The sequence below is a fragment of the Tachypleus tridentatus genome, chromosome 10, assembly GCF_004210375.1.
Source record: "Tachypleus tridentatus isolate NWPU-2018 chromosome 10, ASM421037v1, whole genome shotgun sequence".
In the NCBI taxonomy this organism is placed as follows: domain Eukaryota; kingdom Metazoa; phylum Arthropoda; class Merostomata; order Xiphosura; family Limulidae; genus Tachypleus; species Tachypleus tridentatus.
Window position 1 is genome coordinate 84,967,533 of NC_134834.1, and position 60,948 is coordinate 85,028,480.

General features: G+C 34.5%; 1 protein-coding gene and 1 long non-coding RNA gene across 6 annotated transcripts; one reads left to right on the forward strand and one right to left on the reverse strand.

Moving 5' to 3' along the window:
* Positions 1-16,209: 16,209 nt before the first annotated feature.
* On the reverse strand, positions 16,210-56,320 carry LOC143229771 (uncharacterized). Of its 4 annotated transcripts, none has more exons than XR_013016069.1 (4): positions 56,183-56,320; positions 45,673-45,771; positions 18,392-18,574; positions 16,210-16,512 (listed from the first exon to the last, which is right to left on the reverse strand). It is a non-coding gene; the product is annotated as an uncharacterized LOC143229771 (long non-coding RNA). The 4 variants fall into 4 exon arrangements; XR_013016071.1 differs by lacking the exon at positions 56,183-56,320 and adding an exon at positions 49,524-49,702; XR_013016072.1 differs by lacking the exon at positions 56,183-56,320 and adding an exon at positions 46,774-46,802.
* Positions 55,798-59,588, forward strand: LOC143229770 (uncharacterized). Of its 2 annotated transcripts, XR_013016068.1 has the most exons (3): positions 55,798-56,079; positions 57,307-58,828; positions 59,387-59,583. XR_013016068.1 is itself a non-coding variant. In XM_076462522.1 (2 exons), the coding sequence occupies exon 2, from the start codon at positions 57,448-57,450 to the stop codon at positions 58,207-58,209; it is 762 nt and encodes a 253-aa protein (XP_076318637.1). In that variant the 5' UTR covers positions 55,798-56,079; positions 57,307-57,447; the 3' UTR covers positions 58,210-59,588. The 2 variants fall into 2 exon arrangements, 1 of the variants encoding a protein (XP_076318637.1); XM_076462522.1 differs by having other exon boundaries at positions 57,307-59,588.
* Positions 59,589-60,948: the final 1,360 nt, after the last annotated feature.

The following is a 60,948-nucleotide window of genomic DNA, read 5'->3' on the forward strand; positions in this document are numbered from 1 at the left end:
TCCTTAAAACACCTAAAGTTAAAATAACCCCTACTCCTTAAAACATCTAAAGTTAAGATTACCCCTACTCCTTAAAACATCTTAAGTTAAAATAATCCCTACTCCTTAAAATATCTAAAGTTAAAATAACCCCTACTCCTTAAAACATCTAAAGTTAAGATAACCCCTACTCCTTAAAACATCTTAAGTTAGAATAATCCCTACTCCTTAAAACACCAAAAATTAAAATAACCCCTACTCCTTAAAACATCTAAAGTTAAGATAACCCCTACTCGTTAAAACATCTAAAGCTTAGTCCACCATACATTAATCGAATAATTTACAAAGAAAATTCAAGCGCCGACTACATAAGTAAAATGGCTGTAACGTATCAGTATGGAGTAAATATTTCAAAACAAATTTAAATATTTTAACAGACACTAGTAGTTGTGGGTTTTGGCAACGTTTCTCGTTTTGTGTTCAGATGATACATCTAGTTTCTATATGATGGTAAATAATAATTCTTTGTTTTCTATGGAAGTAGCGTCAAACGAATGTACATACACGTTATTCCAATGTTAATTTTGGTTATAAGGTTGTTGTTTCTACCGATAAGATACACATTCACCGCAGAGAATCGAACCTCTAATCTGAGCGTTGCAGATCCATAAACTTATCGCTGAACCATCGATAGTTGTTATAAAAAGGTGCAACAATAGGCTAAAAATAAGAAAACTAATTATTTTTCCAGTGTTATCGAATAAAGAGAATGGTCAACGATGAACTGACTTGTGTGAGTAATTTTGAACTCTAAAGGTCAAGGTGTTATATATACTCACAGTATACTACAGTAGGCGACTACACAACGAATCCAACAATAAACTTGTTTAAACGCTTCCGTATTCTGTTTACAAGCTGCAATGACAGATTTTACATTGGCTAACGGCCAATAAAAACAAAGCTAGTGATAGGTACCACATTTATGAGTTATTACAGCCTACTTAATGCCAGTTTTATTTTCATTGACTGATTTCCATTATTGTTTCTGACGTCACCACACATTTTCATATGTTTCCTACTGACAAGCATTTTAAGTTAGAGGGCATTAACTAAAATGTATCTACATCTTCATACCTAATTCCATTTATAGTCTTAGGCTTAAGGTTTATTTTATGTTATTTTCACGTATTATTTTAGTGTTTCGATATTCGTAGTAGACGCAGCAGGCATAGCTCATTGTGCAGCTTTGTGCTTAACAACAAATAAACAACAAAACTGTACATGCTACTTTGATGAATTGTTGTAGATAATCTGACTTTAATAAAGCACATTTTTAAAATTATTAATTTTTTTATTTGCTCATTTTCTTTAAGTCCAAAGCTACATAACTGGCTATTTGTGCACTGTCCATAGCAGAGATCGAACCGAGAGAGTTAGTGATGGAAGATATCAAACTTAGCGCTGAGCTACCCGGTACATACCGGGTATAACGGTATATAAAATTGTGTAATTTCAACTGTTTTTTATTGTGTATATGCCTCCCGCTAGTACAGCGGTATGTCTACGGATTTACAACGCTAAAATCAGGGGTTCAATTCCCCTTGGTGGGCTTAGCAGATAGCCCGATGTGGCTTTGCTATAAGAAAACACTGACACACACACACATTATTGTGTGTGTGTGTGTGTGTGTGTGTGTGTTAATGCGCACATATTACGATTTGACAACTGTTTCTGAAATTATATTAACAGTTTTGTGTGTTTATATGTGTGTTTTCTTATAGCAAAGCCACATCCAGCTATATTGTTTGTTTTTGAATTTCGCACAAAGCTACTCGAGGGCTATCTGTGCTAACCGTCCCTAATTTAGCAGTGTAAGACTAGAGGGAAGGCAGCTAGTCATCACCACCCACCGCCAACTCTTGGGCTACTCTTTTACCAACGAATAGTGAGATTGACTGCTGACTCCGGTGCTAAGTCTGTCTGCTCTGGTGCTGTCACAGCTGTACCTGACTCGCATATGAACTATGGTCCTGTAATTAAGTCCCGTCAGTTGGTAGTTGATTTGAGGTGAGCACAACCAGCTTTTCCAGATCAAACCGACTGTTGTTATTTCACTCTCTAGTTTCTGTGAAGATCGATGAAAGAAAGTTATTTTGTGTACACTACGCATTGGTCATCGTTTTTAACCCATCGTTAAATGTGTGACCTTTGTAACACTCTGTGACCTTTGTAACACTCAGATCACATCTGCCCACATTGCGTCGGTTACGAACGTGAGCTGCAGCATTTTTTACGGGCTCACCACTGACGTTGGACGGCATCATTGACGACAGTGACATTGTCCAACTTCATTGTGTTTTTTAGCTTTATGTGAGCCATTAGCCTTTTCAGTTCAATTTAGTGTTTTTACCTAATTTTTGGCCTTTATTTAGCTTTTAACATGTTTTATTTTTCACACATTATTGTGTTTTACTTGACCGTGGAATTGACTGTAACATTATAACGCTCCCACGGCTAAAAGGGCGCGCATGTTTGGCGCGACGGGATGCGAACCCGCGACCCTCAGATTACGAGTCGCACACCTTAACACGCTTGGCCATGCCGGGCCTCCATCCATCTATATGCTGTACTTACCGAGGAAAATCGAACCCCTAATTTTAGCGATGTAAGTCTGTAGACTTACCACTGCCCGGGGGGTAACTGTATATGTGTTATTAATCTTAAAGCTATACAATAGGCTATATGAGCTGTGCTTACTACGGTAGCAAAATTCTGTTTTTAGCGTTAGAAGTCTTTAGGTTTCCTGCTGAGCCTGTGGCAAGAGCACAGGAATGACATTAAAACCTTCAAACTTACCAATGTGTTACTGGCAACGAAATCAGAATATAAAATTCTGCATTTTCAACAAGCTTTTGTTGCATACATATATATATACATATATATACAATACTAACGCACAGTTGCAATTATATAAATGATTTGACTTTTTTTCTGAAATACTATGAATTGTTTTGCTTGTTTATACGTATTTAACCACAAAGCTATACAATGATCTATCTTGGCAGTGTTCACAACGAGTATCGAAACCCAGTGTTTGGTGTTAAAACCATTCAGATTTACTGTTGAACCACTGAGGAGAACATGTGAATGATATATTACACAAAGTTTTAATAAATTCGATGGTATTTTTATTTATATTAATATAATAAATTTGATCAAAGATATTATAGACTTTTAATTTGCTTTGATTAAAAGAGATTCTATCCTAAACAGAGTAAACACTTTGGAAACAAATAAGCTTAAATAAAAAAATATTTTATTCCACTTTATATGAAGTTGTTTATCTTCAGAGCTATATTCAGTTCCTACGTATTGAGTTTTCGAATAAGTTTGGCCTTTTACTGGCATGTTTGTTAGAATATTGAGTTTAAAGTTGAAAAACATTACTTACTCTAATAACATACTGTAACGAATAGTACAAATCTGGATTACCCACAGAAATTTAAATATTTTAAAGTGAATAAAACTTACAGTGAATATTCTGATGACGAGACACAAAATCATAACTGATAATAGTTAAAACGCGATAATTAAGATTAAGCTCCAACAACGAAAAAACCAACAACAATAATTATTGTTTGCTATTGTTTTTAAATACATATTTTCAACCAACAAATATAAAAAGTTTACTATCGAATGCTTCTCTGAATAACGTCTGATAGAACGTGAGAAAAGACGAAATATATCGTGGTAACAATGTGCTGTTGTTATAAATACTACTAGAAATATAAGCAGAAGCCACTGTGAAATGTTAAGGAACAAGTCAGTGGCATGTGGTAACGAGTCTTAGCTACAAAAAGAAAACGCCCTTAAAACAAGCACAATGTATTTTAATTGCAGTAGCACATTAGTTAAGAAAAGCTACACTGGGTGGGGTTCATTCTCTAGTTTACAAACTGTTGTTTGTGTGAATAGAAGCAACTTGTTGAAGCAGAAACACAATCCACGTTGTGAGCAGTTTTGAAATTGAGTAACGTAATAATAATGTGTTTTCCAAACCATCATTTTCAACTCTGATCTTTTGAGAATAACATTAGAAGATGATGATTATACAATGTAGAACTTAAAGTAAACTCCGGAGCTAATTTTATATTTTATTAAAAAAAAAACAATTGAAAAGTAATTAATCTTTTTAGGGTAAGGGGTGGGATTATGATAATTACAATATTAATTAATTTTCTTTTAATTGAACCCGCAAATTCTTCTAGAACAAAGAGCTGTTAACTGTACCACGTTTGTTGTTTGAAGTTGCCGAAAATGCGTCTTGTTTTGTCTTAGAACTTACCAATTTGACTGGATTACAATATACAGAGTCTTGGTTATAACAATGTTCTAACGATGTAAACGACGGACATTGTTTTATCATTGTAATCCAAAACATCCTGACATGCTCTAGTTTTGACGGAAATGCCTCGACGAAGCGTTATTGTATGATAAGTAAAATGGTGTTGTTAAAATGCCATTAAATATGTTTTTTGTTTTAATATGTAACGCACGCTGAGTCAGTTCATAATTAGACGTTTAAGATTAGTGGCAATTATATTGCAATTTTTAACACTCTTATTTCCTCAAACGGATTCCTGTTACGCTAGATTGGATGAAAAACACTAAAATGTAGCTATTGTTTCAGATGTGTTTCGTATTCGAGCTACTTCGTTTTATACATAAATTAAAAAAGACTTGGGCGTAACCTAGTAGTGGTTATCTCGGCGGGCTGCGAATCAAAAGAATGACGGTTCGAACGATATGCTTTCGAACGCTCTCACACTTGTTCTGTTAGGAACTCCCAAGTGGGCGGTGAGTGCTGTTAAGTGCTCATTCAACCTTTGGCTATGTTTAAATTTTTTAGCTCCTATTTAGTCGCCTAGTCATTTGTTGCATAACATTACATTTGGGTTGAAAATACCTAGTACAAAATACGTTTGCAATATTACTAGATTTATTGTATTATGTGTTTATTTGTGTCGTCACAAAAACATTTTGTGTGTTCGTATTAAATCCATTTTTCCATTACAACGTATCACATTAGCCAGCAATTTGTCTTTGTTAGTTTGAATGTAATAATGATATTTCAGTTTTATGACAAGATAAGGTTATATTTTTCCTCTGTCTTGTATGCTTGTCTGACTTTCTCTCAAGAAGAAGTGTTAAACTGGATTTTTTGTAAATATTTTTCACAGCTATAATCAACTAACCTAACTGATACACGAATACTATTCTCTACGAATCTTAATCTGTATCTGATTCTATAACAACATTATTTTTGTTGTTAAATGGAAAGCTACACAGCGGGTTGACTGTGCTCTGCCCACCGCGAGTATCTAAATCCGATATTTTAGCGTTATAAGCTCTCAGACTTTAAAGCTGAGCCATCAGGAGGGGGGGGGAACAACAAGAAACGGCTCATATAAGCAGAGATACAGAAAGGAAAGCAGGACATAAGCCTACTTTAATAAATAAAAGAGTATACCGTTGACTGTAAAATACAATAATAGTTTTTTATCTTTAAATACTAGATTTTTTCTTAGTTTCACGTCTCTGAAAGTAGTCTAATAATGAATATAACGCGTAATACTTACAGGGACGAGTTGTGTTAAACGTAAGCTCTGTGTAACGAAGTCGTTTTCATAAATAGAAGCCTCCATAAATTATATGACATTTCGTAGCAGATTAACAAATATTTTAGTTTTTTCTAATGTTTGATATAAGTGTTTGAGGAATATGACAGGTGGATTTTACTTTTCAAAGATGTTGACTAGGTGGCGTGGAGATAGATGTTTAACAACTGTACGGATGATGCGTAGGCGCAACCGGTTGAACAACTTTTATTAGTCCTAATGGTTTATGGACACGAAATAATATATATTAATTTGTTTAATGTTTACAGCTGTTCTTAAGTTTTGCAAAACGAACAGTTTTCTATATTTTTATATTAGATACACTGTGCCTGTTGATATTTTTATACAATAGAGTAGATGCAAAAATGTCTGAGCCAATAACGGAGTTCTCCGTTTGTAGAATTTGTGATAATTTTGTATTTCTCTCTCTAACTATATGTTCTATTCATTTTGTTGCTACAATCTGAACATCCGTGCATAAAAATGCTTTAAAATCCATATCTCTGTTCATTTATCCGTCTATATAAGTATGTGTGTCTACACTTGTCTCTATACAAGAAATCTCACTTGGGCACCTAGCCCAACTAAGAAACGAATTTGTTACACCTTAAATCTTTATAATGTAAATATATTATACATAGTAATTATACGTTTTTATTCCAATATCGTTAATAAATATGTTCCCCTCGAAGTTGAATGTATCAGAATCTCCAAAGAATTTTATAAAATATCACAAAAAAATGTGTGTGAAATATAAACAGAAACCATTCTGAATCATTTACTGTTTAAATTAACACCGTACTTTAAAGTATTAATAACACAGGCTCCCGAATTTAAACTTCACAAAATTTGATTTGGTTTTAATGACATATTTTCCATAATTCAGCTACGTATATTTTGAAAATAAAATAATTTCTTTTCTATCACATAAAGATTTTTTTACTTTATTGTTACATATCAAGAGGAAACAAAGGTCTAAAGAAATCTGTAACCGATAGTTGTCAACATTTTAAGCATAACAAAACGTGGTCTGATTTGAATTAAAATGATTCACTTGTGTAAAAATATATACGACGTTTTGCAAACAAAACTGTAAGTGATGGAGGAAACTAGACACCATTTTCAGATTCAGCGTACTGTAGAATATATAAAAATATATTATGACGTTTTGCAAACAAAACTGTAAGTGATAGAGGAAAATAGACATCATTTTCAGATTCAGCGTACTGTAGAATATATAAAAATATATATGACGTTTTGCAAACAAAACTGTAAGTGATGGAGGAAAATAGACATCATTTTCAGATTCAGCGTACTGTAGAATATATAAAAATATATTATGACGTTTTGCAAACAAAACTGTAAGTGATGGAGGAAACTAGACATCATTTTCAGATTCAGCGTACTGTAGAATATATAAAAATATATTATGACGTTTTGCAAACAAAACTGTAAGTGATGGAGGAAACTAGACATCATTTTCAGATTCAGCGTACTGTAGAATATATAAAAATATATTATGATGTTTTGCAAACAAAACTGTAAGTGATGGAGGAAAATAGACATCATTTTCAGATTCAGCGTACTGTAGAATATATAAAAATATATATGACGTTTTGCAAACAAAACTGTAAGTGATGGAGGAAAGTAGACATCATTTTCAGATTCAGCGTACTGTAGAATATATAAAAATATATATGACGTTTTGCAAACAAAACTGTAAGTGATGGAGGAAACTAGACATCATTTTCAGATTCAGCGTACTGTAGAATATATAAAAATATATATGACGTTTTGCAAACAAAACTGTAAGTGATGGAGGAAAATAGACATCATTTTCAGATTCAGCGTACTGTAGAATATATAAAAATATATATGACGTTTTGCAAACAAAACTGTAAGTGATGGAGGAAAATAGACATCATTTTCAGATTCAGCGTACTGTAGAATATATAAAAAATTCAAGACAGTAAAGCCATCGTAGGCCTGTACTCTTTCAAACTGAATTAACTTACATTCAAGTCACGACACTGCACTGTTTAACAGCAAACTTTTACACAATTGAGCTATTCACAGCATGAACACATTACTACATTGTTTAACCCTAAATGTCAAGAACACTTGTTAAGCACAGCTAAACTACAGATTGAGAGAGTAGTTAAATCATTTGTTTTTGGTAACTGAATTGTGTCATGTTTTATATATACGAATATTCAAAAGAAACGAGTGATTTACTGAGTGTTCGCTTTTTCCCTTTTTAAGCCTAACGAATTTTCACAGTTTACGAAGCGAAAAAAGATCAACCACAAACTATTACAATCACAATGAGAAATGAAATTCCTAATATATAAACACACACTTATATATAATATTATTGGTTTGTTTGTTTTAAATTCGCGCAAAGCTATCCTCGCTAGCTGTCCCTAACTTAGCAGTGTAAGACTAGAAGGAAGGCGGCTAGTCATCACCACCCAACTCTTGACTACTCTTTCACCATCGAATCGTGGGATTGACCATCTCATTTATAACGCCCCCACCGCTGAAAGGGCGAGCATGTTTGGTGTGACGAGGATTCGAACCCGCGACCCTCGGATTACGAGTCGAGTGCCTTAACCACCTGGCCGTGGCGGACCAATGTCATTGGTTTGTTTGTTTTGAATTTCGCGCAAATCTACTCGAGGGCAATCTGCGCTAGCCGTCCCTAATTTAGCAGTGTAAGACTAGAGGGAAGACAGCTAGTCATCACCACCCACCGCTAACTCTTGGGCTACTCTTTTACCAACGAATAGTGGGATTGACCGTCACATTATAACGCCCCAAGCCTGAAAGGGCGAGCATATTTGGTGCGACGGGAATTCGAACCCGCGACCCTCAGATTACAAGTCGAGTGTCTCACCCACCTGGCCGAGCCGGGCCAATATCATTGGAGTTAGTTGTGCGATATATTACCTGCCTCTGAAAATAAATAACTTTCTAATTGCATTAAGTTGCCACAATAGAATATTTTTCAAAAAACAAAAAGTGTTATTTTTAATACCAGGATTTTGTGATCAGCCAAATCTTCTGCAAAGAAACTCCATTATGACCTGTAAGCGTAACATTTGTACCAGTCAACTCCAAAGTGAACCATTTTCACTTGTGCTAAGTAATCGCAAGATAATACGTATGTTTTTAAATTATATTAAGTACTTTCAAGATTTGAGTACAACATTTGTACCAGTCAACTCCGAGATGAACCAATGTCACACTACTCGTGTTTAGGAATCGCAAGACTAAACATAATTTATATTAAGTACTATCAAGATGACCTGCTTGTATTGCATTTGTATCAATCAACCCCAAATTAATTAGTATTTAGAAAAATTGTGTTATAAACTTTCGTTGTATTAAGCAACTTCAAATTACTTTTTGTAGAACATTCATTTGTACAATAAAAACGTTTTCGTACAAAATATATGATACAATTTGCTACAAAATAAATGTTTGAATAATATTTGTGATTATTAATTTGTTTGTTTGTTTTTTAAATTTTGCGCAAAGCTACACAAGGGCTATCTGCGCTAGCCATCCCTAATTTAACAGTGTAAGAATAGAGGGAAGGCAGCTAGTCATTACCACTAACCGCCAGCTCTTGGACTACTCTTTTACTAACAAATAGTGAGATTGACCGTCATATTATAACGCTTCCACTGTTTAAAGGGCGAACATGTTTGGTGTGACAGGAATTCGAATCCGACCCTCAGATTACATGTCGAGCACCTTAACCACCTGGCCACGCCGGGGCTCAATGCTTATTTATCTCGTGATAGTTTACTTGTCGAACATCTGAATGGCCAGTAAAGTGGAAACCTAGAGGTCATTTATTTTACAGTTGATTTCTTGGTGTATTTTATTCAGAAATGCGTCGGCACAAGACAAACTGTACGTAAAAAATGAGAACATGTAACGAAATAATCATTAATCTTAGAAGAAAGTACAAATAATACTTCACTGATACTTTGTAATTTATCGTTTCCTGACGGGATAGCGGTAAATTTACGGAATTACAACCTTAAAATCCGAAGTTCGATTCTCAGAGGTGGACACAGTAGATAACTAAATGCGACTTTGCTCTTAAACAAACATGATTATTTCTTTTCCGTTAGCATTAAATTATGGAAAACTGTTTTATTCAAAGAACATGTGTACGCAGTAATGATATGTATTAATTCTGTCTATACAAGCAGTAATATTGTTATTGTTTTGAATTAAGCACAAAGCTACACAATGGGCTATCTGAGCTCTGCCCACCACAGGTATCGAAACCCGGTTTTTAGCGTTATAAGTCTGCAGACATACCGCTGAGACACTGGGGGGCTACAGTAATATTGTCTTCAGGCAAAATATTAAAACAGTTACGTACGATATTAAGTTTCTATGGCTGGTTATTAGTTTAAACTTGTAACAGGAATAATCGCATCGAAGACTCTCGAATTTTATTTGGTAAATGTTTATAGCTGTCAGATTATGTTGTTAAAGGCAAAACGGATAAATTTAGAAGCTCTTAAACATATTTTAAAGACATTTGTAATTTGGTATTTTCAACCCTAACAGCACTTTATGTGACTTTTGGACTAAAGTAACAATGAGGTACCCAAGAATATGTTTAATCTAGAATTGCTGATTGGAAGGAAGGCACCCAATCAGCAGCACCCGCCAACTACAAGTCTACTTTTAAACAAATTATAGGTTTCAATTTTGATTAAGAAGATAGCATACAGGATCACATCAAATGAGACCCAGAACTCAAGCGCTTTCTAATAGTTCGTTATTCATTTTCACTATTCGAAATTGGGATAGGGCGTCGTAGTTACAACTCTTACACATCTAAAACTTTTATCCGTAACCCAGCACTAGGTTCTGCTCGCCTTTGAAATACGTCTGGGTAAATCATTAAGTAGTCATGGAATGCATGTAGACCTTTCTAATATTGTGTCTACGTGGGAAATTTACAGCATAATTCACGCAGTTCGAATACAACACAATTCAAGTCATGAACTAGATGTCACAGTTGAAATGTGGAAACTGCAGATGACAGTCAAAGGACGTTGGCCAGTACTAACTAGTCTGGTGGGCTTTTTAGAACTACGTAAATCGAGAAGCAAAGAAATAAAAAAATCTAAATCTGTGTTGTCACGTTCCGACAAACATGGGCATGTTTAGTAATCACCATTAATTATATTTTCAGTGCTTACTTTAAAGGCGATTTTACACACACACACAACCTTGAGTTTTTATGACAAATTATTTATTTAAATAAGCTACACCACTGTAAGTTTCATTGAGGAAACTCATTTACGATAAAAGTTAAACTTGCCTGGAAACCAGTTCTAAGACTTTAATTTTTTTTTATTAATTTGGGGATTTCCTGTCTGATAACTGGTTAAGGTGTTAACCCAAATCACTGTATTGTCGAACAAACTGCCTCCTACGTCTCAAGGAAATTTATACTATTTATGGAGCGGTTTAGCTACAATTTCATTGCATTTTATTCGAAGGGTCTTTGTATAATTGGTATATTAAAGCACAAGTGAATAGTCTTCAAGATATAGCCACTTCTTTATTACCTTCATTCATTTTATAAAAGCTGATATATTAATGGTGTCAAGAGGTCGTTCTGACACACAGTTTACACACACACCCTTACTGGAAAGTTTCCTACGCACTGAAGTTATGCCTCTCTCTTTGTTTATACATGTAAACTTAAAAAACGTCTACTGTAGTCCAAAGGATATTTTAAAACAACTGTCCTAGTATACGTTATTAATTATTCAAGTCTCAATGATACAGTTTTAGACTTGCAACAGATAATACTCCTATAATATATTTATCTATACGTTTGTTTCTGTTTCATTAATTAAACCAATCAAAGTCCTTTGTAAATCATTTGTTATTGGTGAAATTTCTTTATATGCAGAGTTCTTTCAGTTTAACGTCCATCGAATTTCTTAGCTTTTTTCTTCTATATTTTTAATTGTTTCATAATACTATTTAATATCTTTATTACCTATAGCTTGAAACAAAACTACCATGTTTTGTTTTGTTTTAAATATAAAACATTAATGTTTATCTATCGCAGATCTACAAACCTCAAATTATGAACTTTTGGATTTACAGTCCAGGCACCCTAACTAATAAGCCACACTTAACCCAGTGAAAAGAAATATTTCATTTTGTTAAACAGAATCTTAGTCGCCATGTTGGCTGATCAAAGCTAAGTACTTTAAAAATATCGTTAACCATTGAAAAACAACCGTGCAATTGTTTATTCATTTAGCTGCAATACATGAGTGAAGTATGCGATAATGTAATACTTGTTACATTGAACTATATACGAGAAGACTTCTGACCGTTTATTAGCATTTTCGTACACCATTAAAAATGACTTTTAAAATCTCATCTTTGACTGTCACACCACCTGCCAAACTCAAATAAATGGGTGAATGTAATATATCTATATATTTGATTGTTTATTTATATTTTTTGCTTATTTCTGGTATAAATTAATACAACTCTGTATCTTGTTATGCAAAATGTTAAACATACACACTGAACCACACGTGTAATGTTTCACTGACGTTCAGTGATTGCTAGATGCCCATAAAAAATAGATACAACAATTCGAAAAATGTTATTCACCACTTTATCTTTACACTTTTCCCGATATTCGAGTTGATGAAACAATTTTTACTGTTACCTGAAATATTAAGTAATGGTTTTAAATCAATAAAACACTTCAATTAATTTGTCACCAGGGGGAAGGTCGAGCAACGTGTCCAAAACATTTTATGGTTGTGATATTTTGTAATTCACTGCATCGTTCCCCGCTGGTACAGCGGTAAGTCTAAGAATTTACAATGCTAAAATTAGGGGTTCGATTCCCCTCGGTGAACTTAACAGATAGCCCGATGTGGCTTTGCTATAAGAAAACACACACACACACTTCAATGCAAAAAGTTTATAAGCCGACAAAAATCACTTCTGCTGCGATACATAGACTGCTCGCAAATAAAGTTAGAAACATAGAGCTCTTCACGAATCTAATCGCCGTGTGGGGCGCCACAAGGAATATGAGGTCAAACTTAAGTAGGTTAAGCCATTTTATATCATATGATACCAGTTAAAGATTTCTATTAAAAAAATCACAGAATGGTGTGGTAAAAAATAAGAAATCCATCGATTTACTAAATATACTCTTCAAAAAAAGAAACGCAAAAGGGATATTTTTGTTATTTTAAAGAGAAATATATGTAATAACGTTACAAGCTCAGAGTATGTGATGTTACACGTGTTAAGGCACTGATTGTCAGACCAAAATGACAATAAAAGTTGTGCACTTTGAAAACGGAGGAAAACATCGGATTTTTCGCCAAAACGCATGCGTGTCCAATAAATTTGTTTGAGAGATCTGCATGTTCTGCAAGTGCAACATGTGCAAAATCCCTATAACAGTGACGGATTCTCGGTTTCCATAGCTCAGTGTTAAGCCACCGACACGCAATACAGTTACGCCAAGACTGACTGAAGCACAACGCAACAACGCCATTGGTCGTTTGGAAGCAGGCAAATCTCGATAAGATGTTGCCAGAGCTGTGAATGTCTACCCAAGCATCATCACGAAGCTATGGAATCGTCACCAACAACATGGATCAACTCGTGACCGTCCACGATCTGGCATACCTCGTGTGACCACGCCCGCACAAGATCGCAACATACGGTTACGTCACCTTCGGGATAGGACCACCACTGCGACGTCTACTGCCTCAACCATACCAGGGATGCGTAGGATTTCCTATCAGACCGTACGCAACCGTCTACGAGATTCTTAGGCCCCATGTGCAACCCATCATGGTGAACGTCAACGACGTTTTTCAACATGACTACGCCCGTCCTCACACAGCCCAACTCACCACTGTCTTCTTGAGACACCACAACATCAACGTTCTTCCCTGACCCTCCAGATCACCAGATTTAAATCCCATCGAACATCTTTGGGACGAGTTGGATCGACGTCTGCGACGGCGACAACCTCAACCGCAGACTCCACCTCAGCTTGCAGCAGCTTTGCAGTCTGAGTGGACAGTTATACCACAGGATGTGATTCGCCATCTCATCGCTTTCATAGGCAGGAGATGCCAAGCGGTTATTGATGCTCACGGAGGGCATACTCGTTATTGACGTTGAGTGACGTTAAACTTCACCTAGTGAGCGTGGACTTCGCCTTTGCAGACTTTGGATGTTCAGCAGTGAATGTGCAAAGTTTCACAATGTCATACAGAACTACCCGGAATAAACTTGTTAACAATATGTCTCAAATTTTGCCTTTTGCGTTTCTTTTTTGAAGAGTATAAGAGACACCAGATTCAGCGAAAATATCAAAACCTGGGTATTGCAGGTAGATATTAAACCTCAGTGGTACTGCTCCTAATCTTCTATTCAACAGGATGACGGTGCCTTCTGGATTCGAATTCACATCCATCTTTGCCAATCAGAAGCTCCAGTAAGATAAACTATCCAGTCCTAATGCAACAACCGACGTTAATATTCATATCATTAGTTTATTATGACCAAAGCAAGATTCCTAAACTGTATTAATTTACACCAGACTGAGATGTGACAAGACCAAACTACCTATGTAAGAATATTAAGTTAAAGGAAAGCTAACTGGAAAGTGGATTCAATAATCAACCTTACTCTTACATCTTTAGAAACACTTCAATAATTACATCAAACGACGTGTTAATGTTAACATTTCATGATAAATACACTTTAACAACATCGACACATCCCATTATGTTGTGATGTTCGAATCTTGAGTACTGATTACTCAGATTACCCCATTTCTATCCAGATTGATCATTAAGTGATTGTTTCGAATCTTGAGTACTGATTACTCAGATTACCCCATTTCTGTCCATATTGATCATTAAGTGATTGTTTCGAATCTTGAGTACTGATTACTCAGATTACCCCATTTCTGTCCAGATTGATCATTAAGTGATTGTTTCGAATCTTGAGTACTGATTACTCAGATTACCCCATTTCTGTCCAGATTAATCATTAAGTGATTGTCTATTTCGTTTAAAATTTCTGCGTCGAGCTATCCCTCATTTTGTACTTACAGACTAAAACTTTTCGCGCAGACCTATCCGTAATTTTGAGCTAACAGACAACAGGTAAAGCAGCTAATGAAGAATATCCATCACCATCTCGTGAACTACTACTGTGTGACAAAATAATTGGATTTCACGTCACTTGTATATCGACTTTATAGTAAGAAACATGAACGGAACGCGAACACAGGACCCTAGGACATGCTAACTACTAGTCCACTACCGGCTACATCACTGAGTAAAAACTAAGATCAGTTTTAATTTATCCCCATCACACCAAACATACTCGTCCTTTCAGCCGTGCGAGCGTCAGAAAGAAACAGTCAATCCTACTATTCGTTGGCAAAAGACTAGCCCAAGGGTTGTTGGTGGGTGGTGATGACTAGCTACATTCCCTCCAGTCTTACACTGCTAAAGTAGGGACGGCTAGCGCAGTTATCCCTCGAGTATATTTGCGCGAAATTCAAAACAAACCAAAACAGTTTCAATTTCTCCAAAAGGGAGGAAGAGGTCAAATGTACCTGACCCTCCTGGGTATTTAACAACATCAATACCCAAATACCCACACAGTCAACTTTCTCCAAGACATCGTTAAGGATCAACTGAAAGTACTTGCTTGTTTGTTTTTTGAATTTCGCGCAAAGCTACACGAGGGTTATCTGCGCTAGCCGTCCCTAACTTAGCAGTGTAAGATTAGAGGGAAAGCAGCTAGTCATTACCACCCACTGCCAACCTTTGGGCTACTCTTTTACCAACGAATAGCGGGATTGACCGTAACATAATAACGCCCCCAAGGCTGAAATGGCGAACATCTTTGGTGTGACTAGGATTCGAACCCGTGATCGTCGGATTACGAGTTTAGCTCTCTAACCACCTGGCCATGCCGGCCCAAAAATACTTGCATGGCTGAAGGTATTGTAGTAGGTGATTTAAGGTACTCTAATAATGTTTGAAGTAAATTTATTTCAGTGCTTCAAAGCGTAATCAGTTAAGTATTAATTTATCATCACAGAAAGTCACAAGAGTGTCCTGGTCAGTGTGTCGTGCTGTAGGTCGAGAGGTCCTATGTCCGAGTCGTGCCATCGCTGAACACACTCTGCATTTTCAGTTGTGAACGCGTTATGAAAGCGACAGTAAATACAGTTATTCGATCCAATGAGGTAGACAAAGTTCTTCTTGCGGCAAGTGCTGTAACTGATTGCCCTCCCTTTGTCCTGGAGACCTCTGATCTATTCGTTTAGCCCAAATGCAAGTGAGATGCTGTTTAAGTTGAAAATTCACTTCTAATACACATCTCTACAGAGAGTTAGAAAAGTAGCTTTTGACTGAAACTTTGTACTTGAAGTTAAGCTCGCACATTAGCGATCAAATAACAAAATAATTTATTTAAAACCATTCTTCAAAGTGTTACATTGCAAAAAAAAAAAAAGAACTAATATCACAGTTATAACACTTTTTCATTTGTCTGAGAGGATCTTGACGTATCACTTTATAAACGTTTCTATTGAAAGACACGACACTTTAATTAAGATATTAAAGGTATAAGAACCAGCATAAAGCAGAATAGATAATATCTCCACTCCTGGCTTTCAGCGTCGACTTCCCTTCAACACTCTCCAAGAGCCGTTCTTGTAATCTCATAATTTGCTTAATCATGTTGTCACGAACTTGTCCAGGTCTTTGATAACTGCAAATAAACTAACCTACAGAATTACATTTATTTCGTGACAGTGTAAGGTAATTTTGGTTGTATTTGAAAATTAATCCAACTTATTTTACGCACTCTTTTTTTGTGGTGTATGACTAAAATTCTAAAAACTTGTACGAATAATTCACTTGTTTTTACTGTAGTATGTACATATATTATGAACAATGATTTATTCATACCCTTGGTGCCAGACATTCTTTTCTCGAACTAACAGATTTCTGTATCCGACTTTATAAGATTGTAACAAATAATTTACAAATGAAAATTCATTGTGTCTCACTAGTATTCAATAGATCAAACATTATCTACATATTTTATTACGGTTATTAGATTACTAGTGTTTAACAACTGTAAAGTCAACACAGAAAAAAAAAATCCAACTAAAAAACAAATTTCACATGCCCTACTTATTTAGTAAGAATCAGACCAAAATATTTTATAGTTTATTCTGCCAAAGGCTTAGATATTCAATCTAAGTGTTTCTAGGAAAATCACAAAACAAACATCAACTAAGTTAGTTTGAAGCAAATGAAAATAAACGATATGTGTAAAACTAACATTGCTCCTAAAACATCTTGAAGTGACATTTAATTAAGCCTATAAACGTAATGAAAAGCTGAGGTGTTCCACTTGAAACCTAACCCTTTTATCTAAGTTTGAACATTGGAAACGAATTTAAACTTAACTAAATAATATAAGCTTTCACATCTGTAACCACTATTAATTAATTAATTTATTGTTGAGAAGTAGCTTGTGTTAAATAAACGTAATCAGTACAGTGTTACTCTAGCATCACAGTAAATCATAAAAGTGACCTAACTAGAGGGTCGTCCTACTTATCAAAGGATCCGAGATTTGAGACATGATGCCCCTGAACAAATTCTATTTATGAAAGCGACAGTCTCTTATTCATTTCAATGATCCGGACAGAGCTCTTGTTGCTTTTGCACTTCAGTTTGTTAAATTGAAGCCACATGTTAAAAATCGTAACCCATTTCCATCGCTGTCCAGACGCAAATATTACAAGACAGTCGGAGCTTTCATCGAAGCATTATTTCTTCTAGAGTGAGAGTATGGTCCTAATTGATGAAGTCAATACAGCGTTTCGTGTTTTGTATGATGTTGATGGAATTAAAGACTTTTCATAGCTACAAATGCGTATTTTATTTTTTATTTTATTGATGTAAGTATCACACATGCTTAGCTAGGTTCCACTTTTGATTTTTGAATTTCATGCAAAGCTACATGATGGCTATCAGCGCTAGCTGTCCCTAATTTAGCAGTGTAAGACTAGAGGGAAGGCAGCTATTCATCACCACTCGAACTACTCCTTTACTCTTTATTAACGAATAGTGGGATTGACCGTAACTTTATAATGCCCCCATAGTTGAAAAGGCGAACATGTTTTGCTTGACAGGAATTCAAAATCGCGACCCTCAGATTACAAATGCCCTAAAGTTCTGATCATTCGGGGCCTCCAAATTTTGCATGTTTCTGCTTATTTAACTAACTTCCAGAGCCCAAATGAATAAAAAGATACCACACATTATTTACCTTGGAAACGACATATTTTCTGTAGCCATCATTTGAATTATCAATAACATTTATTGAGTAATTAAAAACAAAAAAGACATGTCGTCTTAAGTCACACAAGTATCAAAGAATTTCTGAGACATATTGGTAAAGTTTGTAAATTTTGTCTGTCAACTAAAATAGATTTTTCCAAAAAAATGTTTCAATTTAAGTCTAAAACATTAACTCTATCTAGGTAGAAAGGTTGTGAAAGGAAGTCGTAAACGTAAAGCTAGAAAGAAAGTTTTAATAGCAAACAGTCGTTTATTTGTGTTTATGTCAGAGTTATTAAAGCTATTTACCACTGTCTCTAATCTTCAACCGCCAACCAGAGGAAGGCAGTTGGTCGGAGAAACCAGCGGCAAATTCGTTGGCTCCTTTTTCCCAAACAAATAGTGGAATTAACCATCACATTACAATGTCCTTACAGATGAAAGGACGATCACGTTCAGTGAAGGGATTCGATCCTTCTACTTGCAGGTTTCCTGTAAAGAACCATAATGACAAAAACAAAGATATACTAAATAAAAGCAAATGTTTTCAGCCTTTGAAAATTGTTATTAAACATTTAACTTTGTGACAGTTGTAATTTTGTAGCATCACTGAAAAAAATATAAGTATTTTTTCCCAGAAACAATTGCACGTGAAAGTGTAGGAACATAGTAAAGCATAGTTGAAGAACACGTGTACTCACACTCAACGGTCAAATGCTGGTTTCTATCTATTCGTGTGTGTTTTTTCTCATAGCAAAGCCACAAAGGGCTATCTGCTCAGCCCATCGAGATGAATCGAACCCCTGATTTTAGCTTTGTAAATCCGGAGACATACCGCTGTACTAGCGGGGGGCTTCTATCTATTCCTCTTTTTCTTAGTAAAATTATTGGCATTAATCTTGTATATTCATATACCCAAATTTAATATCTCTGTTTAACTTCTTGTACTTATCTTTTTCGTAAAATTAGAACAGTTAGTCTATATAGAAGATTTAAAGCGTTTATTAAATATTTTCAAGTTTTTTAAAAATATTTAGTGAAGTAATAAAAAGTTCTAGTTGCTCTTACAAGATTGTAAGGTAGTTTACGGGATTCGGATACAAAAAACAAGGAAAAAACTTGAAGAAGGAAGGAAAGAACACCTGCACTGACAGATCTTTTGCCGTCCGAAATAACAGAAACATGCCATTGAATTTTGTTTTGCATACGTACTGATACCTTCAAGTGCAATGCTTAGCGGATTCATTCCGCTTATTTTCTACCCAGTAAGAAGACCAGAGTTAAAAGAACATTCGAGAGGCGGAGCCGGCGGAATGTGGTTATGTTGGCACGCCTCAAAATTTGTCTTGAGATAATGATTGTTATTATAGATAGTAGACTTCAGAGCATCCAACTAGATGATTGGACCAAGCGAATGGAATAGCACCTGACGGCAGGAAGGTCATTTTAAGAAAGGAACTTACTTGGAATATTTAAAACGGTTGATGAACAACTGAATAGCAGTTTATCAAACTCAGTTTGTCTGACTCCCTTTAATTGCTGCATTTCGCGTTAATTTCAGGATTTGGAGGAAATATGACCTATTTTTATGACAAAGGAAGGGGTTATTATTTTCAGTTTTAGATTATCGAGAGATAATCTTGAATAAGTTACACTGATATATTATCTACACCAAACATTTAATATACGTATATTGACACATTGCATGGAAACGTAGAGACTTCCTAGATAGGCAATGACCGGAATCAGTCTCGGAATATATCCATATTTTTCCAGTATTTATACGATATTACTTTTATATCGATGCCGACGAGAAAACCCACTTGTAGAGAAAAATTTTTATGTAGAGGAACAAACAACGTTTCGATCTTCTTCGGTCATTATCAGGTTCACAAAGAAAGAAAGAGGTAACTGACCGAAAGCTGACCACATGTTTGAAGGGGATTGTGTAACTAAGTGTAGGAATGTAGAAGGCGTGCATAGATGTTTGAATATATAATATTTTTAAATATAGGTATAAAGGTGTGCCTTTGTATTGGTTTATTTTGGGCTTGAGTTGTTGTATAAGTAAGGCTTGTCTAATTTTGCGTTTGTTTATGTTTGTTTCTTTATTTAGTATTTGGGTGTTTTCTATGGTTATGTTGTGTTTATTTTATTTGCAGTGTTCGAAAAGGTGATCTGGAAACCAGATTCAAAGAACATAAAAAGTCACCTTGACACGTTTACCAACACTGCAAATCAAATAAACACGACATAACCATAGAAAACCCAAATACTAAATAAACAAATATAAACAAATGTAAAATTAAAGAAGTCTTACTTATACAACAACTCAAGCCCAAAATAAACCAATATAAAGAAACACTTTTATACCTATATTTAAAAAAATTATATATTCAAACATCTATGCACGCCCTCTACATTCCTACACTCAGTTACACAACCCCCTTCAAACATGAGGTCAGCTATCGATCAGTTACCTCTTTCTTTCTTTGTAAACCTGACGATGACCGAAGAACGTCGAAACGTTGTTCACTCCTCTATATAAAAAATTTTCTCAACCCAAACGAGCCGTTTTTACTATATATTATTTTTATACGTTCATTAAGAACATATTATAAACATATAATTACTTTTTTGCTCGATTAGTTTTTAGTGAACTGGTTAATGTAAGTATGTGTATATTTTTTTACAGCAAAGCCACATCGGGCTATCTGCTGCTTTCACGGAGGGAAATCGAACCCATGATTTTAGTGTTGTAAATCCGAAGACTTACAGCTATCCCAGCAAGGGACTTAAGGGAAGTAAAAATTAAACATAATCACGGTTCAAGCTGCCAAAGCATTAGAAACCATTAAGCCTAAAATGTGTGATAAAAATCACATTAACTGCTGATGACCTTTTGCTGTTGTTTTATTCAATTGCGCATTAAAAGTCATAAGTGTGTAAAAACAGCGTTATATTTTGAAACAACAACAGAAAAATTGGGGAAAATGTGAAAAACAGACATCAGGAGTTAAAGTGACTTTTATCACAAGTTTTAAGCCTAATAGAATAAAAATGTATTTGAAGGTAGGAAGATGTACAATGAGCAACTGAAACAAGGAAAACTTGACAAGACAGTATTTGTGTTGTGTAGTAGGCAACTATTGAATACAATCTGTGTTTCTGGAAGAAAGAAAACTTCGAATGTTTTTGATAATTTATCTAATGCTAAAAAATTATTTTCCTATAATTCTGCACAAACTAAGATGATATGATTTACTTATAGTTCCACAGTTGCTACAAGTATGTACCTTACACACAAAAATTTAGGTGCTGTGTAAAATACTTGAGACAGAAGCATTGGCGCAAATAGGTCCCCGCAGCCACTGCTGTTGCGGGAAAGGGGGAGCGAGCCCAAAATGGACCCACAAAGTCTGAAAAAGTTACGAATTGCTGCCAAGGGGAATAAATATAGGGGGATCCAATTACTTTTTTATGCAGGGGGTAGTCTTTTGAGGTTACGCCAATATTACTTTCATTTGGTTATTCCAAATGGATTATATAACACATAACTAATAAAATATAACTTTATATTGTCGTTTTGGTTTTAATTTTCAAGATTGTTTAAAGCTTAGCGTTTAGGTGAAGAAAGTAATTAAACCAAATGACACTTTTCAAATAAATATATAACTTAAGAAAAGGAGAGAGTGTACTCCGAAATGAACATAAATGTTGAAAGCGTTTCCAAATTTGATTTTGGTTTATTTTGAATTTCACGCAAAGCTACACGAGGGCTATCTGCGCTAATCGTCCCTAATTTAGCATTGTAAGATTGGAGAGTAGGCAGCTAGTCATCATCACCCACCGCCAACTCTTGGGCTACTCTTTTACCAACGAATAGTGGGATTGACCGTCCCATTATAACGCCCTCACGATTGAAAGGGCGAGTATGTTTGGAGTGACAGGGTTTCAAACCCGTGACCCTCGGATTACGAGTCGAGTGTCTCAACCACCTGGCCATGCCGAGCGCATATTTGAGTTACAAGTGCGGAATAATATATTTTATAAATTATAAGCTCACACTGAAACAAAATTATCTATAGCTCACAAAACGTAGTCTGTAACGTAGGTGCAAGTTTTATTTTACTTCGTATTAAACAAATCTCGAAATACTAATATTAACAAAAACAACATATTTTTGTTTAACTTCAGAAGATAATTCTCTTTTTTTTAAAAAAATATATTTCAACGTTAATAAGACTAGATGCATCATAGTTGATAGTCAACGTTCGAGTCGTGATGATGCTGAACCCAACATTTTCAGCATTATAAAAATGATAACCATTCCAGCGATTTGATTCAAAAGACTGAATAAAGCCCTTGTGGCGGCGGGTGATACTACCTGACTGCTTTCCCGTTAATTAGTAGTTTAAAATTTGGGCAGGTTATATACCTAACGCCAAGATCATTTAGTCCAGTCATTTTACCTTAGGGCCAGTGAATAGCTGGAAACTATTTGCTTTATGTCAAACCTACCGTATAGTGTCAGCACAAAAGAACGGTTTATTAGATAGATGTATAGATAACGTCAGTACACCCGGCAAAAGTACATGATAAGTGAGCGGTAACAGTTTCATTCTACAATTTCTATATTTCCAGGTTACATCGCAAGGCCCAGTAACCATCTATTTCAAACATAAATTATACATTTTAACTTTGTTTCATTTCGCCGGCGTTATGCTAAGAATTATGTCTAGGTGTGTGTACTAAAAAAAAAGACTAAAATGTGAGCAAGTCCGTATGATGAGCACATTACGCTGGACTTAAGTTATAACTTAATACGCACACAATAAATCACATACATTCTAAGTGACATTATCACTTGAACGTCACATAAAAGTTTGTACCAAGTGTAAAACATTGCATTTTAAACACATATTATTACGTTAAGCTCCGCCAGGCCTTTTCACGAATATACGGAGAGTTTAGTGCTTGTATATGAACTGAAAGACCTTGTCCTAAGTATGTGTGTCTTGAAGTCATGTTTACTGGTAAAAGATAAATTAGTCTTCTGAGGCATGGGAGTGGTGCTCTACTCTCGGGTAATTAAGTACAGTGTTTCAGACTCGAGCAGTTTGGCTACCTAAAGAATCACCCTTCAACTGCGTAACGACACAATAATGGGAGGTAACACTGTTAGGTATAACCTGCGTCAATTAATCACGTCACCTTATACATCAGTAGCTGAACCTTTTTAATACTTAACCCATCCGATTTCGTTGTAACCTACAGGTTAACCAAGTGCAAAACATCACAACGGAAGCAATTTCCTAAAGAGGATTTATACAAAATAAAACTTTTCGCGGTCCTGAATAACATGAACTTGACACGTGATTGAGGCCCATGCGTTTTACTACATTCATGCCCTACCTATGGCGCGCGACAATATATCAAAAGATTACCCAATTAAATTTTAATCAGTGTTTTATCCCGTGCAATTACTCGTAATGATTACAGCCATGAAGAACGAAGAGACTCAGTAGATAGCAGGTAATTATGTCGTGATGAAAGAAAATCTCCAAGTATTTTCAAATTCATAATTTTGAAAGGTTAATTTTTTCTTTTAATTTGGTTCCAGTCTTTTTCATTAAAATTCCAGAAGAATCCAGTAGGTGTTGGCATCAGGAGACATATTTTTCATATTATTTTTATCTTTAAACAAGACAATAGAACTAGAACTTTCATCGTCAATATAAGTGTAAGATGGATGAAACACATTTTACGTAAAAAAAACGCTGTGCAAATTTTTATGAATAAAAAATATATCTAATTAAAAAATTTATTAACAATCATTTTAATACCCAAGATAATATGTAACGTTACATGACGAATAGGTAATCTATATAAATCTGCGTACTTAATACACCCTTTCTTAATAACATAAAAGTATTTTTCAATGGATATTATTCATGATAAATTAACAAGTGTTATACAAATGGACTATTGTTCTTATCGACGCATTAGAAATATGTCTCCTTCTTAAATAACGTGTTTATTTTACACATGAATGTTGTTTTTTTTATACTTTAACAATAAAACCAGTTTTGCTCTCGCCAAAAAGTAATACATCATACGTGGAGTTCATACAGAGCATAATATAAGAAAACTGCAAATATTTCATTCTAAACCTTACTGGCCCGGCATGGCCAGGTGGTTAATGCACTCGAGTCGTAATTCGAGGGTCGCGGATTCGAATCTCCTTAACATAAACATGTTAGTTTTTTTCAGCTGTGGGGGCGTTATAATGTTACATTCAGTCCCACTATTCGTTGTTAAAAGAGTAGCCCAAGAGTTGGCGGTGTGTGGTGATGACTAGCTGCATTCCCTCTATTCTTGCACTGCAAAATTAGGGACGGCTAGCGCAGATAGCCCTCGTGTAGCATTGCGCGAAATTAAAACTAAATCTGCCCCCCGCTAGTACAGCGGTATGTCTCCGGAGTTACAACGCTAAATTCAGGGGTTCGATTCCCGTCGGTGGGCTCAGCAGATAGCCCGATGTGACTTTGCTATAAGAAAATACACAAACACACACTCAAACTAAACCTTACTATATGTTATTACTTCACTAGAATAAACATTATGTTCAAACACAAACTTGGATGTCAGATTAGAAATACTCGTTTTTATGTTCTAATAAATTCATCTCAGAGTTATTGAGTAATCAACCAAAATGATTTATTTGTAAAGGATTCGAGATCCACGAGCTGTTGATTAATTATTGAAGTGTAGAGCCTGCTACTACTTCATCTTGTTTAACTGATTTTCATGTCAGAGATTTCCCGTTGAATGGACCCACATTCACATGTTTAATAGCAAAAAATAGTTTAATTAGAATCCAGCAGATTATAAAGTATTTCCTCTGGCCACATTAGAAGAAATCCCTTCTAGAGGTGTATTAAGAGAAGATTGTTGGTTTTATATTTCACGTTCAAGGGTTATTTGCCGTCCCTAATTTATCAATGACAGAATAGCGGAAAGGCAGCTAGTCGACAGTATTTACCTCCAACATTTGGAACACTTATATCAACGATTAGTGGGATTGACTGTAACTTTATAATGTCCTCACCACTGAGAGGAAGGATCATGTTCAGTGACGAGGATTCAAAAGCCCGACTTACAGATAACAAGTCGATCGGTCTAAACAACAGGCAACACCAGGTCTTAAATTTAACTTTCACAGGGGATAAGTGGCAGATTAAGTCTAACCAACCCATTCTAATAAACGTTAGTTTGAGTTCGTGGATACTTTTATATTTTATAGACTTATACACATAAGGTGACAAAGAAAGGATACAGAGTTAGGTTTTATTGTGTTTTCCCTCCTAACGTTAATTTACTTGAGTGATATTCAAAGTCTACTGAAAAAAAAAGTTCGTAAACTTACTGCTGTCCCATTAAAGAATAATATTTTATAAGAAATAATCTACATAATATAATCGTTCAATATTGCTAAATAAAAGAAAATACACACTTTCAAAAACTTCGCATATTTTTATGATACACTTCTGATGAATTCATTATATTCATCAAAGAACCAGTTTTAAAACAAACCGTATTCTACAGCTCTTTAATGTGAGTAATAAAAACCGAAATGGATGCGATTATATTAAGAGTAATAAAAATGTAAAATGTGTTACATTCAACGATTTTTGTGTTGTTTTTACAGCTAAAAAGAAGACATGACTTCATTACATTTAATCAATGCGAAAATAAGAGATAACTGAAACAGTATTAAGGAAAATATAGTTATGTCTCAAACTCATGAATATTGTTTAGGAAGGCTGACCAAGTTAAAAGTATCTAATAAGGCTGAAATTATAAGGAATATAAAGAGTTGGTCAGTGTAATTACTTTAACAAGTCTGAAGGATCTGGTAAAGGTTGATATAATATTACGTTCAATAAAAGTAGTGAGCTTGAGGGATTTAGTAAGTATGGTCACGATTAATCAATACAGTAGGATTAACTTCTTAAACGGTCAATGTTAGACTGTTAAAAATGATGAACCTAACAAGAATTGTTATAAATCTAGTTAGGCTTAACAGAGCATGTATTAAATAAGACTGGCCTTAGTAAATGAATGTACTAAAGGGTAATTGAGGCTAGTTTATATAGTAAAACTGGTGAAGAATAAGTTTATTAAACACGGCTAAGGGTAATGAATATAGTAAAGGCTAGTCAAGGCTAGTTTATATAGTAAATGTTGCCAAGAATAAAACGTTTAGCACGTATGGTCAAGAATATTGAATATGATAAGTCCAGTAATGATCAGGGGAATAATATATTTAATGAAAGAATAAAAAAATCTGGTAACTGATAAGGATCAGTGACTGGATTTAATCAGTAATTCTACATACAACTCTACAGTGACTGGATTTAATCAGTAATTCTACATACAACTCTACAGTGACTGGATTTAATCAGTAATTCTACATACAACTCTACAGTGACTGGATTTAATCAGTAATTCTACATACAACTCTACAGTGACTGGGTTTAATCAGTAATTCTACATACAACTCTAATTTTGATTATTTGATGAAAATGATTTTCAGAAATGAATTGTAATAATTTTGAATAGGATATACATATAAGTTTTATCACTTACTATTCGCGAACACTCACTCTTTTTTAAGGTTATAATTTTAAAAATAATCAAAACTCAAAGTTATATAATATTTTCAACCAATGGTTATAGCCAGAACTATATTATTGTACAACCCGAAATATGTAGTATCAATCCTCATATTTCGAACATGTGACGTCCTTTTACACATGTAATTATGTACAGTCTTTATACGAAAATACGTCATCAATGAAAACACCATTACGTGTTCATATCTAGATTAAAACCTTAATAATAAAAACTATACGTTGTAAATAGACGCAGCTAATGTTTTAGATTTATCTTTTAGGAAATATGTATTTATGTAAATAAATACGTATTCAACAATATTTAGACGCGTGATTTTACGCCTGTATGCACTTACGAACGTCAAAAATCACAATACATGTAACATTGCATTTGAACGAGTTTAAAGCCTGACTGTTAGTTGTTGTGATAATAATATAACAATCAAAACCAAGATAAATAGTAAAACTCGCAACAGCAACATTAATTGAATATTAAAATCTTGAATCTTATGACAATTTAACACTCATTTACCTGGATTATCTACTTTGATTATTCATCTAAACCAATATATATTTATATGCATGTGTTTAAATTAAGTACCGTTCTTTTGTATTACAATTACATTTAAATATATATTTCTTCTATCATTTAATGTCCTTTCAGAGACAGTGTATTTAAAAATTACAACCTAAAGAACAACTTAGTTTTACTCACCTTATATCATTACAAAGATTTGGAAATGCTCCTAATTTCAAGATTGGTTCACGAACAAGAAGAAAAAGTCTTTATAAAAATGACAACTTATTGAATGAGCAATTGGTTTTATCACACTATTGTATTCGCCACTATACGACATCACAGAATTTCTGCAGCATATACTACTAAGGGGAGGTCAGTAAATACAATGTATGATACTAACTTGTAAATATGAGTTTTGCACAAAGATAGAATTTGATTATAGTTATCTATTTTGTAGGATGTAGTGCTTTTCTTACAGGATGTGTACACGCTACTTATAGGACGTAACATTTCCCTCATTGGATGTAGCATTATTTGTAAGGGCGTAATGTTTTTTTTTTTAGAGGATATATCATTGTTTTATAGGGTGTTGCATTGTCCTTAATATGAATGACTATAGCTGTTCAATGAAACATGCTTTTAACCAGATTCCCACAGGTTACTTTTACAGTTTGTCTCTATTGATGCTTCGAAAGTAAAGTCAGATGATAACACTTACATGCTATGATTGAACATTTCAAACTAGCACTTCAGGAATATTCCAAAGATGTTGTGTAGAATTTGGATTTGAACTTTGATCATGCTACAACATCATGAAACGTACATGCTTTGTGACAGAAAACAATAACCGAAACCTCCGCCATGACAGCTATAACGTCTTGGTTTAAGATCCTTTATTATCTATTAATAATTACACATGCAGTCACTCTATATATAGATCCCACGCTCAATGCGTAGATTGTAGCCCACATCATAATACTCCCACCTCTTGACACAAAATATTCACTTTCGAATTATTTATTTTCTTGTTGTCAGATCAAAATGCTACAACCACTTCTGAAAACTAGTTCTCATCATTCCATAAAGTCCATAACAACTTGCTAAGGTTCTAGTAGTGATGGACTTTGCAAAGAGAGAAAAAACAAAAAAATGGTGAGTTTCCTTTTAGGGTGATGTAAGTGTTGGGTATCTCAGCTCATACAAAGAACATGTTTCTGGAGAATACCTTGCAAAAAGTTTATATCTTTTCACACTTGGTGCAGTATACAAATTAGTACAATTGAGAATACCTTTTATCACTTCTTTCTAATGAAAGTTTGTTATACTTCAGTATTATTTACTGAAAACCTGATTGATTTTGAAATGGTCCACACCATCTTTCCAGTACTGTTGAATAGTCTGATGCATAGTGGTGACAGCTCACCAGACATTGGACTTGTTTCATCACTTCCAATGTTCGTGTAGTTGACAATATTTTGCTATCTTGCAGATAGTTCAACATTTAATCTACTCAAAATACATCTTTCTAAAGCATGTTAGGTAAGTCCAGTTGGTGTCTTTTGAATATGGTAATTTATGAAAATGGAGGCGTTTATTAGCATATAATTTACGCAAACATTATTTTATTATATTTTCATTATTTGTCAAAGAAAAATCTAAACAACTCTCAGTTGCTTTCATTTTATTTTAATTTTTCGCGAGTAGTAATAAAATATCTGTGCCTAGAGGAAGAGAAAGCTGTCTGAGTTCAAGGATACCAAGTAAACCTACACTTCCCAAAGTTTCTTTTTTTTCAGCCCGAAGGAACAATAATTAAAGGCTGTGCTCTAGTTAAAAGGTAGTTGACGACCAAGACACGCTTAAAACTTGTTTCCAATTTCAGAATTATTTCATAGAATGTAAATGAAATTAACTCTTTCATTCTCGGTTAAATCCTTTCAAAGTTATATTGTTACTTATCAGATTACCTTAGTCATTGGAAAGAGAGCCATATATAAATAAAAACATGATAAGATCTGATTAACTTTTCTACTCTTTATCGTGTCATTTAAAGATTTTTTTGCTTAAAAAAGCCATTATTTACAACAAGTTTAAACTAAGTCCAAATTAGGAAAATCACAACTCACTAGAACCTATATTAACGAAACAATTAAATACATATACAAATGTCTCAGTCTATCTCTTTTCATTACAGCCTATAGCATGAATACGTTCATATGACCAAGTTTATAATATCATGAGTTTTGATGAAAGATTAAATATATATTAACACAGTTGTCAAAGATTCTACAACCATACAACTGTAGTTTTAATAAATTTTATTAGAATTTTTATTTCGATTTCTAAGTGATTTCTTTATATCTGTATTCTGACTTTTATTAAAATCTTGCTCTTAGGATATTTATAATAGCTTTGCTTGAGTGGAGAATACAGACCATATATATGAGTATACAATTAAACTCAGAAAATTTATATTTATAACTTGAAACATACGGAAATTTTGTTTTGATTTTAAACTTAAAGCTAAACACTCGGTTAACTACATTTTGTCCATCGTTAATATTCAAACAGATTTTTAGTATTGTAAGCTTTTATAGTTACCGCTGAGCTCATTCTAAAAAACAAAGTGCAAAAAGCTTAGGTGTTGATATTTTAGATTCTTTAATTATTCAAAACTTACTGAAATACGCAGGTGTTTATATTATACCCAAAGAATTGGAGAATAACTTTATTATGTAGTTTTCTGATTGGTTTTTATAACATTATATCGTTTTAACTCTTAATATCCTTGAAGGATCCCTATTCTGAGGCTTAATGTTTAATGCAAGTTTTTTCATTTTAAAGAGCTGCTTATTTATGTGTTTATTAATTTGCTACACAGGTAAGAATAACACAACAAATGTTTATACCCATATGTTTATGTACTAGCTGGAGTACCTATTCCCTGGACGGAAATTATGTAAGTTCTTGAAAAGTTGCTTCCCTTATATGTGATTGTAAAAAAAAAAAAAACGCTCATAAAAATTGCAAAACACAAAATGTGTTCTGCACAAAATTTTACTTATCTTCGCATGAATCTAATAAACATTCGTACAAAAATTGGTGAAGGTACATTGAGAGGAGATGTGGTATTTGTAAAAACCGCAAAATGCAAAATGAAAAATTCGTATGTACATCTGTGAAGTAGTCACATAAACAGTCAACAGACAATACTATTATATTTATATAGATATATTTGTTAAACTCTTTTTAAATAATTGTACTTTTACCAATAGATGTCACTTCAATAACTTTTACCTCTTACCTGTTTAGCAGTTTTTTTTGTTTTTTTTATTGTTTCATAGTCTGACGGCCCGGCATGGCCAAGCGTGTTAAAACGTGCGACTCGTAATCTGAGGGTCGCGGATTCCCATCCCCGTCGCGTCAAACATGCTCGCCCTTTTAGCCGTGGGAGCGTTATAATGTGACAGTCAATCCCACGGTGAAGTAAAACACAATAATGTGTGAAAAATAAAATATGTTAAAAGCCTAAATAAAGGCCAAAAATTAGGTAAAAATACTAAATAGAACTGAAAAGGCTAATGGCTCGCATAAAGCTAAAATACACAATGAAGTTGGACAATGTTACTGTCGTTAATGATGCCGTCCAACGTCAGTGGTGAGCCCATAGAAAATGCACGTGTAAAGTAGAGCTGCCGCTCACGTTCGTAAGCGACGCCATGTGGGCAGATGGGATCTGAGTGTTACAAAGGTCACACATTGGTAGATGGGTCCCATGTAAAAGAAAACGATGGGTTAAAAAACGATGACCAATGCGTAGTGTACACAAAATAACTTTCTCTCATCGATCTTTATAGAAACTAGAGAGTGAAATAACAACAGTTGGTTTGATCTGGAAAACCTGGTTGGGCTCACCTCAAATCAACTACCAACTGACGGGACTTAATTACAGGACCATAGTTCATATGCGAGTCAGGTACAGCTGTGACAGCACCAGAGCAGACAGACTTAGCACCGGAGTCAGCTTTCTCAATTGCTAAAATACTGATATAGCTAGATATCCAGAAAAACTAGATAGAAACAGATGACAGAGAAAACTGATACAATATTTTCTGAATGTCTAACAGAAAAGGTTGGAAAGCTACAACAATGAATTTCAAAGCTAGAAGAAAGCTAAAATGAGTCTGTGTAAATAGCACAATTAGTGTACTGGTTAGCTTCCATGTTATCCAAATCAAGAGAAATGGCACACAATGAACACAAACTGCAGAGGGGATCCTGTGAGCAACTACCGAGCCACAACAAAACATGATAGATGCTACACAGTCACCTTATTTCGAACCATCTGTAAAGGCTGGAACAGAAGAATGTTTCAAAACATGTTTGGCAAAGAAACGACAGTACTTCCAATGGAAATATTTGCTTTCTTCAGATGATTCAAATAAAAGTCACATGTGAGGATGGTAATGAGTCATGGTGGGTTGGATTGATCACCGAATTCAGCAACATCATCCAATAATAGACTCAATTCACCCAGGTGTGTCTGGATATAAAGTACACAGGCCAGAAGGAGGAATGGCAGACCATATATTCTAAAATAGCATAGTTCACCAAGGAAGAAAGATACAATTCTAGGTGGACTTCTTTGGTAAGGACAGAAATATGGTAGCTTATTGCAAAAAAAAACTGGTAAACATCAGAGGTGAAGAGGAGGCTCATGGGACTCAGTGTACAGTATTTGAACTCGAGAAGTTTGGAAAGCCCCTGTCCAGAGTCGAAACCGTAGATGATGTACAGGGTCTAACATTTTCAATGCAGAAGACTTGACAGTATCGTAAACCAGAAATTCATAGTCTAGCTTGGATCATATGAGGGTACAATAGATCTTGAGCATTGGATATCTATATGCTCTCCTGTAGATGGAAGAGAAGACAAGGAATTCAGTAACGTGCTACACTTTAAACAAAACTGCGTAGTGTTCTTACACTAATCAGAGTAAACCTACAGTCAAAGACAAACTCCAAGAACTTTGTTTCAGGAACCACAGGGAAATAACAACGTCGAGATCAGGGTGAAAGTTCTGTTGGTGGCAAAAATGAATGCAAACTGTTTTAGAATAAGAGAAGGTCAAACCGTTTGCTGTGGTTCACCTCAACGAAAGAGTGAGGGTAGCCTAAAGCTGCCACTTAATAAAACTGATCTTTGATGACCAACAAGAAATCTATAAGTGTTTGACGTAGAGGCCGTTCACAACAGTGGAAGGTTGTTTATTAGTGATATCACTGATTTTTATATTGAAAAGGGTGACACTCAGGACATAAGCCTGAAGGACTACTAGATCCTGTTTGAAAGAAAGGGACAGGGTTGAATCCTTACAAACTTGTAATCTTCACTCATGTCAAAAGTTCTGAATAAAAATGAAGAAATAACCATCACCTTATAGGAGTGGAGGTCACGCAAAAGGCCAAACCTTCACGTGGCATCATAAAAAGATGGTAGCTCTTGAGCAAGACTTCCCTAATCGTGGTTTCCAAATTAATTAGGTAATTCACAGTGGAGCGTTGTTGACGAAAACCATATTGGGTGGGCGAGAGGAAGTTGTTTCATTCAAAGAACTAAACAAGACGTGCATTAACCATCTTCTCCAAGACCTTACAGAGACTTTTCATCAAAACAATTGGACGATAATTGGAAGAAATCTTGGGAACCTTCCAGGATCTGAAAAAGAGAAAACAGTATCCTTGTGCCAATTATTAGGAAATTCATTCTTGTCCCGAATCTAATTAAAAATAACCAGAAAAGGAGCAAAAATGTTGGAAAGGAAATGGTTCATCAACTCATAGTGAACATCGTCAAGTCCAATTGTTGTACTACCAGACCAATGAAGAACAAGCTTAAATTCCATCAGTGTAAATAGGTGATTATAATTACAGAGAGTATCTGCTCGAAAGAAATTGTTTTCTCTCAGCGCAAAACTCAATGGCCAAGAAGGCAGGAAAGGAGATATAAGTGATGGAAAGGTGACATAAGTACTTTCTAAGAGTATCAAAGATGCTCTGTATACCAACAACTTCTTGGCCATCAGAGATCAAGATGGAAAGGAGATTGTAAGCATACTTCCCACTGACCTTCAGAACTTTGTCTTTGGAGGCAGAAGCGATGTTGGTAATAAACATAATCCATAATTCCTTCTGACTTTGACGTCTGACCAGCTGAGCATTGGCATGGGCTTACTGGAAAGCAACGCAATTGAAAAGAGTGGGATATTTACAAAAAAAAAAAGTGTCCCAGGTCCGTTTCTGAGTGTTCCGTGTCTTGTGGAAGGCAGAAGACCATCAAGGATAAGGATACGGTGAGAAAAGTGTTAAGGGTTTGGATATAGGATGAACAGTTGCGTGAATAATACAGTCACTTATTACCTCCATACAGTCACTAATAAAGAGAAGGCTAATGATCGCTGGATCAATTTCCGAGAGAATGATGAAGAAAACCAGTCAGCCTGCTCCAACTTCCATCGTGAAACACAAGTCAGACGACAAAGACCGCAGCGAATTTCCTTCAAAACGCTCTGGTTTTATTGACTTGTTCTTTTATAAATAAAATAAGTAGTTTAGAGTTTTTACTATAACATTCACAGTAATTCCCAGAACGTGTGACTCAGCTATTATATAAATATTGTTATAAAATGAAACACTATACAGTATTGACCTATTGAGGAGATATTCAAAATCCTATGTAGATGAGCAATCCGAGTCGTCTTACATGGACAGTAAGTGCTACCGCCTGCTTGATTTCTGAATGCTTATAACACGAATGTTGCTTAACATTGTAATATTTTATATCAGGTTTCTTTGTTTGTTTCTGAGTTTTCTCGCAGAGCTACAAAAAGGGACATCTGCGCATAGTCGTCCTTAGTTTTGAAGTAATAAATTAAAATGAAAGAGGGGGGCTAGTCGTCAACTCTAAAGCTACTTTTCTCTGACCTTATAGTGAGATTCATCTGATACGTTTATAAAGTAACTACAGCCTAAAGTATGAAGCATTTTTTTAACTTCACGCAAAGCTACACGTGGGCTATCTGCGTTAGCCATCCCTAATTAAGTAGTGTAAGACTATAGAGAAGGCAGCTGGTCATCACCATTCACCGCCAACTCTTGGACTACTATTTTACTAATATATAGTGTGATTGACCGTCACGTTATAACGCCTCCACAGCTGAATGGGCGAATATGTTTGGTGGTACGGGGATTCGAACTCGCGACCCTCAGATTACGAGCTGAGCACCTTAATCATCTGGCCATGCTAGGCCGCAAAGTATGCTGGAATAATCAGCTATTATCTTGTTTGTTAGAACAAAGTATGCCGGGAATGTCCGACTATGACCAAATATATCAGCCTAAAGTATGTTGTATTTATCAAACAAAGTATGCTGGGAAGATTTAGCTATGGCCTTGTTTATTAGAACAAAATATCCTGGGATGGTCCAGTTATTGCCGTGTTTATCGACAAAAAGTATGCTGGAGAAGTACGGCTATGGTCTTGTTTATCATAACTAGTTATGTTTGGAGTAATAGTTGGAGTGATATTTATGAGAACAGAGTATGTTGAAAAGTTCCAGATATAGTCGAGTTTGTATAACAAATACTGAATTAAAACAAATGTAACGTGTTTACAAAATAACAAAGAGCATGTTTAATGAATTGAAAGTTCTATTACCCTTAAACATGAAAATTACTCGCATCCTAAATCAACCCCTCCCAGTAGTACAGTAGCAAATGTGACGACTTATAATACTAAAAACCAAGTTTCGAAGGCCTTATTAGGAACAGCACAAATAGCATATCGTGTAGCATTGTGTAGCAACAAACAAAGCTACTGTAATTCTACAGACAGTTATTAGATAAATGAGTTGGTATATATACATAAGTCATTTTTCTCCTGTGACTCACCAAATTTGACAACTAACTGACATTGATTTGCGTACAAATGTGATACAGAAGAGTGTTTTATCTTAAATCATCTTTTATTACTTGAATCAAGAGATTTATATAAACTTGGATCTAGAATGCCATCTTTACTAGTATGTTCAAATTAGGCTTACGATACTTGCAGGTGAATTGTTGTTTATTGATTAATTACTCTGATACTTTGGGGCAAAGCGAGTCCAAAGATGTTGGTTGGCGGTTCCCTGTTGAACTGTCTACTCTCGAAATCAGATTATGATTTAAATTATTAACAACTATCATCAGTATGATACAAATATAACACATCAGCAGAGAAGAATACCGCTTGAAATATCATAACTTATTAAGCTCAGTAGACGAAATTAGTACGTCACTATACGTATACAAGCTGGAGTGCCAGCCCTCTGGAAGAAAGTTATATAAATTCATAAGTATTAAAAGGTTATCTTGGGACGTGAAAACCTGCTTCCTTAGTTAACTGTTAAAAAGCATCCATAAAAACATCAAAATATAAAATGTAAAACTACAACTTCGTATGCATCTTCAAATGGACCCAACAATCCTTCTTACGATATTTGGTAATGATTCATTTGAAGAAAACAAAGTAGTGGTAAAAAAACGCCAAATGTAAAACCCGCGAAATGCAAAGTACAAAACTGTAAATGCGTATGTACCATCGTATAAACCTATTAGGCCTTCAGACCAATTTTAATAAAGATCTGTAGAAATCCTGCAAAGTACTTACATGATACAACAGACGGTACAATTACATTTATATAAAATTCACGTACAAACATTTCAATATGTTTTACTTAATGTTTTACCTCGTCCTTCTGTTTACTAGCAAAATAGACTCTCAAGATAACCTGAAATAAAATGTTTTTTTCTTTGATCGATTTATATTTCAGACTTTTATAAACTTCATTACATTATTACTTGTACTGAACATTACAATCACGCTTGATAATTATTGGTTGAACAAAACACCACATGAGGTCGTTATGTTTGTTCGACCAAACTTCAAGAACACATTTTGAACATATTGTATTCTTTAATTTTATGTGAATGCGTTCGAACTCTATTAACTAAGTACTAATACGCTAATCAACTTTAGTTTGTGTTTTTTTGTTAAGTTAAGCACAAAACAGCATAATGGTCTATTTGTGCTTTATCCAAGTACGTAAACATATCGTTGTGCCACTGAGGGACCGGGTGAATATAGTAGATAGTCAATTGTGAATTCAGTTATTTATTTCAATTGAAAACACGTTAGGTTATTAAGAATGCTTTTCAAGACATATTAAAGCTCATTAATCGATTGTTTTAAAGGTATTTATTACATTAAACTGCACAGTTCCCGACTTTTAGCGTCAAAAGTTTTCAGCTTACTACTGAGTCACTGGGAGAGGTAGTAAAATCTCAAATAGTTTATTCAATATTTATGTAAAACGTTTAATGAGAAGCATACTGTTTAATTTTTAATCGAACGTTTAATTTGCACTAAAAGTTAAGGCCTCAAGTTTGAGGAAGTATTAGAGAACAAGAACTGATAATAAACTATGACAGCCAGCAGTAAACTACTAGTCATGATATGATATCAAAATAGACAAACAACCACTTCTCGCAATGCCTGTTACGCGGTTTCGTGAGCTCTGCTACAAGGCGAAAGGTTTTGTTTATGTTAAGCGCAAAGCTGCTATACAACGGAGTATGTTTTATGCCCAACACGGGTATCGAAATCTGATTTTCAGCGATATAAACTTTCGCCCCCCCCAGTAGCACATTAGTAAGTCTTTGGACACACACCACCCAGAAACTTGGTTTTAATACCAGTGGTGGGTAGGCACAGATAGCCCATTGTGCAGCTTTGTGCTTAATTCCAAATAATCAATCAATCAGTCTATAAGTTTTCGGACTTTCAACTGAGCTACTGTGGAACACAGAGAAAAAAGACCTCTTATAGATTGAAAATGTCAAATATATGGTAGCCGACTTATTACTACACATTTCACTTCATCTCTATAGTATTAGTAGTTTAGAATTATATTTATAATTCGAAAATGGCTGGTCCCCCTGCTCATTAGGTCAACAGTAAATCTGAGGGCAAATAGAGCTCAAAACCAGGTTTCTATAACTGTCGTTGGTACAGTACAAATAGTCCATTGTGTAGTTTTGTGCTTAAGAAAAGAAAATGAATAAAAGAATATTGTTGTGCAAATATAGATCACTGATAATACAGCTTAGACGCAAGATTTGAAAACCCTACACAAGTACTGGTCGTTTCTGAGCATTTTATATTTAATGTAGTTTCCCTCGAAATAGTAGCTTTCAGCCTGTGTATAAACTAGTTCACCCTAAGTGTTCATTTAATATCCAGCTTTACGGCCTTTAAAATTTAAATTAAACAGTGTAACACAAGATACTATAGAAACACAGTTTCGATTTAGAGTTGTTATGGATAAAGCAGTTATTAAATAATAGCTCGTAAATAACTGCTTAATATCTGATCACATACATCTGTGGAGTGTTCTTTAAAAATGTTTATAGCTCTCACTCTTATTATAATAAATGTAGTGTATATAACAACCAGTATGTTCCTTTCTCTTTTTCTCTTGTGCAAAAAAAATAGAAAGAGTGAGCGTAGATTTTTGCCAAGTTCAAACTCTTATAGTTAAAAAATCCTTATTACTAAATTAATTGCTATAACCCACGAACAACGTCACCAATTTCAAAGAACTAAATATGTCTTCTCACACACCATTATAACCCACGAACAATGTTACAATTTCAAATAACTAAATATGTCTTCTCACACACCATTATAACCCACGAACAATGTTACAATTTCAAATAACTAAATATGTCTTCTCACACACCATTATAACCCACGAACAATGTCACAATTTCAAATAACTAAATATGTCTTCTCACACACCATTATAACCCACGAACAATATCACAATTTCAAATAACTAAATATGTCTTCTCACACACACTATTATAACAGAAAAATCAATTTCTGTAGTTTTAAATAACATAACTCAACATATCTTCTCACACACTATTATAACCCAATAACAATTTTGGCGGTTTAAAATAACTAGCTTAACATATCTTCTCACATACTATTATAACCCAAAAACAATTTCATTTGTTTTAAATAACTAAATATGCCTTCTCATACACACTATTATTAAAAAGAAACAATTTCTCTAGTTTTAAATAACATATCTTCTCACACACTATTATAACCCAATAACAATTTGGCCAGTTTTAAATAACTAACTTAACATACCTTCTCACACCCTATTATAACTAAAAAACAGTTTCTGTTGTTTTAAATAACATAACTCAACATATCTTCTCACACAGAGTATTATAACCCAAAATCAATGTCGCCTGTTTTAAGTAACTCGTATTATTTTCGTTAGTTAGTTAGTTTTAGGAATTTCGCACAAAGCTACTCGAGGGCTATCTGTGCTAGCCGTCCCTAATTTAGCAGTGTAAGACTAGAGGGAAGGCAGCTAGTCATCACCACCCACCGCCAACTCTTGGGCTACTCTTTTACCAACGAATAGTGGGATTGACCGTAACATATAACGCCCCCACGACTGGGAGGGCGAGCATGTTTGGCGCGAACCCGCGACCCTCAGATTACGATTATTTTCGTAACGCGTGTAATACATAGTTTTTTTCCCGCAAATGAGCGCCACCTAAATTTCTGGATCATTTACGCGCAACCAGGTATATTTATTTATCAGAATATTTCTCACATACCTTACAAAAGTAATTTTTTTCTAAACTTGGCTTAATTTAAAACTCCTTCTTGAATATTTCTTCTCCAAAGCTTACACAAGAGACACTTTCCTAATCGTTTACCGACCACCACTCTGTATGCACAGCCACTAGTGTTCGTGTTGGACATTCTCCGAAAGCGACAGAAACGTATCATTAAGTTAAGTAATCCATATTATCTAAAACAACGGCTCTGGTATCATTACTGCACAGACAGACTTATAAGCTGATTTAGTTACATTGTTGAAAATATTAGAGGGGGAAAACTGTCAGGCTATATGAAAATTAGTCAAATGATACCTACTTAAGAGCTATATATATTTATTTATTTTTTGTTTTAGAAGTGGTCATCAAGGATAGCTCGAGATGAATTTATTTTCAGAAGAATGTAGTCATAACCTTGAAAAATACCAATTCAAACGATGAACCAACTATTTTTATGTTACCTAAATAAATCAGCCAAAGTCTTTCCGTAACAACTAGTTTAAAAAAACATGCAAGACTTTGATAACTAAAAAACAGTTTGTTGAGTAAAACCATCTAAATGAACTCATTTCTTTTATCATCCTACCTTTCTCTTTGGTTTCTTTTTATACATGACTCTTTGGCTTTAATCTAAACTTGTAAATAATAACAACACAATGTTTTCATTTAACCATTCAACTCAAAACTAGTGTTCTATATTTCTGTATCATATTTATGGATAACCAACTAAGACTATCTGCATCCATTCTTAATTTTGAACTACTGACTAGAACGAGAGCTGCCAGTCAGCATTACCATACCCTCAATCCTCCTTGCTAAGGAGTTGACTGTTATTCTTATAACACACTCATAATCGAAACTACGGAACTATTTTCTGGTATTATGCGGATTCGAACTCGTCTCGCCAGCTCAAAAATCCAGATGTCTTCAGCTTCCCGCTAGTACAACGGTAAGTCTACGGATTTACAACGCTAAAATCAGGAGTTCGATTCCCCTCGGTGGGCTCAGCAGATAGCCAGACGTGGCTTTGCTATAAGAAAAACACATAAACAAACACACCCCAGATGTCTTCCACAGAACCAACCTGCATGCTTTAAACCAGTAACCCAGATCTATACTTTTCGTTATTGTTTTTGTAATCTGTCCCAGACATCTAAAAACAAATAGACAAGCTTTTAAAACACTACAATCTTTAGGAACTATCATCGGTTGCAAGTAAAAGGTTTCTTAAGACATTATATTTTTAGTTTTATTTAACAACACAGTATGTATTACAATTCCACTTGTGGTATAACTAAACAACTGTTTCACCAATTTTCATACTTCACATCTGTTTTTTAAAATATTCAATACTTTGAGCTTGTGATGTCTTATTTATTACGTGCCATATTCTTCCTGGTGGCTCAGCGGTATATTTTAGGGCTAAAAACAATAAAAATTGCATTTCGATAGGCATAATCCAGATTCTGTTTGTTAGTGTGCTACCTGCTTACTAACAAACATACCACACATTTTAAAAACTAACTGTTTTGCATAAATTTGTTTCAGTAGTTAACAAGAATCAGTTTCAATAACAAAAAATAAAGCGCCAAGTCTACGGATTTACAACGCTAAAAATCAGTGGTTCGATCCCTCTCGGTAGACTCAGCAGATAGCCCAATGTGGCTTTGCTATAAGAAAACCCACAATAACAATAAATACTAAATCCGAGAGTTTTATTCAAAACGTATTGCTGAATGTTATACCTCCTTGAGATAGTAGATGAATTCAACGATTTTAAAATCAAATTTGAAAATAATTTAAAATTGTCACAGATAATATTTCAGAAGAGTTCAGAAAGTATTTGACTACTTAATATTACGAATATCTTTCTCACGTATAATTAGTTGTAATGTCACCATATATATTGGATATATACAATGATTTAGACGAGGTCTCTCACATTTTGTTAGCAATTAAACATGTTTGTTCATTACTTAATTGCGCCTCACAAACATGTTTTCTCCATAAGATTGCATTTCACACAATTATAAACTATTTACTGTAACTGACGAGTTTCACAGATACATCTTATTATTTTATATATGTATATGTTTTAAAATTAAGTATACGCTTTACAGTGAAGGTTTGTTTGTTTGTTTTGAATTTCGCGCAGAGCTACACGAGGGCTATCTGCGCTAGCCGTCCCTAATTTAGCAGTGTGAGACTAGAGGGAAGGCAGCTAGTCATCACTACCCACCGCCAACTCTTGAGCTACTCTTTTACCAACTAATAGTGGGATTTACCATCACATTATAACGCCCCCACGGGTGATAGGGCGAGCATGTTTAGTATGACGGGGATTCAAACCCGCGCCCCTCGGATTACGAGTCGAGCGTCTTATCCGCTTGGCTATGCCGGGCCTACAGTGAAGGACCAGAACTGTAGTTCGCAAAGTGGAGAAAACGTTAAACTAGCTGTAGAACCCGTTAGATAACGGCTGGTACTGTAAATGGCAGAATACAAAATTATATCTGATATAAACTGTGGGACGATCATGGCTTACTGATTATTTACAACACTTACAGCTGTGAAGACGTTGTGAAACTGACAGTCAGTGCAGCCATTTAGTGAATCACAACCTTGGGCGTTGTTGGTTTGTTATCCTTCCTCGGTTAATAGTTACAAATTAAAAATAGCTGTGCCTGAATCTTGTGTCTAACCTTACCGTTAAGTCTATGTGTCGTAAATGGTACCGTTCGAGCTTAAAAATACATAATACTATAAACTATAGATATCACTGATTGGGTAACTTTGAAGTAGATGAGACTTAGTTATAAATATATCAGTAGTTATGATGTATAAGAATCGACATGAAATCACCAATCATTTTTAAATAAGTTGAGATCAGTTGTTATTAAGAAAATACTCTAAATTTTATAAAAGAAATTACATGTGTGTTACTTTTATTTCAATACGTTTTACAAATGAAATTAATTACATAAATTATCTTAATTAATGCTAGTAGATGTATATTAATATGAACTTACAAAAGTTATAAACATGAAACACTGAGATATTTTTAAGAATATGACTGTGTCTGCTCTATTTCGTTACCATGTCAAATATAGTTGCGTAAAATAATTATCAGTTCTATTAAGTCATCGTTGATAGCTTGGTTTGTAAATTAAAACTTAAATCACGCAATTTACATAAACTTATGCAAAAAATGATAAAATATGATATACTCGAAAAGATATAATATATGATATACTTGAAAAGAAACATTTTTCAAGCAGTTCTGATTGTGATATTTGTTAGTGTAAAACTTACCATGAAATCCATTAATTGTGTTTTAACGAGTTAAAACGACCAAGGTGTTTTAACACATACGTAGTTGTGTGAAACACAGAGTCAAATCCCTCATTCATATAGATAGTTTTTAATATGTAATTTGATTCTTCAGGAGGATTTGCCGATTCACAAGAATCCTGGGATTTTTATGTTCACTGAATAATCTGAACATTACATATTCCTAGCAGTGGAGGCCATACATTATGTTATTCTTTAAGTTTCACTTTTGTTTTCTAAGGAAGATAGGACATAAGATTTATTGTTGGTTTTTCTTTATCAAATTACTTTACAGATAAGTATAGCAGACCCTGTTAACATTTTGTTTCAACAAAACGCTGAAATATATCACTAGACAAGAGAAAATAAAATCATTTATCACGGTAGTTGTGTTTTGTCCTCCAGCGATTCAGCGGCTAGTCTGAGAGCTTATCACATTAAAAAATCATTGAGTTTTGATAACCGTGGTGCACGGAATACAGATAACCTATTGTGTAGCTTTGTGGTTAACATCAAACTAACAAAATTGTATATATATTTTTCATTCAGAATAATATTTGATAATCTCTTTATTTATTTTGTTATCAAGCACAAAGCTACACAATGAACTATGTGTGTTTTGCCCACCACGGGTATCGAAACACGATGTCTAGTGTTGTAAGTCCGCAGAGATTTATCTATGTTGTGCTACTGACAGGGGATATTTGATAATCTAAATTTTAAAATTAGTAAAACTGACAAGAAGCTAATTTTTATGGGAATGAAATTCCGATTTTTTAGTTGTGGAGTTAATATCTTATAATCTTCATATATCTCCTGTCTTTTAGTTTATATATATTACTTATTTAAAGACAAAACAAATGTTCAGAAAAATACGAATGCAGAAGAAAATTTGTTTGTTTGTTTTGAATTTCGCACAAAGCTACTCGAGGGCTATCTGTGCTAGCCGTTCCTAATTTAGCAGTGTAAGACTAGAGGGAAGGCAGATAGTCATCCTCACCCACTGCCAACTCTTCTACCAACGAATAGTGGGATTGACCATAACATTATAACGCCGCCACGGCTGAAAGGGCGAGCACGTTTGGTGTGACAGGGATTCGAACCCAGGATCCTCGGATTACGAGTCGAGTGCCTTAACCACCTGGCCATGCTGTGCCCTGAGGAAAATTAACATTTCATAAGAATAGTTTACCTATGATATTGAAGCGATGTGACATCTAAGATGTGAAGTGTTGCGCCACAAATGACATATTTGGCACCTACATGTTTAATTAATTTTGGAATTTCTGATCATTCGAGAGTACAGTGCCCTAACGGATAGATTTATGGCTCTAGCTATATACATGTCATAAGTCCTTTCTGAGTAACAATATTCCTATAGTGCAATATCTAAAAGTGTCAAGGTCTAACACATACTATTTTCATAGGCACTCTATCAATTAATGAAAAGTTTAGGATAAAAAGATCAACACATGTATATTTAGATGTTAAAATAATCTATATGGTGTTATTACATTGTGGTGTGTGTTTGTGTTTTTCTTATAGCAAAGCCACATCGGGCTATCTGCTCAGCCCACCGAGGGGAATCGAACCCCTGATTTTAGCATGGTAAATCCGGAGACATTACATTGTGGTACAGATAATACGTACAGCACCATATCAGAACTTTGTGGTTCAAATAATTATTAGAATACCGTGTCAATAATTTGTGGTTCAGATAATTAGTAGAGTACTGTGTTAATATATTGTGTTACAGATAATTGATAGAGTACCGTGCCAATACTTTATGATAATTAGTAGAGAACGGTGCCAATACTTTGTGGTACAGAAAACACTGCACAACAATTTTTGCTTCCTGAAAAGTTTTTGCTGATTGTGACAGTTACCTGGTGGGTATGCACAAATATAGTTTTGGTTTTGCTTCATCACGTAGGAACTCTTAGAATTAGATAGTTAACTGTTTACCGGAATAACGTATTTAATTGCGTTTATGTTTACGCTATTAAGTTCAACATGATTAAAAGTGTTTTGCTCCTGATTTTCGTTTCTATTCAATGTCTGGTGCATCACGTTGCAGTGTCCAACAGTAGTCAGCAAGCATTGACAGATTCCAGTTGCCCTGATATCGTTTTTCCATTGTTGCAATGTCCTGGTGAAACTGAAGATTTCGATAAAACGGTACGTGATGGGCAAATTTGGATGTGATTTTCGTGATCAGCAGCCAAAAATCTATAAGGAACACTCAACAGTGTTCAAGAAGCAAAAACTTTGTTGTGCAGTGTAATTAGTAGAGTACTGCACCACAAAATATTGACACGGTATTTTACTTATTACCTGTACTACAAGGTTTTGGTAAGAAGAAAAGCACACTGTCCAATACCTTGAGGTAAGTAAGGAAAAATAAACCAAGTCATCTCTCAGCGACATATTCTATTTTTGGACCAAGTGAGTTGTCTCATAATATTAGCATGGCTTTATTGAAGTAGTTGACGGATGAATAACTTGTAAATCTTGCCAATATGAATCCTTTACTACAACTAAATTACTGTTAGTACTTTAACAGTACAGTTGATTTGTTTGTAATACAAACATCGAAGTAATGTAAACCACACCAAATAAAATAATTTTATTTTAACACCCCAAACTAGCTAGTATTGTGGTACTTCTTGTAGTGATGTCACATGTATCAATAATTATGTGCATGTGTTTTCTTATAGGAAAGCAACATCGGGCTATCTGTTGAGTCCATCGAGGGACATCGAACCCCTAAACTTAGCATTACAAAACTGTAGACTCACAGCTGTACCAGCGGGATACTTATCAATAATTACTCTGTACTCGGAGAAAAGGAGCGAATACGGTTTGCTTTGTTTGTTTTGAATTTCGCGAAAAGCTACAGGAGAGCTATCTATGCTAGCCATCCGTAATTTAGCAGTGTGAGATTACTAAAAAGGAAGGCAGCTAGTCATCACCACCCACCATGAACATTGGGCTACTCTTTACCAACAAATAGCGGGACTGACCTTCACTATATAACACTCCCACGGCTGAAAGGACGAGCATGCTTGATGTGAGGGGGATTTGTACCTGCGACCCTCAGATTACCAGTCGATCGCCTTAACCATTGTGGCCATACCGAGTCAAATTCAAGTTGAAAAGTGTTATGCAGAATAAAGTTTTTTAATTCATTTCTTAACTTAATGTAACAACATTTGCTTTTATTCGTTATTAGTGAAACCGTTTTATAATTCTATACTCTCTTGTAACACAAATAAATCAGATATTTCAATTTTTCCTTTAATTTGCTTTTCCTATTACCTGTCAGTTTTTGGTAGAAGTGGGAGATAGTGGTGAGCCTTTTTTCACTCCACGCACGTATCGAAATATTCCAGGCCTTCTTGAAGTGGATTATCTTACCTTGATGAGAGATTTGAAAGAAAAAGAACCATAATTATAGATACGATTGTGCTTCTTAAATGTTCAAATAAATATGTCACACGAAAGATAATAAAATAATGGTTTAGCCGATCTACGATATTGTTGCACGCGATCATTCAGTTGAGAGTTGTTCGTGGTATTTGTTTATTTTTATCGTTACTTACATAAACTTTTGTTTCTTTCTGTGCATTGAATTAAAATTTGCATCTGTCGTGCACTCGAAACTCATCTAGATTTTTGTCATGAAGTTATAGACAAATTCACGATCATAATTATCTGTTTTCTATATTCCAGCATCTTATCGAACACAAAAATCACAGATGTATTTTATGCTAACAACTTATTGTATATAAATAATAAACATATCTTTAAAACTTTGGGGTCTTTACAGAGTTTAACGAGAATCAGCTAAACACCAAACTTTATGTCATTAAATGTCACTTTGCTTAACGAAAACAAATCCAATACATTCCTTTTTATTCCATTATGACATGTGGTCTATAACGTTTTCTTTATGTTGCTTAGTTTGGTATGTTTTTCAATAAATAGTCCGATTAACATCAGACGCAAAGCAAATTTTATTTGGGAATTTCAGTGTATACCAGTGTTCTGTGTGTTGATAAATATTTCCTTGATAAGATAGAGACGTTATGACTGTACAATACACTTTTATTAATAAAATACCCATATTTGACATTATCTTTTAGGATGCATAAACTACACAGAACCTAATTTTATGTGTTTTCTTATAAACATGTTGATCTTCGATTATTAGTTATTAATGGCGCATCACTAACGTTCTGTTTAAGATAGGAATATTGTTTTAGATTGTCTGGTATAAACGTATATCACAGTCATGGAATAACAGCGTTTAGAAACAGGATAATAAATGAAAAAGAAAATAGTTTAGGAACATTATATTACGTCGTGAGTTTATCCTTACATTAAAATCTTTATTGTTACAAAACATAAGATGCTCACGTGTTACAGCGTCATTTCAAGGACAGGATTTTCACATACAACAGTGTCACCTGTAAGACAAGATTTTCACATGCTACAATGTTATCTGGAGGACATGAGTTTTTACGTATTATAATGTAGGATTGTAGCTTCATTTTTATTTTCTCATGGTATAGTGTCATTATGAAGAGAGAATATTCATAGGTGTTCCAGGTTTACATGTCTCCACCCACAAAGATGGTAATCGTAGAAGTAAAGAGTGCTATACCATAGACATGGTAAACGAATATGAGAAGTGTCTGTTAGATGGTATGGGAATTCGATCTGCTTGATGACATCCTGACAAGGAATCCACTTTTTAAAAAATATAAAGTTTGGAAATGGTATGAATTGGGAGTGAACGACACCTATATTAGAAAATGTACAACGTTTCGACAAACGTGCGATGACACAATCCTGTCAAAACGTTGTACATTTGTAATAAAGTTTCGTTAATTATCTGCTTAGTGATATATTTATTCTTAGACATGGTGTCCTTACTGATGTGCTGTTTTTCATGGGCCTCATTTGGGCACAGAATTTTTGACCGTGCCATTAGGCCAGATTTCGTTTGAATAACAAAATAACAGCTATACATACTTTGCACGTGTCATCACTGCATCCTTAAAGCAGGAAGCTTTTATGAAACTGGGTTGGACATCATTAAAAAACTCAGATCCAAAAATTAAGAGTTAGACTCAACTAAGCATCATGTATATTTCACCAGTTAGATACATAGGATCAGCCAAGAAATACTTGGTGAGAAAATTAAAACAATATTACCCTAAAAGCTATCCAAAGACTCGTACAGGCTATTCACCAAGACTTTAGAAGGGATTTGGCAGGACAAGGTAGATGTAGATATTATCAAACCAAACACAAATACTCTGATACCTATTTTGTTTATCCTTAGCTCGTAGTGTTACTGTTCATATCATCAAACATAAAAGCATAGTGAAGTTTCTAAAACCATTGTGGAGAATCTTCCTGCTGACAGCTTCATGTGTTATGATTTCTACAGCACAAAAATAATATATACTTTCTTTAATTGTTTTTTTGGCGTTAAAATTTAACACCTTGTAAACTGTGTACTAGTAGCCTGTTTGTAGTGTATGAATTTCATTTAATATATGCATATAGATACATTTGAGTCAATACTTTCTTAGTAACGTTATGCCATATCTAAACTTTTAAAAATATGATGCACGGTTTGGCCGAGTGGTTAATGTGCCAAGCTGTGTATAGGAAGGTTCGAGCCGCGAGAAACCTCTAAAGACACTCCACACTCTCAGCTGTGGATACGTTATAATTATGATAGTCTATTCTGTTATTCGATTATGAATAACTACATAACAGGGAACGGGCACTGTGTCTTATCTGATCATTTAGTCCAGATGTTGTTAAGATGATGCTCAAGTTGAAAATATCAGGTATTTTAAAAATCACATTATAATGAAATTGAACACAATGTGCAATGTAGAGTGGAATTGGTTGATCTTATAATTATCTGATTAAATATAATTATTAATAATAACTAAAATATGAGATTATTCATTCATGTATCTAGAAGTACATTAATTGTGCAGTGTGTACAATCTTTTGATTAATTCAGTACTTTATCACAGACTAGACTATTCAGTCGTGATTAATTTAGATTAGGTATGTTATTAACATGCTCAACATATTAAAAGGTAAAACTTTGCGTTTTTAATTTTGCGCAAAGCTACACGAGGGCTATCTGCGCTAGCCGTCTCTAATTTAGCAGCGTAAGACTAGAGGGAAAGCAGCTAGTAATCACCACCTACCGCCAACTCTTGGGCTACTCTTTTACCAACGAATAATGGGATTGACCGTCACATTATAACCCCCCACGGCTGAAAGGGCAAACATGTTTGGTGTGACGGAGATTCGAACTCGCAACCCTTGGATTACGAGTCGAGTGCCTTTATCACCTGGCCATGCCGGATCAAAGTAAAGCAGTCAACCATATATTTGTGTTATGAGGTAATTTTTGTCACAGGTTTATGATTTTATCGCCAGTTTGTGTGTGTGTTTGTGTTTTCCTTATAACAAAGCCACATCGGGCTATCTACTGAGTCCACCGATAGGAATCGAATCCCTCACTTTAGGGCTCTAAATCCGTGAAACTACTGCTGTACCAGCGAGGGACTTACCGCCACTTAGTTGGAAAACACGCTAGCTTTGTATTTTTGTTTCTCAGAATAGTTGAACAACAAACAATTTGACAGATTTCTATTAAAACAATATTTAAAATTATTTTTCACGAACTTAAATTATGTGTATAGTTAGAACCACAAATAAAATAATTAATAATAGATATTATTAACTATAATTGGTCGTAAAATGTGGTTTTAAAAGTTTTCTCGTTTTCAGATAAACGGACTGCATTGTTCGATGGTCGACTCGTCAGAACAAACAACATTTGAGAAATATGATATTACCAGTAGCAACCGCCAACAAATATAATGAACGATTTTTAAAAATAAAACAAACACTGACTCACGTATTAGATTAAGTAAGCAATTATAACATTTCTGATAAAATTACCAACATGTGATCCGAGCCTTTCATATATCGAAAGGTAAAATAACATTATGTGATGTTCGCATTGTGTTGCCTGGCTCAGAAATTATAAAAAATAAAACAAACAAACAAAAGTCAACGAAACATATATATATATATACAAAGGCAATAAACCTAAAATAATTTACCTTATGAATAGTTTAGTCCTTGATATTTAATTGATAAACGATTTCTTGTGGTCGATGGGATAAGAAGTAACAGTTGTTAAGTCACAGTAAATGGATATGTGTTATTAAATTCTAACTCATGTTATCAATTGTACACAAACATATTGCTCATGACCGTCCTCGAGTGTTCCAGCAGTAAGTCTTAAGGCTTATATAGCCAAAAGAAAAAATGGTTTCCGATACCCCTAACGAACACAGCACAGATGTGTAGCTTTGTGTTTAAGATTGGTTTTAAAGTTTATTTTATAATTTTTTCTTCATTTTGTTGCTCGTGCTTTTATCATTTAGTCTTTAATGTGTTTCTTTTTATAATTACTTCTATTTTACTGAACAGTTGCCGAAACCCCAGTTCTATTTACAAATTATACTCTTCCTTACCAAATTAAAAATAATATAACAGGGATGTAAACAGCTCTTAGAACAGAACTTGGGCCGGTTCCAAGTGGCAAGTTTTGAATAGTTTAATTTAATGGAAAAGGTTGCGTGGTTCTTTTAAACCAAAAATAACTAGTATTCAGAAACGCTTTTCCCTTTGCAACTTTAATAATTATGCCAATATAAACATGTATTTAATGTGTTAGAGCTATATATCAAAGATGTTAACTTAAAGTCTAGAATGGAAATGACCTGATTAGTTTAATACAGTTACGATGTAAGCTAACTGCCTTCGCGTGATAAAATAGTTACTAATTCATATACATAGATGCATATTCTGTAGTACTTGAACAGCTTCGTACTATTATTAATCAATTTAAATGTTGTCCAGTTATGTTTACAAAACTTCTAAAAAACTTCTTTTATGAAGTATTATACGGAGGTGTATTTAAGACGCTTGTTTGTTTGTTTGTTTGAATTTTGCTCAAAGCTACTCGAGGGCTATCTGCGCTAGCCGTACCTAATTTTGCAGTGTAAGACTAGAGAGAAGGCAGTTAGTCATTAACACCCAACGACAACTCTTGGGCTACTATTTTACCAACGAATAATGGGACTGACTGTCACATTATAACGCCCACACGGCTGAATATGCATTATATTCAAGATGTAAATGTTTGATAAGCAATTGTAATAGTCTTAAATTACTATGATTGTATTACATGTTTCCATGTCTTGATTTGCATTCTTGGTGTAATATTTTGATTTGCAGATTATTGTACGTTGTCGTTATTGTGTCTAGAAATATTAAGTGGTTTCAGTTTCGTTTCCCTAATTATTAACATTATCATTTAGTGTCTATGTTTTATGTAAAAGGTATTTCAGAGGACCTATTATTTTCATGTTCGTATTTGTTTTGATCAGTATTAATATTTATATTCTGTTTATTGATTTTATGTTTCAATAACTTTCACTTTTATTGTATTTTTGCTATTACGAATTATATTTGACTTTATTTTGATGATATGTTATTAAAATTTAATAGTTGAATATTCCATGCAATTTCCATTATCCTTTTGTGTTCATATAGGACTCTTATCTGCATTTTGTATTATATCTATTATGGATTATGGTTTGTATCGAACAGTATAATTAAATACCATCATTGGTTATGACTTGTCTCTAGGTTATATGTAAAGGATAATAAAATGTTTTCTGTTTATATATTTTGGGTTTTATTATTGAAGTTTATGTGAAATGCTGCTGCATTTTGTGATTCTTTTTCTCTTGGTTTATTTAATCGCAAAGCGCAGCGTGAGAATGATTGAAATATTAGTTTTGATTTTAAGACCGCTCTTGGCGAGCTCAAACAAAAACAATGAAAGTGTTATCATATTTTTAAATCCTAATCCTTCCTTTCTCCATCTAAGATTTTATATTATTCCAAATTTATAGCTACTTCTATACTTGAGCTGTTTGTAAAAGTCTCCTATTGACTACTGTTAACTAGTATCATAAGCAAGTCAATTCTGTCTGGTTATAACCACTGTTACTTTGTTTTGTGCTTCTGTCACTTAGAAACTGACCCAGTTCAGGATATTGAACTACACTTACACAGAAATGGAGAATGATTGCACAGGCCTGGGATAGTTTTATTGTCTTTAAATTGTTATATGTTATTCATTTTTCTCCCTCACGTATAGATTTTTCACAAAATGCTATATGTATTTTCACATAAGTGGATCATTTTCATAGAAATCGGGTCACATTTTGCTACAGTTAAAGTAATGACAACTACTGGCTATAGATTTCTCTAGATCAATCGCGACGTGAAAGTCTTATCGATCATTCTAGAACTCACAAGAGACACACTGCCAGTATATAAACGGTTAATAGGCCGCGTGACGTATATCATTGCTGGAATTGGTGAAATACTTGGGCCTTTCAAAGGATTATTAAAAAAATTGTCGGGTTCAGAGTTCGAACTAAAAACTTACTCTCTCCAAGGACATCATTTTACTGGTATAGAAGTCGTGGGGAAAATATGTATACCATACTTTTCGTAAAAAGGTTCGCTGGTTTACTGAAACAGGCCTGGCATGGCCTAGCGCGTTAAGGCGTGCGCTTCGTAATCTGAGGGTCGCGCCAAAACATGCTCGCCCTCCCAGCCGTGAGGGCGTTATAATGTGACGGTCAATCCCACTTTTCGTTGGTAAAAGAGTAGCCCAAGAGTTGGCGGTGGGTGGTGATGACTAGCTGCCTTCCCTCTAGTCTTACACTGCTAAATTAGGGACGGCTAGCACAGATAGCCCTCGAGTTGCTTTGTGCGAAATTCCAAAAAAACAAACAAACAATTACTGAAACAATATTTAAGAATTAATACTGATGCTACAAGCTGCAGTCTATGAATCAAGCGAATGACGGTTCATTGATTTCTCCGAATGGTAGCATATATGCATTTGTTCCTTTTGTTCATTCGGTTCACTAGAAGGTAACGTACGAAAATCTTGAATTTCTTAATAACATCAAATACAGAGAACATGATTGTCTACTTTATGGAGACTTAAAATAACTGTTTATGTTGTTGGCATGAAATCATTACTAAATAAATAAGCAATGGCCACACAAAGTCAGCCTGATACTTGGGTTAAAAAATAAATACTGAACATGAAAGTTTGGTTGACGCAAAAAAAGTCCTAGTACATTCACTTAACATAAAGCAGACTTTAATAAAACACCTTGAAAAGGCGTTAAACAAAGATGGCGACTGTTTCAAGTATCTATGTCACCACTTTCCAGCTCTTCCAGAAGCGAACCTTAAAGAAGATATTTTTATTGGTCCTCTGGATGAAAAGTTCGAAAGGACAATAAGGAAAGTTGAAAAAAAAGTGTGAATTGACTTTAAAGATAGTATTAACAACTATTTAAAAAACAATAAAGCCCAAATTATAAAATACTCTCAATAACATGGTTAATAAATTCTTGGGTTGTAACACGAATTTCGTTTCCTTCACTCACATATTGATTACCTTCTTACAAATCTCGGTATCCTCAGTGAAGAACAAAGAGAATGTTCCATCAAGACATCATGACTGCTGATTATTACTAGTCATTGAAAAAAGATTCAATATATAAAAGAACAACTACAACACGTAGTTTAGAGACTGAAAGATACAGATTTCACAAAAAAAATCTAAAATCTTTTCTTCAATTTATTTGTATTTTTGTTCACCGAAATAATAATAAAAATGTTTTTTGAATTTCGCACAAAGCTACTCGAGGGCTATCTGTGCTAACCGTCCCTAACTTAGCAGTGTAAGACTAGAGGGAAGGCAGGTAGTCATCACCACCCACCACTAACTCTTGGACTACTCTTTTACCAACGAATAGTGGGATTGACCGTTACATTATAACGCCCCCATGGCTGAAAGGGCGAGTATGTTTGGCGCGACAGGAATACGAACCCGTGACTCTCAGACTACCAGTAGCACGCCTTAACACGCTTGGCCATGTCAGGCCTGACCAAATCTTGTCGAACTACATGTTATCAGTGACTATGGTCTTCCGTTGTGCGACAAATCAAGGAATAACACGTGCGTAATAAAAATAAAATATATGCTTAACAAATTAAAAATAATTATAATTTTATAAAATACACTTGTATTTAAATAAAGGTACTTTATTCTTGTTACAATTTTCAGTCTTCATTTATTTATTTATACGTTAACATGTCTGTCAGTGATTATGATAAGACACGGAAACTAAGTATATAATTTGTTTCAGTTGCGTTTTGCACGTACAGTCCTTTAACTAAAAGGTGGGAACCTAAAGTCATATCACTGTATAAAATCGGATTTTGAAATTAGTTCTATAAAATATTTTTATTATTGTTCGTGTGGAATTAAGCAGAAAGCTACGTAATGGGCTAGCTGTGCTTTTCTCACTAGGGGTATTGAAACCCGGTTTAGAGAGATGTGAGTCAGAAGATATACCACTGTGTCACTGAAGAGATGATTTTATTTATTTTTATGAACACAAGTTAACCAGTAAAGGAAATGAAACTAATTTAGGCGTTTATCAAATTTACTCGAAAGGTTTGTTTGATTGGTTTTGAACTTCACGCAAAGCTACACGAGAGCTATCTGCGCTAGCCATTTCTTATTTAGTAGTGTTAGACTAGACGAAACTCAGCTAGTTACCACCACCCACCGCCAACTGTTGGGCTACTCTCTTACCAACGAATAGTGGGATTGACCTATACATTATAACGCCCTTCCGGCTAAAAGAGCGAGGATGTTTGGTGTGATGGTGAATCGATCCCGCGAACCTCGGATTACGAGTCAAGTGCCTTAACCACCTGACCATGCCTGTCCTTACTCGAAAGGACTACCGTGCTGTAAATATTCATTTTTGTACCTCTCTTCAATTCTTTCCTAGCTGAGTAGAATTCGAACCTCGGATTTTACATATTTTTATGTCGGTAAATAGCCGATCCACCTTTATTTACTCATAAAATTACTGTCATAATGAACAAGGAACTGCAGAAAAATACAACAACTATATGAAATAATTATCCGCAGGTTAAACCAAATATAGAAAATACATAATTGGTTTTAAGTAACTTGGTAATGGGAGTTAACTAATCCTGTAATGGAATTATATTCAAAATAATCGAAACCAAATAATAGAAGTAGTGACAGATCAAAACCAAATTACTGCGTAAACATATGTAGATCATTTATAATGAGTCGATTTGCATGCAAGAAGATTGGTTATTGTTTATAAAAAATAGTTAAAGCTCGCAACATGCAAACACTTGGAATAGGGAATGGTTACTAACAGTTATATGATGTTTCTAGCATGAATATTATTTACAAGATGCATGATTCTTCTTTTGATAAATAATAACAGATCTTCTTGTATGCATATCGACACTTTATAAAGTCCATTTAGTTTGGGCCCCCGAGATGGAAATCAACGGTTTACTAGTATAAAAAATTTAAAATTCCAATTTCTCATGATGCACACACTACGTGTAGTTTATTGTGTATCTTTCAACTGAAAAACAAACAAACAAGAACAATCATTTTATATTTGCATATATTATATGTTTTGTTTTGTTTTAATTTCGCGCAAAGCTACTCGAGAGCTATCTGCGCTAGCCATCCTTAATTTAGCAGTGTAAGACTAGAGGGAAGGCAGCTAGTCATCACCACCCACCGCCAACTCTTGGGCTACTCTTTTGCCAACGAATAGTGGGATTGACCCGTCAGTTTATAACGCCCCCACGGCTGAAAGGGCGAGCAAGTTTGGTGCGACGGGGATGTGAATCTGCGACCCTCAGATTACGAGTCGCATGCCTTAACTGACCTGGCCATGCCGGGCCTATATTATATGTATAAAAATATTTAGTATGTGTAAACATTTATATTTTTGATTCTCGTGTTATTTTCAATTTTAAAAACGTAAAATTAGATAACAGAAACGTAGTTAAATGTATAAATCACAGGAATACAGTTATATAACATTTCTCATATATATATATGTAAAAATGACGTTTCTATCAGGCTAGCTAAAATATTTGATTTTCATTAACGCTTGATTGACAATTAATACGAATTTCCTTAAATAAAACGCATTGTTTAATTTATTTATCAGGAGAGATATATCATAAATAAAATCCGCGTTATGTATCTACGTCAATCACACTATCTATGGTTACAATAATCTATTCAAAGTGGATCGCAGCAGGTAAAACATCATAATGACGACACATGATAGATGGTTCCTGATTGGTTTCTAAAGTTAGGTGTCGCCTCTATAAAAGGTGCGTTTTCCGAACAGGTAGTTAGACAGCACGTGTACAGTGCCAGACGACGATGATGTGGGAATGTTATTTTTTTATAATTTTTTTAGCTTGTTAATCGAAACAGTCTTGTGAAGTTGTAGCAACTGCAAAGAGCCATCTAGTGGAAAGAAAACCCGTTAAAACTTTAAAATTAAAGACTTGATTGAGCTTAACTAGTAGCGAGTTAGTTTATGTTATCTTCGATATCATACTTCGTAACTTAAAACATGTAACGTTGTAAAAGAAAGATAGATCGTGAGAAGTAAAAGAATGAATATTTCCTTTCTTTGATAAAAGGTGAGTCAAACTCACTTGCTCTTGTTTTTTCATAGGATTTCTAAAATGATTATTGAATTGACTTGTTATACTTGTATGTTGATTATTTTAAATCTTTAGTTACCATTTAGTTTCAATTGTGTAAGACTGCATGAGCTTTCTGCTATGAATGATATCCTTCCCTCCTGTGGCTCAGCGAGGACTCCGAGGACTAATAACATGAAAAATCATGTGTCGATATCCGCGTAGAAAGAACACAGAGAACCTTTATGTTTAATAATAACAAAGATTAGTAATACGTACAATTAATTAAAATTAACAATAAACCACAATTAAAAACTGACTGCTACATGAAATATTTCCTGCTTGTTTTGAATATGCAACCAGAAGTCAGGAAATTGTGTTTTTCATTATAGAACTTTTAGTGTAAGTTAAGCATATTTTAGTCGTGAAGTTATAGTCACGAAAATGTTGTAAATTCATGTTATAATTGTAGAGAAACAAACATAATTATTTAAAACCGTTTCAATATTTTTCTGTACCTAGCGTTACGAACATAAATTGCAATATGATATGCTGACATCTTTAAATGTATTTTTTTTCGAAATGCATCAGCATACAACAAAAAACAACACTTATTGTATTAAGATTATAAAATGTGATATACATGGATAGAATAATAATAGATAATATATTATTAAATGTGAAGGGAAAGATGTCAATGAACTTCAATAATGTGCGGTAAAAACTAATTTTCTTTCCAATCAGTTTATTTACATAAGAACTGAGATATTAGCCATTTATCAATTTTAAGATGCACATTAGTCCACGATTATTTATTGGACTTTATATAAATTATCTTCTTTATGCAATTACAAAATTGTGATAACTCTATTAGGAGATTATATACAGTACGCTGTAATTAGTTTATTAAAGTCAATAAACGTGGCAAGACATAATAGAATTAATACGTAAGTTTATCTTGCACTATTTAGTATTTAAGTACCAAATATTTGTCAAAATAGGAAAAGAATACTATCTTTATAATCAGCTTGTCTTAAAACATTGTGATAATAAAATAAACTAAATCGATAGGAGTAGGACCTGTAAAACATATTATTTCCGGTTTTTAACTCATTTCAAAATGTTAACACGTAATACCATTAAGGAATCATTGTCTTAAAAAAGAAGCGAAAAACGTGCTGTTAGCGTTTAAAACATTCAAACGTTTAACTCTCTTGCCCGCAGGTGTTTCGTCAGAGGTTTCTAGAATCGGATAAAATAAAGTTGGCGTTTTTTGTTTAACAAAGAAGAGTATTCTACCCTATATTCGTCAACGTACCTTAGTTTTGAATCTAGCTCAACTTTTTGAGCACTGAATAAATCTTGATGGCCGTCGACTTGGTAGATTTCGATTCCAGTTCGTGGGAATCTTTGCTCAGCCTAAGCACCAACGTGTTAGAAAATGAAAACGTTAGCCTGCACAATAACTATGATAGAGTCGAACTACCGTCTACTGTACGTATAACTCAAAAAATATCCGTGGATGAGCAACCGTCTTCGCCAACACTGTCCAGTACTTTAGTGTCTTCATACGAAAACAGCACGAGATCGTCTGACTGTAAAACTAAAGACGATCAACAAGTAAAAACTGAAGAAGTGTATAAAGAAACTAAGTACAAACTACGGCCGAGATCAATTCAGAAGCGAAAAGAACTCGAGATCAAAAGGCACTGCAAGAAGGAGCCGAAGCCTAAACAGAAGCCGGCGCCTTTGAGCAAATATCGCAGACGCACAGCGAACGCCCGAGAAAGATATCGAATGGAAAAAATGAACCAAGCTTTCGAACAGCTTCGTCAAGCGATTCCCCAGTTTCCTAATGCGGTGGGGATGAGCAATACGAAGCTGACAAAAATCACAACTCTCCGGCTGGCCGTGAACTACATCGCTGCTTTGGCTGATATTTTACGAAAAACTGACGGTAATGATAAAGAACAAACTACAGACGGACCATCACAAGTGGTTGATTCTGCAGACTTGAACCTGGACATTGGGAGTGATGGATGTGACTTGACAGTTGATGATCTGACGTTTTTATTAGACACTGATGAAGACAGTATGGAGTACACTGCTGATCTTCTCTTTCCGTGATGGTCGTTCATGTGTTTTGTAGATAGAATTGTTTAAGTAATGCATCATATTCTCAAGCCTTCTTTATAGACTTGAATACAATAAGTCATAAAAATGAGCGTTGCGCATAGATTTTGTTTGTTATGAAACGTAAAAAAAAGAAGAATTATTATGTTGTTCCCACCCGTCTCTTCTGTTTGTAATGGAAGATGACTTATTTCAAATTACTTATTCTTATATTTTCGAAGAGTATATGCTTAGGACGTAAACACTTTTCCACAAGAAACTATTTTTATGAGGGTGTTATATTTGACTATGTAAAAATATTCAAATCATTATAATTAGTTGTTTTTTGTTGTTGTTGTTTGCTAAGTTGATCCTAAAAGATGGCTAAAATGCAAAATTACCCAGCAGGTTAACAAATCAACTTTCAAATCGTATTTCTGGTAGTCTGTTGGTGAGGCGTGATTTGACCATCGTTTTGCTAAACCAGTTGTGATATATTCCAGCAAAATCCAACACGTTTTATCGGAGAATGAAACAGGCCCTAGTTCCTCAAGACAAGAGTGTGACTTTACACTGTGAAGTGCCAAATGTCATTAGGTTATGGACATTTACGTTCTTGACTCAGTCATATACTGTACGTTTTAGCCAAACTTTTGGTGATTTCAAGTATTAAATAAAAATCAGTTGTTTCGTAAATAAATGTCTGATTCAGTTACAAATTCCAGCAATTGTTTAGATTCAGTTATTAGAAAATGGTGAAGAATTTATTTAGTTTATATAAGTATCATTTCACGTTTACAACTTCAAGTCAAGCGAGTTCACAAATATTAACAGTTTGTCACGACGATAGAAAAACAGAAATAAATTATGCTAGAATTTAATACGAATGTTTATATTAAAACAACATATATTGACGACTAAAATAACACAACTGATGTTGGCGAAAGAAATAAAACAAGTTTCTATATGTAAATTAAAAAAAAACATACATCGATGTCGTGTTTAAAGATGTTTGTGTTTTTTCTATCAACATTATTAGCTTTTCCGTTTATTGAACATATTTTGGCTAAAATTATCGTATACAAGTCACTGAAATCGAATTGGAGTGGTTATTTTTAGGGACCGATTAGGTTTTTGTGTTGTTTTTTTTTCCCGGAGGACAGTTTACAAGTCTTTATTCGTTTATTTTTAGAGCAAAGTCACATTGGGCTGTCTGGTGTGTCCACCGCGGGGAATCTAACACCGGTTTTTAACATTGTAAGTCCGTAGATCTAGCGATGTTTCAGAGAAAGACATTTGTAATATATTACCATCTCGTTGTTGTTCTAAATAAAGTTTCTTAGATACTGAAACCATAATCTTTATATGTTTTGACTGTGGCAATGATTCTTTTTCTGCTGTTTCGTTAAAAGAGAAAATAAACGAGAAATGTGATTCATGTAGAAATGTGATTCATGTGGAAATGTGATCCATGTTAACACACACAAATCTTACATGAATAAGGACCTGTTTAACTTTTGAAAGCCATTTGTGAAAGAAATAAAAACAGCTAATTCATTAATATTTACAATTGAATATAAAGTTTACCTTGACGAAATCGGCGTGGTTTGTTTGTTTTTGAATTTCGCGCAAAGCTACTCGAGGGCTATCTGCGCTAGCCGTCACTAATTTAGCAATGTAAGACTAGAGGAAGGCAGCTAGTCATCACCACCCACCGCCAACTATTGGGCTACTCTCTTGCCAACGAATAGTGCGATTGACCGTCACTTATAACGCCCTCACGGCTGGGAGGGCGAGCATGTTGCATGTTTGGTGTGACCGGGATTCAAACCCGCGACCCTCGGATTGCGAGTCGAACGCCTTAACACACTCGGCCATGCCGGGCCCAAATCGAACTGGGAGTTGTTATTTTGTTTTGTTTTTCTATGCACTTGTTTGCGTAAACCTTCAACAGGTGCCTTCTTCACGTATCTTCAAGACGTGCCGACAAGTTCGATTGTGAACTAAAGCGTACTGTCAGTTTAGTATAGACAATGAACCGACTATAATGTTGCCTTAGAAAACTTCAAAATAATTACTGTTAATAGTTATTAAAATTAGAAATTAAATATTGGTAAATGTTTGTACGATTAACGATGTCGTTATGGTTTGTTTTATACAACACCCAGTGTGTGTGTGTGTGTGTGTATTTTCATATTGCAAAGCCACATCGGGCTATCTGCTGTGTCCATCGCGGAGAATCGAACCCTTAATTTTAGCGTTGTAAATCCGTAGACTTACCGCTAAACAAGCGGGGGACGCAACACCCAGTAGTGATCAACGTAGGTTGATGGATTAATTAATAATTCTTTCCCTTCACCTGGAGCAATAACCTTAAAATCTAATATCTTTAACTGGTTAAGAAAGGTAGACTTAATAAGGAAAGGCAATCCTATTTACAAAATAGCAACTCTAGTCGGAAAAGGATATGTTAGTTATGAAACATAGCCCTGATTAGAAAAGGTAACATATGTATTTAGGAAAGGTAACTTGGAAAGGCAACCCCAGTTACGAAAAGTCGCTTCAGTTAGAAAAGACAGTTTTAATAACATGAATTAGCTCGGGTTAGGAAAGATAGTTCAACTTATGAAAGATAACCTTGATGGGGAAAGGTAACCTATATAATTAGTAAAGGTAACCTATATAGTTAGGAAAGGTAACATATATAATAAGGAAAGGTAACCTATATAGTAAGAAAAGGTAACCTATATAGTT

What these genes read in the sequence shown, in the direction of transcription:
- LOC143229770 (XM_076462522.1), top strand. Translation starts at nt 57,448, where the DNA reads ATGGCCGTCGACTTGGTAGATTTCGATTCCAGTTCGTGGGAATCTTTG.